We start from the raw sequence: 72,089 nt of genomic DNA on the forward strand, positions 1-72,089 counted from the left end.
GTAGTATACTCCGTGATGTACTGTTCAGCTGCTCCCTGCAGCCGCATCTTGCCATGCTGCCTCAAGCCGGCATTCCATGACCAGGAAGCACAAGCTTTGGCCATGCAGTGAGTTGTGTGATAGGGTATGGTAGGTCAATTTCCTAGCGGCAGCATGTGGATTTGCCTGCCACTAGAATTGTTAAAGTTAATAGGTCTGGACGTGGCCACTATAGTTTTGGCCTAGTCAGTTTTTTGCAAAAGCTTTATAGTTGGAGAAGCTAATGGGCCTCTCCAATATAAGAAGAAAGTAGTAAAAATATATATTTTAGACATTAAGGGTTGTTTGAGGGCACGGTGTCCCCCTCAATTACTAGCTGATGCCTCTTGTCTTGGGAACTGTGCAAAGGAATGTATTCGACAACATTCCAATTTAAGGTGCAGGCCTCTTGTCTAAATGCCCCAGCTCTCATCATGTTGGCTGATCTCACAGCATAATTGTGCACATGGTAAATACCCGAGGGCTTATTTATGAGAGCCCTGCATCACTCTTGCACCACATAAAGTGGTACATGTGTGATACAGGGCTCTCATAAAGATTTATGAAGCCACACATGGCCACCTTGTGTGGCTTTGAGTGGTCTCATAAATCATGAGTAAGGCAACACAATGCAAATTGGTGCGTCGCCATACTCTGCACCCCGGGAGGCGTTCCATGGGTGTGCGGTGGGTTTTCCCACACAACACCCATGGAATTTGACACTGCCCCAGATTTACAACGTGATGTAACCCTGGGGAAGCATCAAATCTATGCGCCTCCCGAGGTGAGGCGTAGTGAGGAGAAATAGAAGGAAAAAAATCCTTGTATGATACTGCACAAAAACAATCCTACCTGCAACAGAGGCACCCTTGCACCATGGCACAAGGGAGCCTGCATTGGCGCTAGGCAGCCGATTGTGTGCCGGAGGAGGCAGAAAGCAGGACGGCACTGTTTTGCTTAAATATGGAGCTTCCCTGCCCTTTCACTTTCGCATAGGGCAGCGCATCAAGATGCCTTGCTGAGCTGCCCTACTGCAAAATACCACACATTAGGCCCTGGTTATTCAGGTTTATTTGTTTAATAGCACTGGAATTTGTGCCTGATTCTTTTTTGTGCACCTTGAAATGAGGAATAATGTGCATATTATATCCCTTCCAATGTGGACAAACAGGGCATTGTGCTGTTTTCTGGGATGATGTGTACATCATTTGAGTTGTCGAAAACTGACCCTGAAAAACAAATGGTAGAATGCAGGTGCAACAGCGTGCACTCTGCATTTTGATGGCGCAATGTATGGACAACATGTGTAAGTGGAAGATGATCTTGAAATCAGCCACCTTTACCCAAAACGTTTTATGCTTTATTGTGCTACCTTTGGAATCGTGAAAGTCATTTTGTTTCCAAAAATGTCATTGTAAGATTATATAAAGTAAAAAGAATCACACGGCACAGGGGTAAGCATCTCAGGATAGAATGCTCGAGAGCCAAAAGTAATGCTTTCAGCTCAGCCAACTGTGCCGTACAGTCACCTAGAGCCTGTGTATGAATCAGACTGGAGTGAAAAACTCCACCGATCATAGTACCTACTACTATAGTGCAAGCTGCAGAATAAGGCTGTTTAGAACCAATAGCCGGTTGTGCCGAACCATAAGTGTAAATTATACATTTATACTGATCAAGAGAAATAAGAGAAGAAGGTAGAGGATGAACATGTTCATATTGAAGAAACTCCTGTGTTTGTAGCACAGAGTAAAAAACAAAGGAAACATCAACAGACATTAAAGACGTAGCCCACTGAATGCAACGCGGGTAAAGGGCTTTTGAATTGGGAAAGCTAACTTTTGTAACCACCTCTAAGGCAGGTACAGGTGAAATGGTAAAGATGTGTTTACCTTGTGCAAGAGGCTGTTCTTTAAGGATGGCCACCTGCACTGCAGTCACACAATGTTCAGAAGATGACAAATACATCTCAGCAGGAGAGTAAAGATGCAATTTATAAGCAATGGGAACAGTGTCACCCTCATTGAATGTAACATATATAAAATTAATTGCACCCGGTACAATACGGATGACCAAATTAGTGGTGTTAAGCCTAGTCTGTAAAAACTGCATAACAAGTAGAACAGACTATAAGTCGTTTAAGACTGCAGTGTGTTCTGGAGAGCAAGAGGAAGCTGAAAAAGTCAGATGTACCAAAGCTTAAAGAGATTTGATTCCCCGAATGTACTCAGGAAAGTAAGTCCTGCTGAAATTTAAAAAAAACTGAGCCTGAGATCTTTGAGGGTAGAGTGGTGGTTGCAATTGTGCACACTTCTCAAAAAAATGGGGAGCAAAACCTCTACTCCCATGAGTTAATTCATAACAAAGAAAAAGGACAACAAGAACCGCAATTTGAGACTTTGCAAAATGTAACTTGTAGCCAAGTTCAGTGAATCACGTAATAATGCGAACCATCTCACCAAATGCAGATTCAATTTATCATCAGTAAGGCACGTGTCATTGAAATAGGATAAAGCGTTAGGATCAATACAATGTAAAAGGGACAGAATACGTGCTGCAAAAACTCCGGGGCTGTACTTATATCATCTTGGTAAACAAGTGTATCATCTCTGAGAATCAAGGGCGGTAAATGCGGATCAATCACGGCTCTCTGGAGCCAAGTTGTGACTACAAAACCCATTAGAAATGTCTAGCGTGGTTTTAAACTTTTTATGAACGATATTATTAATAAGGGCAGTACTGTGGGTGTTGTGCACTGAAAAGGGGCATGTATGACTATTCAAATGTCTGTAATCCAAGACTATGCGATAAGGACTTTCAGGTTTCAAAGCCGGAAAAAGAGGATTATTCATAGAAGAGGTACTGAGCTCAAGAAAACACTGATACTCCAAGTGACTAAGAAAGTCTTTTACGTATGCCTGCGTGTCATGTTTAATAGGATACTGAGGTTGTGGTTGTGGGGTGGAAAGAATCGGAATAACATGATGTAGAGAGTTCACATCCCAACTAACTTAGTCGCGGTATGGGCAGTAGCCAACACAAGGGCCCTCTCAGAAGCATAATCATGCTGCGACTCCTCCGGGATGAGATGTAAAAAAGAATGGAGGATTATACCCACAAGGACAAGCAAGAACAAAGGAGGGAGGCCTTTCGACCTCCGCTGATAAAATCTCATATTACGAAGCTTAATTGTCCCAAAAAATAGCATTAATTATGCATTTAATATCACCTTCAATCTGAATGTGTAAATGATAAAGTCTATCAGGAAGTGCAACACAGATATCTGCGGTCTCAACCGTAACAAAGGTTTCAGTTGGTCTCACCTCCAGAAAGCGGCATAGTGTCTGGTGCTCTACGGTGACTTCCGCTACGCTATCGAGGAGAGTCACCACCCAACTCCTGTCCAGGAGAAGGGTTCTTACCAATTCGGGCATATTTCACTTTTAAAGCAGCAACCTTCTTCTTTTGGAAGGGAGCGCTATACGGAGGCTGTTCCTCTCTCTTGTTTAGGCTGCATGGACTCGCCGAGCCTACGATTCTGCGATCCTGTCACCCACCTCTATTGTACTGTTGATTAGACAATTCCTGATAGGAACGAGGAGAACCAGAATGAGGAACCAGAAAATGCTCTGGAGTCTTTATTTTAGTGTGATCACGCAAATCACATTGTCGCTCAGAAGCCTGGGCTTTTGTTGTTGTTGTCTACATTTCTCCCAATATTTCTTAAGATAAAATGGACGACTTTCCTTTTCAGGAGGAGGTTTGCTCAGAGATTGCGAAGATGGTCTGGTCCCCAAATTATTACATCTCAAAGATGTATAAACATCAGAAATAATGAGAGGCAACTCACCCACGCAGTCGACTGGGCCACAGCAGTAAGTTGCAGGCGTATAATCAAAGACGCTGCTTCACCTTTAAAATTGGAATGAATCATTTCAGAGACTACGAAAATATTACCCACAGGCTTCATCCCCAAATTCACTGCAGGACTTCCCCCATGTTCATTCTTTACATCTTTGAGAATATTTGGAAGACCGTTCATTGAGGGGATGCCATAACAAAGTGTATACACTGTAGCGAGCACCGTACGCCATCGGATGGACCAGACCAGTAGGTAAACACATAGTAAGGATTCTATTATTTTCTAAAGATCTTGTGAGGGGACAAACAGCATGGTGCTCATCAATTGTTTGAGCAATCCAAAATGGAAAGTCTTCACGATTAAGGGGTTGTTTGCCCATAAAGGAGTTGGTCATAATAGGGCTAATTACAAGGCCTCCACCTTGTGGAGCCTGCACTGGAGGTGCAGCCCCTGGTGGAGCCTCCAAAAAGACACAGGCAACAAATTGAATCAAACGTCTATATAAATGTACTGCTTGAGCATACAACAAATGTACATCTGCCACAGCTGCAGTGCCATAATGTGGATATGGAGTAAAAACCTGAAAAGACCAGCCATGTGGCCTCTTCAATACATAGGGCGCCCATGCGAACAGAAGCAAGAGGGTGGGGAAGGGCACCATTAAACCAAATCTGGTGCTCCCAGGCCCTAAGAGGAAGCTCAATGATCGCGTAGGGGTGATATGCCACAGGATCGTTAGCTACTGTATAAAAATGAAAAGTATTATCATTCGCATCAACAGCAGGGAATGTAACCCAGGAGTAAAATACCTCAAAGCGGTGTGCAGGGTTCACCTCAACCACAAAAACATCAGGATACCTTGCATTGGGGACCCCATTCTGTTACAAGTGTTGAGTAACTGCGGCTCGGCAATGAGCCGGAATCGCAACCGGTTGAGCCATATGGAAATGTAAGGGATTCAAACAGCAGATTAAAAGTGAGGTTTAACCTTTTAAAATCCAAGCCTGATAAAACCTACAGCAATAGGAAGTACCTACAAACTCAGGAGGTAAAGCCCCCGCACCACAGAGGTCTCCAGGACAATGGTGCAAAGGAATTGTGGACAAGCACAAGTGCTACTCAGGGGTCACGCAAGTAAGTATCAGACCAAAAATCACACAACTATGCTCGGTATCATAGAACCCTTAGTAGGCAGGGACTTATCTTACCACCTTAGTTCCCATGAGCCAGAGACCGACGAGCTACAATGTCTCACTTGCCCTCCTACTCACTCACAGAGGAACAAGAGATTAGACACCCCAGTACACAACACTCCTGACACTCTCAGGAATCAAGGTAAGAGGACACACTCTTTTGCTCTCACACTCATATTTGTCCACAATAAGATCTGACAGAGACATGAGAAAATGTTAAAATATTTAGTTTAACTATCGTGCTCTAGTATGCAGTGCCACAATAAGGAAGAAGATGCTTAACACAATACAGTCAGCATAGTAAGAAATCTATAAATCATACAAGGAGCAGTCATTGTGTAAGGCAGGGTAAACTAACCCTCCTCCCCTTCTACAGAAGCAGAGTGATTATATATCAAAATATATCTGAGTGTTAACAGCAGATCCTGTACCTTAGCATGCACAGATGAAGGTTCTACATCTCAGGTGTGTTGCGATCTCCTCTTTGTATCTGTCTGTCTGTGCATACCTATATGACAAAGAGTATGTGTTCTTAAACTATATATGCATATGTGTGTTTTGTCTATGTGTTAGAGCCTGACCAAAACAGAATAACAAGGGGCATTGTTGTTTGATCTTGTTTACAGTGTCCAGACTAAATCCCAGGAAAATATCTTTCCTTGACAGATGTGTAGGTTACAGAGTTCATTGTTTATTTTGAGGACTGAAACTTCACTTCCCTGCTTTCAAATAGGTAATTCTTTCATTTAACCTGATTTAGAATGTATATGCTCCTTGATTTCACTTGTTTCTAATTTGATTTCAAACTATTTATGGGTTCCTAATAAACTAAATCATGTATCCTGATTTATAGAATAGGAAATGTATTTCCTTTATGGGACACTCCACCTCTGTGGTCAAGAACTTGGACGTTTGGTTGGATAATGAATTATCCATAAGTCACCAAATCACAAAGGTGGCTGCCACTTGATTTGGCATCCTAAGATAGCTTAAGAAAATGTTGGGCTGTCTTTCCAGTGCTGCCCAAAGAACAGTCATACAGGCCTTAGTTATTTCCAGATTAGATTATGGAAACATTCTCTATCTATGGGTCAAGAAGAGCTTACACAGATGGCTGCAAATTGTGCAAAATATGCAGGCTTGACATTTACTCCAACCCCCAAAATTCTCTTTGACTGCCAATCTGTTCCTGTAACCTCACTGGCTCCCTTTTGAGCACTGCGTTCAATTCAAAGCACTGTGCTATGTTCATGAATGTCTATCTAATTCTGGCCCTACCTAACTTAGGTCACTGGTTTCATTTTATACACCTCGTTGATCCTTGTGGTCACATAATCATGACCTTGCCTTGGTTCCCTGAATCAGGAGATCCCAGAAAGGAGGCCAAGCATTCTATTTTTTAGGCCAAAAGCTATAAAAGTCCCTCGCCCCAGATCTGAGGGTGTGTTGCTCCTTTCTGACTTTCTGGAAGAGGTCGAAAACATGTTTGTTCTCAACCTCTGTGAAAAGGAACAATATTCCTATGTGTATCTGGATCTGTTTTGGTAGCATAGCACTGGGAACCCCTACTTGGGAAGCCAAGCACTGTATAAATCTAATTAACATAACATAACACACTTAAAGGTATTGAAATGATATTAATTGTTTATCTATTTGAACCAAATATTCTTTGTGATAAGATTTCTTTAAACTTCATTAATTGATGGTCTATAGACTAACTGAATAAAGATAAAAAATAGATCTTTTCTATTCACTTAATGAGAAATACACCATTTAAAACAGCAATACTACCCGAATCATTGACTGAACATTTTTTTAGCATAACCGTTGTTGCATTTAACACATTTACATTACAGTTATCAGAGTTGCATCTGTTCAGTAGGCAAAACTTATCATATTAGTCTACTATATATACGAGACACAGTATAGGTATATAGCAGTACACAGTTCAGGAACCATTGCTGCATAGTAATGCATTACAAAGTCTACCCTAACACCTCACAAAGTAAGTAGATAATGTCACCTATCTGAGGGTTCTGGTGTATTAAGAGTCAGATGTCAAAGCATATGTCTGTCTGCAGTGTCTGCAGAGCAATGGGAAGGTACTAACCCTGGGCGTAGTTTGCGTAGTAGCGCTACGCGTAGCTACGTGAAGTGCACTTCGCACTATGCAAGCTACGTGTAGCTACGCGAGCTGCGTAGTGTGGTGGGGAAAATGCTGTTCGCACTGATTGCACAGTGCCCGATGCTTGTGCGCACTGTGCGATCATTGCAAACGGCATCTTCCACAGTGCAAGCGGTCGTTTTCTGCGGCTCAAGTAGATTTGTACTCGAGCTGCAGTTTGCTCAACGTGGACTAATAGTTTCTCATCGCGAGCGGTCGCGAGCATAAGCGACCACTTGCAATGAGAAACCTGACCTCCCCGAGATGAGATGTCATTTTGCTCGCTCGCGGCTGCTAACTTGACGTTGAGGACTGTGAGCAAGCAAAAAATGCTCGCTACGCTACATGTTTTTGCACTGTGCTATGTGCAATTCGTGTAGCGCGTAGTTGCGCAAACTACACGAGCGTAGCGTAGTCCTACGCCCAGGGTTAGAAGGTACCAGGGCATAACTGGTTCTCCATGGGGGAGGGGGTGGTGAAAGTATCAGAAATGGTACACAAAGGATATAGTGATAGTACCTAGACTCACAGTGAGAGAGGGAAGAGATAGGGCCTTAGTCTAGGCCAGATATCTTTTATATATACAGTGAGAACAATCATTTATTTATTTATTTATTTAACTTATATGGCGCAACAGCTACCCAGCAGGGTTTCCCGGCGCCTGGACGGAACTACTGAAAAGGAGTAAGCCTATTGATTAAAGTCATGCCCATTACTCCTCCTCAGAGACCTTGTCCTGTAGCTTAAACTTTTCTAATAGGACATCCCGTTCAAGTGAGATGGGCATCCTATGCAACCCTCTGTATTCTCCCTGCCGTGTCACTACGCTTTCTGCCTGTCTCCAGTGTATGACCTCCTCTCGCAACAGAATTATCTATGGAGAGCTTAGAGGTTTCCAGCTTCTGGTTATTAGGCACTTCACCCATATAAGGCCCAAATCAATAAAGTGTAATGCCACTTTGGATCTCTTTAGCCTAGTATATAGCCCTAAGAAATACCGTGTTGGGGTATGCCATTGTGCGATGCCAGTCACATCTGTTAATTTTGTTGAAATGTCTGCCTAATAAACAGATAATGATGGACAGGTCTATAGCATATGCATGAGGTTGGCTTCTACTATAAGACAACAAGGACATGTGAAGAGACCGACAGAAACATACTCTGATTCTATGTGGAGATAAGTATGCTCTATGCAGATGGAGAATTTAGTGAAATTAAATTGTGAGTTACAAGAAACCTTTGCTGGACATGCCAAAAGACTGGCCCAGTCCTTGCCCATAATCTCATAAGATAGGCCTTCTTCCCATTTATCTTTTACGGAAGAGAGTGGAGTCATGAGATGGGTTTGGAATACACGGTAGAGCCAATGTACTAGGTATCTGCCATGTCCCATAGAATATAATGGCTGAAGTGGTTCAGGCACCTCTTGTTCTCTCCCCTCGGGTGCCCAGTATCATTGTACATACCTAAGAATGCTGGCATGCATAAGAAAGTGGTCTTCAGGCAGTGTGTGTGTATAAAATCAGAGTGTGATAGAAAACCATCTTGAAACAAGGAGCTCACCGTTAGAACCCGCTCCCACTCCCAGGGGCCCAGCCTGCATGCCGTCAGTGTACCCGAGGATGTGAGGAGGCGACACAGTGGTATGTTTGATGCATATGCAATCATGGAATTAGTGTACTTCCTTGCCATTTTCCAATATGTCAGGGCTATGCGCAACAAGAGGATGCGGTGCAGTGTTGCAACTGGGCATGCCAGTTGGTGAAGATCACCCTGTCCAATCTTTTATTCTATGTATCTGATTTCCATCAGGTTACGGCCAGCTAATCAATAAGACAGCTAATGTAGCTTTAAAATCTGGCGCTCCTAGACCACCTCCCTCTGTAGTTAACTGTTACTTTGCATGGCTTACTCTGTACACCCTCTCACCAGGCGAGCTACACTAGCATGGTGTTCAATAGTCTAAGCACCCATGCCGGCATTTTCAGTCGGTAGGTTCACAAAATGATACAGCAGGCATGGCAGCATGACCTTCTTTGCCAGCGCCAAGTGCCCCGGTACTGATAGAGGTAATGTGGATCCCCCACTCCACTACTTCCTGTCTGATTTGTTGGGCAATGGGCTCGATGGTGAGCACGAATGGGAGCGGTGAAAGGGGGTAGCCCTGTCATGTCCCTCGCGAGTTCCGGTAAGAGTCAGAAATATATGGGCCCGTATGAACCCTGGCCGTGGGTTCAGTATATGATATTTTGACCCATGTAATATACACCAGGGGTATGCTGAATCTGGTCAATTACGCCATCAGGTAGTCCCACCTCAGTGTGTAAAAAGCCTGGTGAATATCCAGGGACATGCAGCCAGAAAATGGGGCCTTCTCAAAAAGGACACAGATGCAACCCCAGATTAGGTGTGGCCTTCTTAGACCTTATCGGTGAGGTAGATTTGGTATCCTGTGGCACAGAGTGCAAGGGGCCCTTGTCTGGGCATTCACTGGGCCACCTATGCCTTTACATCAAACCCACAAAGGGTAAAGAATATAATGCTTGCAAATATCATAAACCACTTGCAGTCACTCTGGGTATCATAGCAACGGATCAATTTTTGCCCACTGTGCCACTCTAAACAGAAGCATGCTTTATGCAAATCAGTACTGACCATGCTCCTCATGGGAACAACCCATCTTGAACTGCCATGAGAGGCTACCTCCAGAAGACAAACAAGCAACCCCTGAATGGCTTCGGTCTTATTAGACCTCACTATTTAGGTAAGGCTTGGAACCTGTGTTATAGCGAGCAAGAGACTAGGATATGGGCATACCCTTTGATACTTTGCACACACACAAAAGGTGATGGGAGGAATGTGTGCAATTAGTCTAAACCACAGGCAATCACTCTGGGTATGGTCTGCTGAGCCAGGACCTCGCTCATGAACCCAGCACCTACAAGATACTGCAGTAGCTCCAGATCTTATAACATACATGTCCCCTTAGTGACAATACATCTAGCCAGTACTCTTAGTTTCTCTTTTGGTTCAGAAGAACCTCAAATGAGCCCACAGGCAAAAGCCCTTGGCCTGTGGCCACTGCTAACCTGCCCCGCACAACACCTATCCCATGAGCACCTCTTCTCACACAGTTCCAACGAGAACTTCACCTCTCATGGGAGTTGCAAAAGAAGACTAAAGCTAGAAATCAAGCCATCTTGGGCAATGCCATCTAGAAACTGTGCCCAGGCTGTCATACCTAGTTTGAATATAATAATTGGAATCTTGCTGCCAATACCGATATCAAGGAAAACAATATCAAATTTCACAATTATTACCCATAAAATTCCATTTAACTTAATATCATGATCCTACACTTAAAAAGAGAAAACTGTAATATTGGCTATGAACATATTGAATAAAAAAATATAGAAACACTAAAAATTGTCACCACAATAAAACATCCTAAAATAACTAAATTTTTGACATTTCAACAAGCACATTGTTATTCTAACAATGCAAACAATACAACAAAGCACCTAAATAACTGCAGATATATACAATTATTACCAGCTTCTTCCTGAAAACATTTGGGGTCAGCCATCAAATGGGTGAGGGTCCCAAAACACGTTTTCCCCATGCAATTTCCCGGGTGGATTTTAGACAATGATACAAAACAAATGGCTAAACAGAATTATACCAAATTTAGCAGAAAGCTAGATCTTTACCCATACTATGATGGACACCATTCCCTCTAGACCTGGAGTGCTCAGTGTGCATGTGCATGCAAGCGGTCAGCAGACATGCCTTATTGAATCAGTCTCTTTCTGCATTTTATCTCCTGTATGTGTAGTGTGACTGGGTCCCAGTGACTGCAGGTGTTTAAAGCCGCCTGCACCCTGACAATATTGATGTGTCATGTTTACTTATGTCACAATGCATGGACCAATTATGGGTGCATGTGCCTCTTATTGAATTATTAAACAACATCTCTCTGTATCACGCTAATCACTGACAGAGCCTTCAAAAAGAGCAGCCTGTTCTCTCGAAGTAGTCCTTACTCTGCTTTTGCATTGGTTATCATTAGTGCAGTCATTGGTGTTTGATATTACTTATAGAGCATGAGCATCAGGGTCCAGATGATAAGTTACAGCACACAAAGCAACCTCTTTTCTATAAATTAACATGTCATGAGTGATGTAATATGTGAGATCATAAGAACTGCATAGCTTGGGGTGCACGTTATATCAGTAAACTATTACTGGTGAATTTTAGTCCGTTTTTAGTTTAAAATGTTACATAATAACTGACACTATCACATAACCATAGCATCGCTTTAATGTAATGAACATTATTTTTTGTTTCTTAACTCAGCATGGATGGCACAGTGCTAATACCATGTTTGAAAACACTGCTAGGAAAACCAACACTTGAACGTCTCATTCAAGGGTGTTGGTGGTGTGTAGAGTGTGAGAGTACACCTGCTCTCATCCTCAAACTTGGGAACTACCCAGACTTCCGTTCTCCCATTTTTGCATTATTTATGTGGCATTCTAAGCCTGAATGGTATTGCTTTGAAATAGACTGGGTGCTCCCTTGTATCTGAACAGAGCTATGCCTCTCTGACAAGTTCTAATAAGAGGCAAACACAACTTTGATCGTATTTTACCAATCTAAAGCTGTAATATTGTGGCTGGAATGACAAAAGGTTATTGTCTTTTTTCAGTTTGATGTGGATGATGCTAGCTAATCCTATGCCTGAATTACAAAATGGCAAAAGGTTTTGTCAATTTTCTTACTCTGTGTGGCTGGCACTGTGCTACTTCTAAGCTTAAAAGCTGCTAGAAGAACAGACACTTGAGGTGAACAGCTTTTAAAATGCTAGCGGTGTTGTAGAGTGCTCCATAAAAAGGAGCTGCTCTCCACCTAAGCCTAAAGTAAATCTAACACACACACTTATATGTATGTGTGTATGTATGTATGTATACAACAAAAGCCCTGTAACCTGGATGTTCCTGACCTCAACAGCTCTGGACCTGCACAAGACTTCTCAACCTGCAGGCCAGCACAGGGGAAAGAACCCGGGCCTGAATACAGACACAAGGACCACAGGAAGCTGGGGAAGACCAAATAAAAAGGTTAGTGGTGAACTGGATCACGCATGCAGTAGTACTAACAGACCTGCTAAAACATGCCACATAAAAATTCATATTCGCAAACTTTGATATTGACTTGGGCTGGGCACTACCATGTGTGTGTTGATCTAGGAACACATCAGTATATCAAAATTTAAAATGTTGACTCTAAAGGGTCCACACATCAGTTTCCAGACTTTAAGCACTAGTGAAATAAAGGAAGATTCACAATATCCTATTCATGTGAACACCTTTGCTTCACAATCAGTATGCGGCAACCCTAAGACTGAGACACATGGTCAAGAATTGTGAGCAATACAACTCGAGATCAATCATGAAGTGGCATCAGTGGATATGATAAGAACCCACTTGTTAATTGTAATTACATCTCGGGGTTAGTAGTATAACCAATGCAGAAGCAATGTGAAGCTTGGATGGATAATTTATATTGTTTGGTTTCTCTTTCTCCTGGCATTTGTGGAACCTCAGCAGTGAGCGCATATTCATGGATAAAAAATGACCTGAAATGAGGTGAGCCACATTGTGGTCATATATGCTAACGTTTGTTGCTCCTACTGTTGTCATATAGGGGGGCGGCAATGTTGAGGATATGGAAGAGAGAGAAAATCAACATCATTTCCAAAAAGTCTGACATTTCTCAGGTTACTCGTTATGGGCATTGAAATCTGCATCTTCCTTGTTTTATTATATTTTGGAATTTTAAGCATTACTTGATCAGGTCATACAACTATGAACTCCACTAGCCATCTGCAATAGAATGACAGAATAATCATGCAAAGCAAAAGAGGAAGGATCTGCATCATGTCTTTGTTGAGTCTTGGCATGATGTCATCAAGTAATAGTTGTTTGTCCTCTGTCCAATCCTGTGGATGACATAGGAAATTTCTCCCTTATATAACAGGCACTCTTGTCAAGGAAATGGGTCCGCAATAGCTAGGATCTCCTCTGTTGACCTTCTTGAAGTTCCGAAAATTATCAAGCGTGGTAAAGTTCATGGAAAACAATGTTATAGACAAACGACATTGAACAATCTTTAAAAGGTGTCAACTATTCAATGTTTAATTTATGTAGCTCCATTCAGATGCCATCACGGCTAGGGATCTTGTAAAAAAGACTTAAATTAAAAGTTCACGTGACTTCAGCTAAAGTGAGCATTAAATATGAGGCTGAAAGTTTTGATGAGCAGGCATAGATATTAATCTAGATTACTTCCTGTGTGACAGTAGGTGGATCACTAAGCAGGTCTTGAGGCATGCATACCAACAAACCTGGAGGTATGGTACTCAAAACCCACCTACGCTGAGGGTTGGGCAGTCTGTCAGGATTCTGTCTCATCAAAGATGTGAGATTAGTTGTATGGTGAGATATGGTTCAAAACTTTAGGAAATAGCTCAATGAAAACTGAAGGGGCTTGAACACTAGACTGCCAGCTTGAGTTATCCATTTTGCAGCCCCTTTACAAATCACTCAGATTTGATATTTCGTTCTCTTTCAGTTTTTTCACATTGAAATTCCACACCTCTCCCAACTTTTGACTCTGCTGTTGTTTGGAATACCAATAGGTACCTTTTATCTCTTACTTGTTCCCTCAGCTACTGTCCGGTCTAATTGGTGTTGATGTCCTGGGACCTCTTCCTAGTATCCTGGTCTGTAGGTGGTCCATCACAGCAACATTCACTACCAAGACTTGTAAGCCTAAGTGCTACTTCCATATTTCCTTTGTCAGTACCTAGTTCTCACTTAAGGCTTCTTACTTCCTTTTAGACAGGGCTCTGACTCACCATTCCCCTGCCAATGAAGCCTTCAATTATGCTTCCTACCTCTGCAGAAGCCAGTCTGAGAATGGACCCCAGTCCAGTGCTCCCTCTGACTCTCTTCTCTGTCCATTCTCAGGTTGCTACAGTGAGAGACTGTTACTAATTGATCATCCACATAGTGGTTCAGGGATAGTATGGTCTTTCTGTGGGGCAATTCACCCAGCACATGATAGAGTCAAAGGTAGGCTGTTGTTGTGCACAGAGTACCAGCACTGTCTAGCAGGAGACGGCATGCATTGTGTACGTTGGAACTACAAGTTTAAGAATCCCTGTCCTCTCACAGTGTTTGAATATGATGGTGGGCAACTTGAATTATGGAGTGTTATTTTCCTCATGTTACAAAAGATCCTTGCTAGGCAATTGAGCCACTATCCATTGCAGAAATCCATTGCTTTATTCATGATTCATGTTTGTATTATTTATCTTCATGTGAGTTGCTGGAGATGACCACATTTACAGAGAAGTAGCCTGGAAGCCGACATGTTTGGCAAACCAACACTGAACTAAGATTATCAAAGAAATGAACTTTTGAAACATGTGTTTGTTTGCTATAAAATGTATTGCCTCTAACACCATTGGGTCCCACTTCTAGGTCATTTTTAGGCCATGTGTTGATTCTCATAGTCATAATTGCTGACTGTGAGACTCTACACATGATCTACAAATGTTAGCTAGAACTACCAAGTGTTATGGCAAAGCATTGCCAAAGCAGTACAATAAAAATTTAAGATTAATAAGTATTGCTGTGGGAACACTTTCACCTTATTGATCATTACTGGACAAAGAAACTATTATGCATTTAATTGTTTTGCGATCCCAGGCAATGTCACATTTAGTGCATAAGGAGAGGACTGCAGTAGGCGGTAAGCTTTATTAATAGTATGAACCAAGATGTGGGTGATTTCTAAGGGGGCAGGCCTAAATCGAAAGCTCTGACCCTACTTCTTCAATATTTAAATAAAGGACACATATTAGGTTAAGCATTAACATTGAGTGTAAAATCTGTAAATGTTTAGAAGGAGTTGTCCACATTCTTGAATCACTCCTAGCTCTTCCACCAAAAAACAACAGTGTCACAAAATCTACATGAAGTTCACTTGACTATTCCAGTGCTGATTATGGCTCCCAAACATTAATATTTTATCTTCTTTTGGAATTAATCTGGGGAGAAGCCAGTACTTCGAAATAGCATCTGTGCGCTGTTGTTTACAGACTTGTCAGATAGAGCAGACATCTGTGAGAGAGACACAGCAGGTTTTATTCTGCCCTTCCAAGCACTGAAATCAAATGAAAATCAAAGGTTTTATTAAGCCCCAAGTATAGATTTAGTAGAAGATACTGTATACTGTATCTTCTACTAAATCTATGTATCTTTTAGCACATATTCCGAAAACCCATTTCAATAATCCCTTAGACACTATTGACGTGACCTCCATGTCCATAGTGCTCCAAGCCAGATGCTATGGGTGTGGAGATGTCATCAAAGAGCCAAGCATAGGAAGCGCCTCTAGTTGTGGCGCCAAAGGGATTCCTGCTTTTCCATTTGAGTTCAGGCTGCCGGGAAACAGCTTCCCTCGTAGCCCAAACTGTTTTCTTCTTTAATGACAATCAGCATGCATGCTACCCTAACGTCATGAACTTCAATGTGAAAGTGAAATGACTGAATTGAAAAAGGCTCACTTTTCTTTCACTCCCATTAGCGCCAATTTCAATGGGAGAGGTATCATTGTCCATTTTCCAATCTCCCCCTTCGAAAAGCATATCCCCTAATGGATTCCTGCTTGTGGATGGCTCTCAAGTTCTGATCCCCAACAAGGGTCCACACCATAAGACACAGGGAATTATTTTTCTTGGAGGGAGCAGTGTTTTTGGGGCATGGAACTTTGCCCCCTGCATGGGTCCAGATAATCTTTCTGCCCTCCAAGGCTATGTATGGGGATGTTCGCACTGGCTGAAACCCAGCACATCCACAGAGCCAGAGCAGGCAGAGGATTCTTCTCTCACATTGCAGCCAAGACCGGGAATGAGCTACCGGCAGACATCAGATGCGCTCCCTCCCTGAACACCTTCAGGAAGACCCTCAAGACCTGGCTCTTCGGCTAAACAGATCTGTGGACCACCACCCCCTCAGCGCCTTGAGACCCTCACAGGTGAGTAGCATGCTTACAATTCCCCTGATTGATTGTTTGATTGATTGATTGAACTGTACTCTGCCCCCTGAGGTGGCAAAAAGCTCACAAGTCATCAGGAGACTTCATTTGAAAAGTGGTGTGTGACCCACCATGGAATAGTGCCATGCCCTCACCTCAAAGGGGGCAATAAAGGCATTCTGCTCCCATGGGTGCAAAACTTCCTCAACAAATTGGAACTGCTACTCAACTCCTTAACTAGCTGAAGACCAGGCTGTTCAACTAGGAGCACCTCTGGGATCATGCTCCTGCTCCTGCATACTCTCATGGGTGAAAAGCAATGCCATACAAATCTACCTAACATAGTAACATAAAATAGCAAAACATAGGAAGAATTTCCTTTTTGGGGGTCACGCCCAATTAGCCCCTGGGGGAGTAGAAAGTCCAAAAGACACTCGATTTTAAGCCTGCACAAAAAATGATTGGAGGAGTGCCACCCTAGAATTGTGTCATGCCCCCACTCTAAAAGGGTATAACGCACTGTTTCCACCCCTCCAGGGAGGCACATGGAAAGTTTGCCACCAATTTGCTCCCCTAGGAGACAGAAATCCCACTAGATGCCAGCGATTTAAAAAGGGATTTAAAAAATGGCACCTAAACAAAAGGGTGGGTGTGCCCCTCCTTTCATTAGGTCGGTACTACCATGGGCATTTTTAAACTTTTAAACAATGTCTGTGTTTGATAGGTTTCTATAAGTGGCAGCTGAGTTTGGGCTCCAATACAGTGGATACCCCCGTTACCAAAAAAGGTTGTTTTTGTTTAACAAAAATTGTTGATGTCTCCACATTACATTGTGAGGACTCTTATGTTTCAGGCACTAGGCCCACCAACACAAGTGGGGCACTGTTTTCATTGTGAAAAGTGTGGTAATTCTGGCTGTTAGGACATTTTCAGATCCCCAAAGATTCAAGAACATTCCCTAACAGAAATATGAGGAAAGTGTTGCTTTTTTCCAAAGTTTGAAGTCTTAAGGGCATTGTGGGTAAGACAACCTGGGAGATTTATGCAAACAAGGTCACTCTGGACTCCTATTGCTGTGTAGTTTTTAGAATAGAAATTTCTGGGTTTGGTAGGATTCCATGGGTGGTGACCGAGTAGAGGCCCAGAATTCATGCTACCCACATTGCAAATAATGGTGGATTTTAAGTGGAAAAATAGATCTGTAATTTTGAGATTTTGAGCTCATTCCTGTCATGGGCACTGGGTCCAGCCACACAAGTGTGGTAATGTTTTTATCCGGAAAAATATGAGAATGCTGGGTGCTAAGAAATGTGTAGACGTCCACAGATTCTGAATTTTCTGCCACAGAAGCATGAGGAAATGTTCTATTTTTTCCGGTGGAAGTTCGAAGGGCATTGTTGGTAAGTAAAGTTAGTGGGATCCATGACAGCCAGACCACACTGGACTCCCCTGGGTGTGTAGATTTTAGAAATGTTTGGGTGTGATGAGTTTCCATGGGTGGTGGCTGAGCTCTGGCCCAAAATTCATAGCCATTTTTACAAAATATGAGTGGAAATAAATCATCTGTCCATGTTGTATTTATGGGCCTTTCCGGTTGTGGATGCTACCCCCAATCATAACAGCGGAGTATTTTTTTTATCTGGACAAAGATCGGCGCACAAGGTGGTAGGAATTGTGTGGCTACTCACAGATTCCAGAACTTTCTCTGAGAGAAATGTGAGGAAATTGTGCAAAACTTGAGGTATGAAGGGTGTATTGGGTACGCAATGGTTTGTGGATCAGAGCACCCTGTACTCCCCCAGGTGTATGGCGTTTAGAAATGTCTGGGGCTTTGTTATGTTTCCCAGGTTGGTGGCTGAGCCCAGGTCCAAAATCCATGAGTTTTCAAAAAAGGTCTATTTTGAGCGCAACTATTTGATTGTTTCATGTTACAATTTGAAGCTTTTCCTGTCCTGGGTGCTGAGCCCAACCACACAAGTGTGTTACAGTTTTTATTGTAACAAGTGTAGAATCAGTGGGTGGTAGGAATGTTGGGCATACCCACAACTTCCATAATGGTAGCTCACAGATTTATGTTGAAAATGTATGCTTTTAGCCAATGTTAGAAGTTTCTGAGGCCTGTTGGGTAGATTTTATGGGATCAACATGATTCACATCACTCTGAACATCCCTGGGTGTCTGGTTTTCATGAAAATCTGTCACAATTTGGAACTATCTGGGCTTGGTATGTTTCCCTGGGTGGCAGCACAGTTAGGGTCCAGATTTCTGAGCCACACGCATTGTAATTAAAAAAGCATTAGATTTGCTGGCTGAAATAGAATGCCCAAGGACATGTTTTTTTTTTTTTTGCATCGTAGGTTCAAGGCCCAGCCATAGAAGTGGAACACCATTGTTTCAGGAGACATGTGGGAACGTAGAATAATAGTACATTTGTTATAACCAATTGGATTTCTCTTCATTTTGGCTTCCAAATATAACTCAGTATGCAAAAATGAACTCATTTTGCAAAATTCCCTGTGAATCACATGATATTATAGGTAACCTCAAATTAAGAGTTGTACAGATGACCACTGTTACTAAACTCAGTATTTTGTACACATTTCAGAATTATATAAGTTTCCTTCATATCAAGATTTCATTAACTATATTTTACCAGTCAAATTGCTGTATGATCTGCACATAATGAAAAAAAAAATGTTTTGCTTTATCTCAGGTCTTAGCGCTTGTTATCATGTTGTGGGAGCAAAGACTACAATAAATATTTGGTTCACAGTATCTGTATTGTCTCTAAACAATTGGTCCCTGCTCCTTTCTGGGCCCTTGGTCTCTGGACCTTCATCAAAGGTAAGAGTAATCAGAAGCTGCAAATCATTAATCAAATTAATCACCACAATTTAATAATCAATTATGAGATTTTGATATGTTTTCAAAGGGTTTTTTCAACTCTTTTAGTAGATGTAGCTTTTTTAACCATCAACTTCATAGTTACTACAGTACGGAACATAGAGCGTAAACATGTTCCTTATAAGGACGTTCCTATTCTAAATTCTAAGAAAGTGAAAGTATCTTGAACCAAATCGTGAGGTGAAAGCATAAAGCTTTAGGCAATTTAAATAGTGCCTCTCTTTAAGAAAAGTCAGAAAATTCACTGGAGTCTCAGTGAAGAGCTTAGAATAGATTGCTCAGAGAGTGAACCTCAGAGCGTCTATGTGCAAAGGGTCTAACTCTGCAGAGGGGGAAGAAGCTTCAGGGAAGTTGCCTCTCAAAAAGGTAAGAAGTAGCAGCTTGCGGCAGCAGCCTACTCTAGGAACACACACTAATATAATGTTTCAATATCTACAACTAAACAATTTGTTGCAAGAGTTGTTCTTCTCATCCAATCAGGGTGGGATGTCTCATGGGAACGGAAAATCTTCTACCGTCTATGTTGTCTTGATACAAAGACTTAGATTATTAAGTGTTAAACAAAACTTTTTAAGCAATATTGTACAAGTTGAAGTTTAGTTTCCACTATTCAGTTCTCTACAAGACAAAACTGTTCATGGTTAGGTAATGTTATACCATAAATTAAATCATCACTCACATATCCTAACTTAAAAATTCTATTCTTGAAGAACCATTTATGCAAAATTGTAACTATATTATTCAGCACACTATTGCATTCTTTGTAAAAGGGAAGCGAACGGGAACGTCAAAAACATACTTCTTCTTACTAAAATATGTATGATTAGCAGATTTAATCTTTCAACTCTTCCCATTTTCACATTACTAGGAATGCTTACCTACGGTCAGGAAAAAATGTTGAAGAAAACTGCATTCAAAAGCATTTCTAACTTAACGTGAGAAGCCAATTGCTTCCATTTGCCGGTTTAAAATGTGGCTTCCCGTTTTAGGCCTAAACGTTATTTCTACACGTTAATTGCATTAATTTGTGTTCATTAAAAATGCTCTAATAATGTGCTTTTGGTAAACCTACAAGCCTTTCATTTCCTTGCAGCCAGAAGGGTATGATAGGCACAGTAGTACATTGATTTGTAAATTGACCACTGTGACAAAACATTATAGATGAAAATGTCGCCAATTATTTTTCAATTCAGTGATTAGGTTCTTTGGGAACCATTTAGAGATATACACAAACAGCCCCATGCTGAATTCAAAATAACATCTACTTTTCAAAACTTTCCGTGACAACCCACGGGTTTCAGACTTGTTTCAATCACAAACTGCAAGAAGGTCTATCCAAAAATAATTAGGAAACATGGACTACCTGATCAAAGCAAACCTTTTGTTGATGTGATCAACAAAATACATACACCTTCTTGTATATCCCTTTTTTCTCAATTATCCCACCAAAAAGGTTTTTAACTATATTTTGGCTATTTTCTCTGTGCTCCCCAAAGGAATCTACAAACCTTGCAAACCTTTAGAATCCCCAGGACATTATGAAGAAGGACTCACATTTGTAATGGACAGCTTTTGTGGAAAAAAGTTAGGAACAACATTTTAGAACTAAGTATCGCAAAGGCAGATGGGGAACTCTTAGCAGTTGATTGGTAAATATTAAGGATGCAAAGTTCAGTTAGATCCATTGAATTAGTAAATCAGGCCTATTTTCAATATACTGTAAAAGTGGGAAAGGTTAGTCTGATGTGCTTACTGTTTGCTTGTTGCCGGAGACATTTGAATTAAAAAATATAAAATATGCTGAATTGGTCTGCAAAACTCTGGCTTCTCAAAAAGCTTTAAAATATTAAACCAATGTTACATTGTTACATTGCCATGCAGAGCCGTGCTCTCCAACATAATGCTTTAAAAAAGAGATCTTTTCTATGCTGTGGTGGCCTTCTCGATCAATGCTTAGCAGCTTTTCCAGCCTTTGTTGTGTCCTACCCCAAGACCTTCTGAAGGTAATGTACTTAGCCAGAAATTTGATTTGTCAACACTGTTGAAATTGGCCAATGCTGGTAACAAAGATTTTCCTACACATTTGCTGTATTTATGACAGAAGTTTTGGATTGCTTTAACTTACTATATGTTTACTTATTCTAATTTATAGATAATTTCTTTGAAATTCTCAAGTCCATCATGTCCACTATTAACATCAGCAATATCAGCCTTCCATCATTCATTCTGATGGGCTTTCCTGGGACACATGCTACAGAGATCTGGATTTCATTCCAAATCTTTCATGTGTATCTTCTCTCTATTCTGGGAAATGGCCTCATTTTGTTCATCATACAGCAAGATAACCAGCTCTGAGAACCCATGCACCTTTTCCTGTCTATGCGTGCAGCCACAGATCTGTGTCTGGCTCTGTCTACATTACCTACAGTGCTTAGCATGTTCTACTTCGACTACAGAAGAATCCATTTCAATGCCTGCCTGACCCAGTTGTTCTTCATGCATTCACTGTGCATAACAGAATCTGCCATCTTGGTTGCCATGACTTTTGACCAATATGTTGCCATATGTCACCCCCTAAGATACACATTAATATTACACCCACTAATATAAAAAATTGCACTTGTTTCAGTTATCCGAGGAGGGCTCCTTACAGGGCCTGGAATTTTTTTGCTGAAAATGCTTCTATACTGTAATACCAATGCTCTCAACCATGCCTTCTGCTACCACCCGGATGTGATAAGGCTCACTTGTGCAGATACCACCATCAACAATATATTTGGCATGTTTGTAATATGGTTCACCCTCCCTCTGGACTCAGTTTGTTTGCATCCTGCTTTCATACATAATGATTCTAAGAAGTGTCTTGAGTGGAGCACGTCAAGCAGAATGCCTCAAGGTTCTAAATTCCTGTGCGAGCCACCTCTGCGTAGTCCTCATATTTTATATCCTACTGATTGGTTTGACTATGATTCACAGATACGCGCAGAAAGGGCCAGCACTGCTGATCGTCCTCATGGGTGGTGTCTTTCTTGTGGTACTACCAGCTCTGAACCCGCTAGTTTACAGTATCAAAACCAAACAAATCCGCAATGCATTTATAAAGCGTTCTGTGCCAAAAAGTTGAAGAACGTGAACTCCAACAGTCAAGTGGCACTGAGGGTGAACACTAAAGCGCTCACTAAATCTTTGGCGGAATAGGTGAGGTATTTGCCACACATGGAAAATATGTTTAATCCAGAGTGAGGTATTACCACGTGTGAACTATAGTGAAGGGATAAAGAAAAGGAAAACAATAGAGGAAAGAGAGATAAAAAGAGCAGAAAGGATAAAGGCAGGAGAAATATAGTGTGAGAACCATCAAAAAGAGTGGTAGAGGAGGATACAGGTTGGAGACAGAATGGGAAGATGAACAAGGGAGTGAAGTACGGTGAGATAAAAATATGGAGAACACAAGCGAGAGAGAGTAAAATGGAAAGAGGGAAAGAGAGAGTGGAAGATTGTACATATGATATATATTTTGAAAACCACTGTTATTCAAAAGAGGATGAAAAATACATTGTTGTTTCAAACTTTTTACTTCCATTCTTTGTAATAATGAAATATGTTGCTTGCAATCAGTTGTATTTAAGAAGGCAGTTCAAGGTATAAATAAATAATAACACCAAGAAGAATAAACGTAGGGATTTTGATTATTTTAATCTTCTCGACATACGGTGGTCACTTCACGTAGCACGTACCTTATCTGTGAGGTATGCTATTGGAACATGTTGTTCCTTATTTTAGGTCTTGTGTAAATCCAGAATCTCTTTCTATTAATTTCTTCCTGAGATGACTTTGTGGCTTTTAATTATTCAAATTTTTTGAATTTTTTGAATTATTCGAATTATCACGTACTCTTTGATATCCCTAACATCCATTTTTGATATACATGTATGCACTTTTAAGTAGTCATTCGTATGGCTCCAACTGGCGGACCCTAATAGAACATTTTGCAGTATTGATGTTACTAAGGTAACACTTTTCTCAATTGGTTTCTTTTTCTTCTTCCTCTATTTTAGTTTTCTTGAAACGTCAGAAGAAAGGAAGATGATCTGTTTGCATTTTTTTCAAAAAGGAAATCATGAATTGTCCATTTGGATAAAATGATGCTACAATGAATTATATGTTTGCAATTGAAGAAAAGTTTCATCTAATTTTACCCACTGGGGTACGAAAGCAATATTCTTTACAGGTGACATGGATAGACGTTGTTTGGTAATCACTTGATAATAATGGGAGCTTAACTATGTATAGAATAATTGCAAAGTTTGGGTAAAAGGATGTTGCAATGAATTATAGGTTTTCGATTGAAGAAAAGTTTCATCTAATATTACCCACTTGGGTATAAGAGCAAAATCCTTACATGTGACATGGATAGACGTTGTTTTGTAATCACTTGATGATAATGTGAGCTTGAATATGCATAGAATATTTGCAAAGGTTGTAGTATTATTCAGCACAATGAGGACAGGATAAAATAATTGACTAATTTTCCTCTTATTGACATCAACACACGGAGAGATATTTCACGGGTGCTTAAGTGGGATGAAATGGGGCACATTCCGTCTTCTCCATGGTAACTGTCAAGAATATCCATGTTCGTAGGCGTGATTGACAACATCACTTTATTTGTGTTGAAGATTTCTAATTTTAGAAATTTGTAAGAGTTTGGTGCAATTGATTCTTATTGTTTATATCATTACCCTTATTGTTCTATCAATAACTTTATTTGTAAGAACATTCATTTGTAAGAGAACACTGCTCTAAGATGGCCGCCGTTATGTTGGAGCTTAACCTTTAGAATGACAGTCCGTTATCTATGTTGGTACGTTATACGTAACGTGTTTAAAAACCACTTGGCAAAATGTTTTGTTTACCCGTGACCAAGGCGAGTGTATCGCTGAAACGCGTAGGGTATTTTCTGGCTGGAAACCGATAAGAAAAGAATAAACGATTATTTCACTGAATGACGGATGGACTCTGTGCGGTGATTATTTCCTGACGGGAGTGCAACGGTACCTGTGAGTACTTGGTGAAAATGTATATATATATATATATATATATATATATATATATATATATATATATCAACAAACCAGTATCAACGACTACAACAAAGCTAAGGAGTCACTGACCAAATTGCTTCATCAACTTAAACGCGACGGCATGATTTCGGCTGATGAATTTAAATTTCTATGGATTGAACATCCAGTTACTCCATCAATCTATTTCATACCGAAAACGCATAAAAACACGAGCCCAATTCCAGGACGACCGATTATCTCCGCCATCAATAGCATGAGCGAACACATTTCACAGTATGTGGATTACTTTCTGAAGGATTTAGTCAAAACTTTACCAACATATGTGAAAGACACTGGTGATTTCCTCAACAAAATCAAAGACATACAATGGGAAACCAATATGCGATTTATCACCTTGGACATTGAGTCCCTCTATACTTGCATCCAACATGACATAGGGCTAGCGGCAACCAAACATTTTTTGGACACAAGGGAAGCAGAATATTATGAACATAACAAAATCATAATCAAATGTATCTTGTGGTGTCTCAACAATAATTACTTCATGTTTGGTTCTCAATTGTACAAACAAACAAGAGGCGTAGCTATGGGATCTTGCTTCTCCCCCAGCTATGCCTGTTTAATGGTTGGTTGGTGGGAGGAGCAGATCCTCAAGAAAATTTGGGCTCAACAATATACAGGTCATGTTAAACATTGGCTGAGATACATTGACGATGTTTTTGTCGTGTGGCAAGGCAATGAGGAGGAGGCCACTTCTTTTATTGAAAATATCAACAATAATGAAGTTAACCTTAAATTTACTTCTCATGTAAATGAAAGAGAAATTGATTTCCTTGATGTCAAATTGTTTATTCATGAGGGCACAATTCACACTACCCTACACAGAAAGGAGACGGCAGGGAACTCGACGCTACATGCGTCAAGCGCCCACCCACAACACCTTATACAAAGTATCCCATATGGGGAACTCCTTAGGTTAAAAAGAATTTGCAGCACCAAGGAACAACAAGAGAAATGCACCAATGAGGCACTCATAAGATTCAAACAAAGAGGGTATGACACACACACTCTTAAACAAGCAGTCAGTAAGGTCGCCCAGAGATCTAGGGAATCATTGTTGGAAAATAACAATCTTGAAGCTGAGCAAGCATTAGAAACCAACACCCCTAGATTGATCCTTACCTATAACCAGCAGGAACGACAAATTAGGTCCATTATTAAACGCAACTGGCCCATTGTTTTAACTGATGCTGTCATAGCCCCTGACCTCCCCAATAACCCCACCATCACTTATAGGAGAGGGATGTCCATGAGATGCCAGTTGGTCAGAAAAAGTCCGGAATACATAGCCAAAAAATCCACCTGGCTACAACCAAGACAAGGGTTTTACAAATGCTCTTCATGCCGAGCGTGTAGATTTGGAGAGACAACCACTAAATATATGACTCCTTTCAGTCCCATTGAGTACAAGATCAAAGGCAATCACAACTGCAAAACCGAATACGCTGTGTATGTCCTGACATGCACCTGTGGCCTCAAATATGTAGGCAGCACGAAATTGCAGGTGCATGTCAGGATTCTACAACACCTACGAGCTATCGTCAACAATGATCCAGCGTACCCAGTTGCCCGACATTTTAAAATAGTCCACGGCAATGACCTTAAATGTCTGAAATACTTTGTGATTGCCGCCGTCCCAAACCTCCCAAGAGGAGGCAATCGAGAAAAACTACTCCGTCAACTTGAATCTAGAATGATAGTTGAACTCGATACCAAACATCCCAATGGGCTCAACAACACTGAAGATCTCCACAATTTTCTATAGCACTGTTCAACATTATTTTTTTATATGAAGACTTATTGTGAGAATGTTTTATAATAATTCTTTACTTCTTTTTAGGAGTCTGTATAGAGAGTTTTTATAGAAGGTTTTTACAGTGGGTTTTTATATTGTATTTTCTCAGGTCATTTTATATTTTAACATGATGTCATTTCCTTAGCTGCTAATATATGTAATCTCCCCCCTCCCCGGTTTTTTCCTCCCCTTTTTCCCTTTTTTTGCACTATAAACTTTGTGTAACCCACAAAGTATTTGCACTATTTGCACATATTCTCCAGCACCTTACTATTTTAGTGCCTCGCACTTTAAAACATCTAATCCAGATGTTAGGATTGCCCTCAATAGGTCACATAAATATGCATTTTTGCACAATTTCGGCAGATTGTCAAATGGTTGTTTATTGCATCAACTTTCCAGTATGCATAACTTGTTTTTATGGTCTGTTTTGAGATACAACATTTATGTTGTCAAACCATTTTAGTCACCTTTAAAATGGAATTTGGGCTTTTATATATATATATATTTTTTTTATATGGCAGAGGATTTATCCCTACGCAGCCACTTTTACTCAAACATTCCATACATTACTGGATCCAACATATACACAAAATTCAAGTTTATGTATGTTGTTTTATATTTTAGGCATTTACGCATCCATTTTTGACAACATTTGCAATGTATGTATACATGTGAACAATTTAATCTGTCGATTGGGACTCCAACTGCATTTATGTCTATGATTGTGAACTTGCCAATCGTTTGGCAAGTAACCAGCGCTAAATGAAGGTGTTGTCTATGTCTACTATCACGTGACAGAATTGTAAAAAAATGCACTCACACAAAAAAAGCCATCTGGGTATAAAAACTGTTGGCGGACTGCACTTCCGCATGTGAACAAGGATACTCTGTTATCCGAAACGCGTCGTAAGCTGTAACTGAATAAAGACCTGATTTTGCCATAAAGAAAACGGGTGTCCGTGACTCTCTCTTCGCCGTCTTGCCGGATGGGAAGCGGGAAGAGCTGGGAAAAGTGTTTTGGATATATATATATATATATATTTATATATATATATATATATATATCCGTCAAATCTTCACAAGCACTCCCCAGGCCTGCGACGTTGGTGCTGTTAGTGGCAGCAGCTGCCACTTCAATACGATTCAAATCCCTTTATTTGTGGCAATTCAGTGAATAAGAGGACAGCACACCAGGAAACCGCACAAAAGTTTATTGTGCACTAGCTTTAGAAGGACCTTCTAAAGCTAGTGCACAATAAACTTTTGTGCGGTTTCCTGGTGTGCTGTCCTCTTATTCACTGAATTGCCACGAATTATGGGATTTGAATCATATATATATATATATATTCGAACCAAACGCCTTAGCCTTCTAAAGCAGGTAATGCACTCCGAGCCAGTACATTTGAAGAGCTTTATTCCACCATACTGACAAACCGGTTTCGGTCTTCGCGACCTTTTTCAATGTCAGAGTCCCATTTAAAATTATTGCTTTAGATACACGGATGTTAACAACAGAGAGAGAAGACTCCTGTGCTTGAATAAACATAGAAGAAGGGCCACTGTGCTCATGGTTTTCAAGTGCAGTAGCCATCTTGTAGTTTCTCATCACCGATAGCCGGCATTCAATCCACAATATTATTTACAAAATTATTATCATTTGTGGGGGAGAAAAATGGTCATTATCAATCATTTCCATAGTGTTAATATCCACTGTAATTACACTTTCTAATTCATACATTTATAACATTTTTGTTTCCACCCTGGGATTTATGATTATTATGCCCTGAATGGGCTATGCCGTTTGTTTCTCTCTGATCAGGTCATATGTTATAATATTATTTCATAGAACATCCATCATGTATTAAATTTCAGAACGGAAGAAGAAAAGAGGAAGAAAATTAGCTCTACAATATTTAAAAAAAAAATATCAATCAAAAAATCAAATTGACGTTCCATCTTCTATTTCTTTTCATTTTCAAATTCAGTTCATGGTTCCTAATTTTTCTCTGTGAAGTTTTTATATCCCATGAATATTTCATTTTAAGAGGAAACCATTATTTATAATAACCAGTAGCTAGAAGGGGAAAGGTATAAAGAAAATGTCTCCTTGTATGTGTACTTTTTCTAAATTAACCTATATGTAAAAAAATAAATAAAAAAAAACCAATATATATATATATATATATATATATATATATATATATATATATATATATATATATATATATTATCTACTGGCGGTCGCCAGTAGATAGTTATAGTTAGGACCGTGTTTCCATAGGAAATCCCAAAATTCTATTTTGAATAACTTTGGCGACGGTTGACGAATCCTCGCAAAATTTTCAAAACTAGTGGGGCGCTCCGCTCAGCTCCTACCCTGAAAGTCTCGGGGTGATTCGTCAAGCGGGGGCCGAGAAAAAAGGGGGGTCCCAAAACGCGTTTTCCCCATGCATTTTCCCATAGGACCTTTAGTCGAAGGTACAGCCCGAACGGCTGAACAGAATTACTTGAAATTTGGCAGAGAGGTAGTCCTCAGGTCAGGCATGTGCCTTTTGCATATATGGAGTCAATCTGTTCAGTAGTTCCTGAGAAAATTGCAGTTAAATGTACATATATATCTATAAGCGCGCACCATGCGCGCACGGTGCGCGCAGCCTAACGTGCGCGAGCGTAATTCTGATTGGTGGCTACATGTCAGTCAACGTTCGAATCGGTCGAAATCAGAAAGTGTCGGCTGCCATTTTGTTTGTTTTGGGTGCGACAGTGAAAAGAGGTGGCGAACGTGAAAAGGGGGCAGGGTAGAGAGTTCCTGACCCCCTAGCCTTTGTCAGGGGGTCCCTAAAGGACCCCGAAGGGTGGAAAAAACATTTGATTTTATTTTTTTTAAAATCGCGTGCACGCAGCGTGCCGTGCGCGCTCCGTGCGTGCACGGTGCACGCACGGTGAAAAACCTTAAAAAAAATATGATAATACATACATAACTTAGCATTTAAAAAACCGTACAAATTCACTTAAAAAACCATAGTTTTCACACATGTTATAGTTAGGTGGACATTTCACTCGTAAAAAACCAATGAAATTCCCCCGTTATAGTTAGTTCAGATAACTATAACTCGCGCGACCGCCACTCTATCACAAGGATGATGTCATCAGTGATGTCATGAGTGATGCCACTGACCATGTCATGAGTGATGTAATATGTGATGTCATGAGCCGTGGATTGCGGGCGCGCGAGTTATAGTTATCTGAACTAACTATAACGGGGGAATTTCATTGGTTTTTTATGAGTGAAATGTCCACCTAACTATAACATGTGTGAAACCTATGGTTTTTTAAGTGAATATATATATATATATATATATATATATATATACATATATACATATATATTCACTGAAAAAAACATAGGTTTTACAGACGTTATAGTTAGGAGTTAGCATTTAAAAAACCTTTGAAATTCACTAAAAAAAGGGACGTTATAGTTAGTTTGACATTTGACCCATATAAAACCAGAGAAATGTGTCTGTTATAGTTAGCTGAGCTAACTATAACTCGCGTGCCCGCAATGCACTGCTGATGATGTCACATATTACATCACTCATGACATGGTCAGTGACATCACTGATGACATCTCAAATGACATCACTGATGACATCACTGATTACATCATCCAGTGAATGTGTGTTTCTGTAAAGTTTAAATATTTTTCACATATATCTATGCCAAGGTGTATTGAAGAATGAATGCATTTACAATTGCCTAAAGGGATTATTTAGTAGGTGCGTGACTGACTGTATAAGTGAGTGATTGAACGTGTCTTACTGAATGCATGGGCTAGTGACTACACTGTGTGAAAGTCTGTATTAGACTCTCAGTTGGTGTGTAAGCAACTGCATGGGTTACTGAATAGCTACTTGAGCATCTATATGGGTTATTGATTTGTTGTCTGAGTATCTGTATGCGTCCCTGAGTGTCTGTATGGGTGGGTGGGGGGTTCATGACTCTGTGCATAGATGTCTGAGTGGGTGAGTTACTGGTTGTATGGATTCAAAAGTGCATCTGAGAAGGGCTGTATGGATGAGTTTCTGTGTGTATGGGTGTGTTGCTGAGTGAATGAATAACTCAGTGGTATATGTGTGACTAACTTCATATGTTTTAAGGCACTATATGTGAGTGTTAGAGTATATAAATGACTATACATGAGAGTAAGTTATTTGAAGAGTTTGTGTATAAATGAGTGTCTGCTTGTATCAGTAATTGTATAAGACAGTGAATATGTATTAGTGTCTCTATAAATAAGTAATATGGTGTGTCTATAAATAACGGACTTTGTGTATAACTGTATACATGAGTAAATGGATGTATGATTGATTATTTGCATTCCTGACTAGGTGTGTGAGTAACTCTATGGATGACCGGTGAAGTGTGACTGCATGTATAGATGTATGAGTGCATATTATACTACTGTATTGATGAGTAACTACATGTATAAGTGACTGGATGTTTGTGCAGACCTAGGAAACAGGGAGTGGTATGTAGTATATGGCATTGTTGTGTGTGTACCACATGGATGATATCATCAGTGATGTCATCAATGATGTCATTTGAGATGTCATCAGTGATGTCATCAGTGATGTCACTGACCATGTCATGAGTGATGTAATATGTGACATCATCAGCAGTGTATTGCGGGCGCACGAGTTATAGTTAGCTCAACTAACTATAACAGGCAAATTTCTCTGGTTTTATATGAGTCAAATGTCCAACTAACTATAATGTCCCTGAAACCTATGGTTTATTTAGTGAATTTCAAAGGTTTTTTAAATGCTAATTCCTAACTATAACATCTGTAAAACCAATATATATATATATATATATATATATATATATATATATTATCTACTGGCGGTCGCCAGTAGATAGTTATAGTTAGGACCGTGATTCCATAGGAAATCTCAAAATTCTATTTTGAATAACTTTGGCGAAGGTTGACGAATCCTCGCGAAATTTTCAAAACTAGTGGGGCGCTCCGCTCAGCTCCTACCCTGAAAGTCTCGGGGTGATTCGTCAAGTGGGGGCCGAGAAAAAAGGGGGGTCCCAAAACGCGTTTCCCCATGCATTTTCCCATAGGACCTTTAGTCGAAGGTACAGCCCGAACGGCTGAACAGAATTACTTGAAATTTGGCAGAGAGGTAGTCCTCAGGTCAGGCATGTGCCTTTTGCATATATGGAGTCAATCTGTTCAGTAGTTCCTGAGAAAATTGCAGTTAAAAGTACCTATATATCTATAAGCGCGCACCATGCGCGCACGGTGCGCGCAGCCTAACGTGCGCGACCGTAATTCTGATTGGTGGTTACATGTCAGTCAACGTTCGAATCGGTCGAAATCAGAAAGTGTCGGCTGCCATTTTGTTTGTTTTGGGTGCGACAGTGAAAAGAGGTGGCGAACGTGAAAAGGGGGCAGGGTAGAGAGTTCCTGACCCCCTAGCCTTTGTCAGGGGGTCCCTAAAGGACCCCGAAGGGTGAAAAAAACATTTGATTTTATTTTTTTAAAAATCGCGGGGTGCGCGCAGCGTGCGCGCAGCGTGCCGTGCGTGCTCCGTGCGTGCACGGTGCACGCACGGTGAAAAACCTTAAAAAAAAATGCTAATACATACATAACTTAGCATTTAAAAAACCGTACAAATTCACTTAAAAAACCATAGTTTTCACACATGTTATAGTTAGGTGGACATTTCACTCGTAAAAAACCAATGAAATTCCCCCGTTATAGTTAGTTCAGATAACTATAACTCGCGCGACCGCCACTCTATCACAAGGATGATGTCATCAGTGATGTCATGAGTGATGCCACTGACCATGTCATGAGTGATGTAATATGTGATGTCATGAGCCGTGGATTGCGGGCGCGCGAGTTATAGTTATCTGAACTAACTATAACGGGGGAATTTCATTGGTTTTTTACGAGTGAAATGTCCACCTTTTCATTTTTAAGTGAATATATATATATATATATATATATACATATATATTCACTGAAAAAAACATAGGTTTTACAGACGTTATAGTTAGGAGTTAGCATTTAAAAAACCTTTGAAATTCACTAAAAAAAAGGGACGTTATAGTTAGTTTGACATTTGACTCATATAAAACCAGAGAAATGTGTCTGTTATAGTTAGCTGAGCTAACTATAACTCGCGTGCCCGCAATGCACTGCTGATGATGTCACATATTACATCACTCATGACATGGTCAGTGACATCACTGATGACATCTCAAATGACATCACTGATGACATCACTGATGACATCATCCAGTGAATGTGTGTTTCTGTAAAGTTTAAATATTTTTCACATATATCTATGCCAAGGTGTATTGAAGAATGAATGCATTTACAATTGCCTAAAGGGATTATTTAGTAGGTGCGTGACTGACTGTATAAGTGAGTGATTGAACGTGTCTTACTGAATGCATGGGCTAGTGACTACACTGTGTGAAAGTCTGTATTAGACTCTCAGTTGGTGTGTAAGCAACTGCATGGGTTACTGAATAGCTACTTGAGCATCTATATGGGTTATTGATTTGTTGTCTGAGTATCTGTATGCATCCCTGAGTGTCTGTATGGGTGGGTGGGGGGTTCATGACTCTGTGCATAGATGTCTGAGTGGGTGATTTACTGGTTGTATGGATTCAAAAGTGCATCTGGTAAGGGCTGTATGGATGAGTTTCTGTGTGTATGGGTGTGTTGCTGAGTGAATGAATAACTCAGTGGTATATGTGTGACTAACTTCATATGTTTTAAGGCACTATATGTGAGTGTTAGAGTATATAAATGACTATACATGAGAGTAAGTTATTTGAAGAGTTTGTGTATAAATGAGTGTCTGCTTGTATCAGTAATTGTATAAGACAGTAAATATGTATTAGTGTCTCTATAAATAAGTAATATGGTGTGTCTATAAATAACGGACTTTGTGTATAACTGTATACATGAGTAAATGGATGTATGATTGATTATTTGCATTCCTGACTAGGTGTGTGAGTAACTCTATGGATGACCGGTGAAGTGTGACTGCATGTATAGATGTATGAGTGCATATTATACTACTGTATTGATGAGTAACTACATGTATAAGTGACTGGATGTTTGTGCAGACCTAGGAAACAGGGAGTGGTATGTAGTATATGGCATTGTTGTGTGTGTACCACATGGATGATATCATCAGTGATGTCATCAATGATGTCATTTGAGATGTCATCAGTGATGTCATCAGTGATGTCACTGACCATGTCATGAGTGATGTAATATGTGACATCATCAGCAGTGTATTGCGGGCGCACGAGTTATAGTTAGCTCAACTAACTATAACAGGCAAATTTCTCTGGTTTTATATGAGTCAAATGTCCAACTAACTATAATGTCCCTGAAACCTATGGTTTATTTAGCGAATTTTCAAAGGTTTTTTAAATGCTAATTCCTAACTATAACATCTGTAAAACCAATGTTTTTTTCAGTGAATTTCGAAGGTTTTTTAAATGTTAATTTCATATTTTAATGTTTATAAAACCTATATTTTTTCTATTTTTTAAAAAAAAAATTGGAACTCTATTATACTTCTTTTATTTTACTTTAAAAATTAAGTAATGTTTTATATCTTCCCCCAAAAATATGTATATCTGTTTTTTCTGTTGAGAAAACTGCACTCCCATACCGGTAGTGTACCAAGCTCCATCACCCCGCGAATCCTATCTGCCATATTGCTAAACTCGTAAAGGATGCGCATTTTGTATCCGATGGATTCGTGGCACAGCGTCCCACGTAACATCATATACATATGAGTTCGCGCAAGCTGCTACATAGGTATCCGAGGGGTACGCAGTACCAAGCCACGCGTTACGTCATGTACGTATGGGGTCGCGCCCGCTGCGTGTTGCATATGCAATAAGTGCACGCTGCCAGGCCATGTGTTACGTCATAGACATATGGTGTCACGCTGGGTACGCCATTCCTTCATTTTTTTATGTCTCCAAACTATTTATTTATTTATTTATGGGTTTTTATAGCGCTGGAATCGGCTCCGACTGGAGTATCTCTGCGCTTTTGGGCCGAATTATCCATCAATCAATACAGAGAAAGAGAGAGAGAGGGCTGAAACTAAATCTCATTTTTAAACAGCAGAGTTTTAAGTTGCTTCCTAAATTTCAGGTGTTCAGAACATAGTCGGAGAGTTAGCGGGAGACTATTCCACAATGTGGGTCCCACCACTGATAAAGCTTTGCCTCCGTGTCTAGCCTTCTTGGCGCGTGGCACTGCCAGCAGATGACCATTGCTGGATCTAAGTGTCCTAGAGGGAATATAAGGAATACATTTCTTTTCCAGGTAGGGGTCATGTTCGTTTATGCTCTTGTGAATCAAACAGCATATTTTAAATTTTGTCCTTTGACGGATCGAGAGCCAGTGCAATTTGTCTAAGAGTGTTTTTGATGCAGTTCTTGGAGGGGCATTAAGGACCAGGCGAGCCGCCGTGTTTTGTATTACCTGGAGTCTGGCCAACACTCCCTCATTGGCAGAAAGAAGCAGGCCATTGCAGTAGTCAATCTGACTCAAAACAAGGGCCTGCACTAAGGTTTTTCTGAAAGAGTCCGGCAGCAAAGGAAAGACCTTGCGTAGCAGGCTAATTGTATGAAAACATACGCCTGCAACATAATAAGTATGCTGTTTTAACAATAGATCCTGATCAAGGCGGATCCCCAGGTTTTTGACGACCTGTTTGGGTTCTGGGACTGTGCCAAGATCAGAAGGCCACCAATCAGGTTTCCACAGTATTTTGGCTTCCCCGAACAGCATAATCTCAGTTTTACTGACATTACACTGTAGGTAGTTAGTGGACATCCATTGTCCCACAGCCTTCAAACCTGCAGAAAAGGAGTTCCTTATTTCCGTAGTGAGGGTTTTGAACGGAAAGAGGAGCTGCGTGTCATCAGCATATGACACGGGGATGAAACCAAATTTGCGCATCACTCTTGCCAGGGGTGCCACATAGATGTTAAAGAGTGTTGGGCTCAAACAAGAACCCTGTGGCACCCCTTTCGTAATTTCTACCTCCATTGAACGGTATGTGCCCATGGTGACAATCTGGGTACGATCTGAAAGGAAGCTCCTCAGCCAGGCAAGGGCTTTGTTCTTGACTCCTACGTTCGACAACCGGTTAATAAGAATGTTATGTAACATGGTGTCGAACGCTGCTGACAGATCTAGTAATACTAAGATCACAGAGTAGCCTTTGTCTTGGAACATATGTAGATCATCCATTACAGACAAAAGGGTAGACTCAGTACTGTACTATATCTAAATAACTTTAAACTGTATATGAGAGCAAGCGATAATCTAAAATATTTTAAACATTTATATATTTCTAACTGTAATAAACTTATATTATGATAAATATATTTTCTCAAAATCTTGACGGTTGCAGCCTCCTTGCGCCCTTGATGCACGATTGCCATGTGACCTTAAAAAAAAACATTTTATTACTTCATAACATTTCCCATAGTAACAGGTGGAGGACCCCATCCATTTTAGTCATTCTCTCCACAGCGTTTGATGAGACACACCCCTTCTGCTTAGAGACCTTTTTTGAAAAGATTTGATATCTTCTACTTGATTTGATATCTTCTACTACACACAACATGCAACAATCATCTTGATCAATATTCATGGTCTGTACATTATCCTTCCACGTGTGATGTCCATGCATCTCAAACGCTACATCAAAAATCAAATGTGTGTTACACGATGCCCCTGGTGTGTGTGTGTGTGCACATTATTGTGCTACATTTCGTTCTGGGTATTGCTGGCCTGAAGGGGTATCATCAGCCGCGGGCAGAGTGCACATCCTAGATCACATGTGACAAACAGTAAACAGTAATGTGTACATTTGTATTGCTGTATTCTCTGTTGTCAGGCTTTACCAGTATAGTAGTGTGTCATATGTGAGACGTCCAGATTCATGTTTGGGATGCATTGCTTGACTATAATGAACGTTATCATTATTTATGACGTAGTCTCACTGCTGATCCTCCATCCATCCGAGCACATTCACATGTGTGTGCTTCGCGATAGCAACACTTTCAATAATACCGCACAACATTGACATGAGTGTCTGCGCATATCCACAACCTTGACAATGACAAGTGATGTTGACCATTCAATGTTTTCGAACAGCATCTCATTAGCGATAGTTGCCAGCCTCCTGCTACTTGCTACATTAATGTAAATTGTGCATTCTGCAACGTCAAAACTTCAACAGAAACACACATAAGTACACTTCCTGGCCATGCAGGAACTGAACAATGCCCAGGTCCCCGGAACTTTTATTCACACCCCTACGCTAGCCTGGCGTACGCAAGCCCAGCCCACTTTGCATACATATAAATAGGATAACGACGACGCCACATGTCCCAGTTCTTCTACACTGCCTCAGGAGATATGGCCGCATCCACCTCGCATATCACAATGCGCAATAAAAAAAGGGATCCATAAGGCGTACACCATTGTCTCAATCAACACTGCTTATATTAAAAAAAAGGGGAGTTTGAGAGGGAAAATATACCAGGCCACCCTCCACTCAGTCAATAGTACAAAACACAAGACCTGGTAATATCAAAGCACTTCTTTTGATTAAATGGGATTAGTAGAAGGGTAATGTAAACATCTATTACACCATCAGCAGTAGTTCTTATCATGAACTATCAGTAAAATCCCTTGTGCCACAACACCTAATATTTACCAAATGCAAACATTGGAAAAAGCAACCGAACATGTGAAAAATATTCCACCAAGAACATAAACATGACCCACGTGTATAATTCCAAATATTTTATTCCGCTCTGTGAGTTTTAACCTTGGGATGACTCACAGAGCGGAATAAAATATTTGGAATTATACACGTGGGTCATACCTAATCTTATCTGCAAGACTACATGGGTCTTCCCCTTTTTCCTTTCTTTTGTTGGTTTTGGGCTGCCTCAACAAACCTCCCGGGGTTCTTTTTCACACATTATTTTTCTCACATCATTATTTTCATGAGAAAGACATCGATGATGAGAAACTCATGAGCACACTGGCGAGAACCTGCCAGCAGCTCCTCTGGTGTTGCGCACGTGAGATGCTTTCTCATTCTTCACACCTTTTCCTGTTTATGTTCTTGGTGGAATATTTTTCACATGTTCGGTTGCTTTTTCCAATGTTTGCATTTGGTAAATATTAGGTGTTGTGGCACAAGGGATTTTACTGATAGTTCATGATAAGAACTACTGCTGATGGTGTAATAGATGTTTACATTACCCTTCTACTAATCCCATTTAATCAAAAGAAGTGCTTTGATATTACCAGGTCTTGTGTTTTGTGCAATCAACACTGCACCTGAATTGTGAACACTGCTGCCCGTCGTGTTTGGACACACAACAATGACAGCAGGTGAGCAGTGGGACCTGGGTGCACAGGGGCTGCAATTGAGCACAATGCTGCTGGAGGGGTGGGGTGCATCAGCCTGGGTGCGCAGGTACAAACAAGCGATATTGCTCTGCTTAATAATTTGTTCTCTGACCTCATTCAGTCACATGTCTGTCTCATTTTAAGGATTTGCTGGACTGTACTCTAGGCCTGAGCCAGCGGGCAGCGCTGCCCTACAGACATGTGTTGAGCGCAGTGCTGCAGGAGGGCTGGGGTGCATCAGACTGTGTGCAAAGGTGCACACAACTGATGTTATCCTGCATACCGATGTGATCTCTGACCTAATTCAGTCACATCTCTGTCTCATTTTAAGGACCTGCTGGACCGTGCTGTAGACCTGAGCCAGCGGGCAGCGCTGCCCTACAGACATGTGGCATTGGCTTTTGGGGCACTGTAGTGAGTTGATTACTAAGCGTACATGCACACATGCTTGCACCACTGCATTACACATTATGCTTCTACCATGCGCTCTGTTCCTTTGTATGTGAACGTTGTCATAACATATTATTATTTAACCTTGTGTATTCTCATGCACTCCAACTCCTCTTTGAACCACGATTAACACTAACAGTTCAAAGATCGTACTTCAAGAAGGTAGGATGCACTCAAGTGGTGTTCTCTATTAACATTGAAAGAAACCTTAATTTACGTCAAGACGTTTCCAACATTATATATTTTCTCCCTTTTCAGACAGTTGGTTAGGGGAGCCAAAATGGACGGAGCAGGTGCTCACCCCGTGATGATGCCCTGGGCATTCTGACGCCTTCCACCATGATATCAAGACACCGTCCCCGAACGGAGACCTGCTGGGCCACCCTGATAGCGGCATCCCAGAGTTGGAGATCGCACCGGTATGTCCTTGGACACACTGGTTGTGGCAGGTGAGCAGTCCAGCCTCGGCGCGCAGGAGCTGCAATTCAGCACAGAGCGGAGAAAGGGGCTGGGGTGCAGCAGCCTGGGTGCACAGGTGCAGGCAAGCAATGTTGCCATAGATAACAATGTAATCTCTGGCCTCATTCATAGCTCTGTTTCATTTTAAGGACTTGCTGGACCGCACTCTTTCTCGCAGACCCCAGCATCCTAGACACACGGGTGACGGGAGGTGAACAGTGAGGACTGGGTGCAGTAGGCCGGTGCTCTGTCTCCTCCTCCCTCTGTTTTTTTCACTCTCCCACCCCTTCTCCATTCCACCCACTCTCTCTCTGTCCCATTCTCACGTTCCTCTGTTCATTCTACCTTTCTTTTTCTCTTAGTCATGGCACACATACTTATGTTTCTTTTTTGTCTTGCAGGTTTTGTACGCTGCTTCCGGAGGAGTCCCACCCACTTCATTCATGTTTTACTGTTGTTCGAATAAAGTTACATTTCCATTTATTTGTGTTGTGTTAATAAAAGTAATTTTTTTTCCAATAAATAACTGAGTGTATGGGTCTTCTTTTTCTGACAACACTTGTCTGTAGTTTATTGTAAAAATCGGCGGTTGATAGTAGGTTATAAGGGAAATTTTGTTTAATTTTCCGGTGCACCTACCAAATATAAATCAACAGACTATTACATAAATGAAGCCTGGGAAATTGTACAACGGCAAGAGTTCTATGAGTGTATCACTTTATAACACCATGAGAACTGCCCGTGTGATTTCAGAACCAATAAAGCACTGCCTAGGGCCACTGAGGCTTCAAGGACAGGCAAGGCCCACCCTGCATATTTAAATAAAGTCCCGGAGCTTGCCGGTCTTGAGTTGGCCTCGAAGCCCCCTGAACAATTCGTAAACAATACCCGGGGAGGTGTTGATCCCCTAGTTTGCGAAACGTCTCTGTCCCCTCCCGCGCCTAATTTACATGTGAGAATAAGATCCCCAGTGCTGCAGAGACCCCGCAATATAATAATAGGATTCGCCCCGGAACATTACTCACCAGTGGGCTCCTTTAAATGAATAGGTGAGACCACGCTTCATTTTTTTTTCTCAATTTTTACCATCCGGTTCCGATTTATTGAAACAATACGAGGTTTTCCTCCTCTCGCTTCAATGAGGCAAACAAGAATTTACTATCACAGGGTGCAAGCAATGCTCCTGCCCTGTAATAGCAAACATAAATGTCCCGCGCTTGCACACCCCGGGACATTGTATGACCTGCGCCTGGGAGGTGGTGCTCCATGGGACCATGATGCTTTGTTTAATTCATGACTACAGAATTAGTATAAACGCATACTAACACTACTTGCACACGTGTGGTACAGCAACCAGAGTGTAGTGAAGAGGCAGAGGAAGCCCAAAATTAAAAAATATAAATCCTACCAGAGGTAGGATCAAATAGTTCGATCAGCGACGACCCTGGAATGAGTAGAAACAGATTCACCAAGAAAACGGGTCTTCAGCACAACACAAGCAAGCGCAAAATCTTGGTCTGTGCTGCCTTCTTTTCCCCTTCTCCCGCTTGTCGCCAAATTTATGCAGTGAACAGGAAGACAGCAGTGGATCCGATAAGTAGATTTATTGCAGGAAAAGAAGACAGCTTAAACAGCCACCAACAGGACCAGACACCTAGGCATCCGTCTTCTCCAGCACTGTGTATAAACTCCCCAAGATTCCCCTCATGACAGCCCTACATTCTAATATTACATATTTACATTATAGTATCATTATATACTAACATTGTACTATGACTTACATTGAAATAGTACACAGAGCACATCACTTTATAGCAATGAGCTCACGGTATAATCCCGAGTCTTCAGACCAGTAGGGGTAAGTAGTTTGCTTCCCACTCCCTGTGTAGTATAAACGCATACTAACACTACTTACAGTTATACTACAGTGGCCAGTATGCTACAGCGCCCACAGCCCATCACTTTACAACAATCAGCTTGATTTGATCCCCGAGTCTTCACACCGGTAGGCGTAGTACTTCGCTTCCCACTTCTGGTATAGTATAAACGCACGGTAGAGCTCGGTAGTTCGCTTCCCACTCCCTGTATGGTATAAATGCCTACTGACACTACTTCCACAGGTATCCTACAAACACCATAGCACATCACTTTACAGCAATGACCTCCCGGTTTAGGCTCTAGGTTTCATACCCAACTGTAGCAGCATCTCATCTCAGCACCATGTCACTCTGAGCAACACTGCACTTTCAGACTGGTAAGTGTGACTACTTCGCTTCGCACTCCCCCACAGAGGTTACACTGCTCCTATCCTCCTGTTTCCTACTCTTTTCGCCCTTTTCCCCACTTACTCGCTTCAATGGAATCACAAAATAGCAGCCAGCACTTCCTATTGCAACAGCTCTCAGTGCTCACAACCAATAAGCAGCAAGCTCGTGCTCATAATGCCTCAGCCAATCAGATGGCAGAATTCACAATTATCGATATCTGTAAATTTTGATATTTGTCCAAAACTACTGAATGGATTTCCACCAAATAAACACAAGTGTGCTTTCTACACCAAGACCCTTCTCTCTGCCAAATTTGGGGTAATTCCGTTCACCCGTTCGACCTGTAGCCTTGTCTAAAGTTTCCTATGGAAATTAACATGGAGAAAACATGTTTCGGGACACCCCTTTTGTCTCAGCCCCCCTTGCCAATCACCCCCAAACTTCCCAGATAGGAGCAGATATGAACAAAGAATTAGTTTGGAAAATGTCATGCAGATTCATCAAACGACGCCAAAGTTATAGGCAAAACAAACAATGTTCTTCCTATGGAAACTTGGTCCTACCTATAACTACATTTTAGAAACATTCACACTTGCAGGATTATGTCATCAGTGATGTCATTTGAGATGATGTCAATGACCATGTCATGAGTGATATAATATGTGATGTCATTAGCAGTGCATTATGAGGGCTCAAGTTATAGTTAGCTTACGGCTGAATTTCTCTGGTTTTGTACAAGTGAAATGTCAGCCTAACTATAACCTCCCTGAAACCTGTGTTTTTTTTCAGTGAATATCTTAGGTTTTTTAAATGCTACTTCCTAACTATAACGTCCCTGAAACCTGTGTTTTTTCAGTGAATTTCTAAGGGTTTTTAAATTTGAATTCCTAACTATACTGTCCCTGAAACCTGTGTTTTTTTCAGTGAATTTCTAAGGTGTTTTAAACCATTTTATATATGAAATGATGTTTGTCACTATTTGTTTCTTTTTTATGTACTTTTATAAATGTTTTAAATAATTATAATCACTTTTTTAAACTATATATAATATAGTCAATCAAAGATTTATAGTGTTTTTTTTTTAATTAACATTGTTTTCTTGTTTGTAATTTGGTGCAGTGTGATTAAAATGTAATAAAATATGTTTAAAAAAATGATAACTATCTTCTTGATATAAATATATATTATTTTTTAATTTAAAAAAAGGGTTGCATACCATATGCGAACCCACGCAGTGGGTGCGCGGATCCGGTATACAAATATCACTCCAAAATACATATATAGAACAATTTAATATATTTTTGGGACTAAGTGGTTTATTACTGAGTACATAAAAATAGTAATAAGAAGTTATACATTTGTTTTAAAATGTTTTTAACAGATTTTTGTGGATGCAATGGTATCATGTACCGGTCGCAGATCTATGCGTTGGGTGCGCAAATCCTTTACATGAATTTAACCATAAAATACATACTTACAATGAAATAATATATTTTTTAAACAAAGAGGTTTATGATACCCAATACTCCTTCTTTGAAGAAATCAGATGCAGGGAGACTACAGAGGAAATGGGCTAGATTTTCAGCAGCTAATTTCAATCCGCCCTTCAGCAGGGTGGGCCACCAGGAGGGAATGATGTAGAAAATGCCTGTAGTGCACTAGACAAATGGATCAATGAGGTGCTAGATAGTGCGGCTCCATGGGCCACTACTGCTCCGAGGAGACAGTCGAAATCTGCACCTTAGTTGAATGAAGAACTAAGGACTGTGAAGTCTTCATGTAAGCGTTTTGAAAGAAGGTGGAGAGGAGACTTCTCAGAGAGTAGAAAGGCCATATATAAAACTAGTCTCAAACACACTACCACTCACTCATAAGGAAAACTCGGGCTGCCTACTATAACACGAAGATAGAGCAAGCCGAAAATTCCTCTAGAGAGATATTTATTAATTTTTAAAGAGTTATTGTCACTTTCCAGAACCTCAGCTCCTAGCAACGATTCAGTAGAATCATGCAACCTGATAGCAGACTGCTTTGCAGAGAAGGTAGCCAGGATTTACTCCACCTTTCCGGAGGAGGCACAAAATGGGAGGACGGATAGGACGGGAGTGTGCAACATGGAGGAGGCACTCTGCCTCTCCAGATTTAACCTTCTTTCCTTGGTCGATCTCAAATCCATGGCCCTGAGCATCAAGTCAGGCTCACAGAGAAAACCCATGAAACCAAGAAATATGAGGGAGAGCATGGACAACCTGGTCCCCTACATCAGTCACCTCCTCAAATTTTCCTTTGATACAGGGATAGTTCCCCAAAGGTGGAAAAAAGCAGTGGTTTTCCCCATCAAAAATAAGCCGGGGTAAATGCAAATCAGTTGGAGAACTTACGACCAGTTTCGCTACTGCCATATTTTGCTAAAATAGCAGAAAAAACGGTCAATAAACAACTAACAATGCACATGAACCAGCCTAGCTTACTACACCCTTGCAGTCGGGTTTCCAGGCAATATACTCCACAGAATCGGCGCTGCTTCTGTCCACAGAAACCATACGCAGGCATGTAGATGAAGGGCAGACAGTGGCATTGGTCCTGCTGGACCTCAGTGATGCATTTGACACCGTCACCCATCCACTACTCCTACAGCGCCTCAAGGAAGGAGGGCTGTACAATCTGACCCTGAAATGGATAAGATCTTTCTTACAGGACAGAAGCTTTCAAGTGTCCCAAAGGCTGTATTACTGTAAGAGTATCAGGCTAGCTCAACGGGTCCCTCAAGGCCACTCTTTTTAATCTTTAAATGGCCCCTCTGGTAGACATCATTGCTAAATACGGCATTAGTGTTGTATCATATGCGGATGACACACAACTAGTGGTATCCTTATCCTAATCTCATGAAGAGGCAGCCACCAATTTCTCCACATGTGTACAGGAGTTGGCAGTCTGGATGTGAAACAATTGCCTAAAGTTGAACGGCTATAAGACAGAGGTCCTGTTTGTGGGTAAGGCTCCTTCAATGTGGTCATTGAGGTGGTGACCGCAGACTCTGGGCACCACCCCCACCCCTAGTGAGCAGGTGAAGTACTTGGGGATGTGGCTAGACTCTAAGCTCTCTTTTGATCACCACACCAGGATGGTGGCCGGGAAGTGCTTTGGGATAATGAAAGGCCTTCGGAAGACCTTAGATGCGCTCCCTGTAGCCGCCAGGAAAACTTTAGTCCATGCACTGGTGACCTCCCTTCTGGACTATGAAAATGCTCTATACCTAGGAGCCAGTGGCAAGAGCATTCAGAGACTACAATGTATTCAGAACGTGGTGGCCCACCTAGTCCTGATGCTCCCTAGGAGAGCTTCTTCAAAGAAAACCCGGGCTACCCTACACTGGCTCCCGGTGAAGGAGAGAATTCTCTTTAAGGCCTTGTGCATCAGTCAACGTATCCTGCAGGGAAAGGGTCCAAATTACCTACATTTCCAATTGTCCCCCTACACCCCTACCAGGGTCTTGCAGTCCCGGGGGGTCGGGACATGTTCAGATCACAATAATTAAAAGAGTGAGAATGGGGGGGGTCGATCCTTTCGCTATTTAGCCGCTAAGCATTGGAAAGCTCTTCCCCTTGATCTCCGGATGGAACAATCTGAAAACCTATTCCGGAAAAAATTAAAGACATGGCTCTTCCAGATATAGATTCATTAATTAGCCTGCTCAATTTCATTATTACTGACAGCGTCAATGGGCCACAGCGCAGGGACACACAAGTTAGTGTAACCAGGCTCTTTATAAGCTCATTTATTATTATTATTTTATCAATCCCAAAAATTAGTATTAGTGTTCATGTGCAATATTTTTAAGATGTTTAAAATACATTTTATGTACGCAACACCATCACGCACTGGACATGTAGGGGTCGCGAATCCTGCTGACACGTATTTCTGGGATCACATAGGGGTCGCGACTCTGGCTTAATTTTAAAAAGCATGAAATATAAATGTTTCAAGTTTAAATATGTTTTGCATAAAGACTTTCCATTGAAAAATCCTGAAATACTTTATCCTAATAGTAATTTACAGTTTTATATTACATTTAGTACATTTTACGGGTGCATGATGCAAACGCGATGGGTGTGCGACCCCTACGCGACTCCATGTGACATACATAGAAAGCTTGTCATTGGTTAAAGAGCTTTTCCTTCACTTGGTGAGTGGAACCAACACCTGTTCCAGTGCTTTAATTTTGGGTGTGTCTGCCTTTAAGACTACCTTTTTTGTAGGCTTTCCAAATTCTTTATTTTTTTAGGTGTTCCTCAGTTTGCAAAATCTAAAATGGCATCAGCGTTTCCTGAAGAGCAGCAGGAGGAGATGGGAGAGGTGAAGGAGCCGGTAAAGAAGACAAAAGAAAGTATTGTGTGGGCTTTATTTTACTGTCCCTGAAGGAGGAAGGAAAGTCAATGCTCTCAAGGTGACCTCTACAATCTGCAGAAAAAGTCCTCTCCAGAGGATCTGAGAAGAAGTACTCATGTGGTACTTCTTCAATGAAGAAGCACCTGGAAACCATCCACCCTGTTCGTCTTGCACGAGAGATGATGGAGCACAAAAGAAAGACCAAGCAACCACTCATGATGGAAGTCAACCATCTACATCTGCAGGAGCTGTATTGACCACACCACCACCTCTGATCATTCCAGAGTTGGCTGATGCAGGCATTTATTGTTGCAAATGATTGACAACTCTTTGCGTTGGAGAGCCCAACATTGATGCCATCAAGGCTCTCCTAAAAGCACATAAGTGCCAATTTTTGGGGGGGAGTTTTGTTGCTTGGGTTTCATTTAAAAGAAACACCACAGTTGGACTCTATAACTTACATTTTTTCTTTTAAAAACTTGAAAAACACCCAAAATAAATAGAAAAAATACAAAATTGTTAAAAACAAATGGTTCTCATGAACCACCTATACTGGTTGAAAATATAAGAATTATATGTAGTGAAAGTGATTTCTTGTATGAATGTGTGTGTGATGATTGCTAGAGTTGTGCATAAGTAGTGTCTCAGTGAGTGCACGAGCGCATGGGTAGTGCCTGAGTGAATGGTTGAGTGCATAGGTAGTGCCTGAGTGGAAGGATGGGTGGAAGGGTAATGCCTGGGTCATTTGACGAGTGCATGGGTAGTGCCTGAGTGAATGGATGAGTGCATGGGTAGTGACTGAGTGAATGGTTGAGTGCAAGAGTAATGCCTGCGTGATTGCATGGGTACACAGGTTAGAGCCTGGGTGATTGCATGAGTGCAGGGAAGTGCCTGGATGATTTGATGAGTGCTTAGGTAGTGCCTGAGTAGAAGGATGGGTGCAAGGGTAATGCCTTGGTCATTTGACGAGTGCATGGGTGGTGCCTGAGTAAATGGATGAGTGCATGGGTACTGCCTGAGTGAATGCATACATGCAGAGGTACTGTCTGGGTGATTGATTGAGTGCAGGAGCAGTGCCTGAGTGACTTCATGAGCGTAAGGGTAGTGTCTGGGTGCTTAGATCAATGCATGGGTAGTGTCTGAGTAAAAAGATGACTGCAAGAGTAATGTGTGGGTCATTGGATGAGTTAATGGGTCATGCCTGAGAGAATGGATGAGTGCATGGGTAGTGCCTGAGTTAATGGTTGAGTGCAAGAGCAGTGCCTAAGTGATTGTATGCATACGTGGGTAGTGCCTGTGTGATTGTATGAGGGCATGGGAAGTACCTGGGTAAAAGTATGAGTGCAATAGTAATCCCTAGGTGATTGGATGAGTGCATGGGTAGTTCCTGAGGGAATGGTTGAGTGCAACAGTAGTGCCTGAAGGATTGCATGACTGCGTAGGTAATTCCTATTTGATTGGATTTGTGCATAGGTAGTGCTCCTTGCTTGCATGAGTGCATGGTTAGTGCCTGAATGAATGGATGAGCGCATGGGTACCACACGAGTGAAAGATTGAGTGCAAGAGAATGTGTCTGAGTTATTGCATGAGTGAATGGTTAGTGCCTGGGTGATTGCATGAGTGGAGGTATAGTGCCCAGGATATTAGATAAGTGCATAGGTAGTGCTTGAGTGGACTGATGGGTGAAAAGGTAATGCCTGGGCCATTTGTAGAGTGCATAAGTAGTTCCTGAGTGAATAGATGAGTGCATGAGTAGTGCCTGAGTGAATTGTTGCTTGCAACAGTAATACCTGAGTGATTGCATGAGTGCATGGGTAGTGCCTGGGTTATTACATGAGTGCAGGGGAAGTGCCTGGGATCAGATTGGCAGAGTTTTTTCTTCATGTTTCCATCTTCTCAGGATAATGAGGAAAATCACATTTCTTCTTCCTGTGGATAGCCTCAGGACTGTAATCACCGCGCCCATTTTGTCTCGACTTGATTATTGTAATGCCCTTTAACTTAACATCCAAAAAAGACATCTCAACCGACTACAAGTTGTGCAAAATGCAGCTGTCAGTGTCCTTTTGGGTACCCCAAGGTTTGTTTCAGTCAAGGAAGGACTTCGGAACATCCCCTGGCTCCCGGTGAATCAACGTGTGGAATTTAAGGCCCCGTTGTACGGTCTTTAAGGCCCTTAAAGGATCTGGCCCTGCTTACATGAGACAACACTTCAATGGTATGTTCCCGGCAGAGCACTGCGCTCTGCCGAGGCAAAACAAATAAAAGTTCCACGGGTCAAAACAGCCAGTTGGGGAGGTAGGAGTTTCTTCTGCTGTGCCGCAAAGGCCTGGAACGGCCTTCCCACCAGCTTAGAAGTGCAGCTGAGCTCCTTGAGCTTAGAAGGGGCCTGAAAACCTGGCTCTTTTCCTAAATTAGTTTTACCTTTCAGCAACCAAGCAGGCAGCATCCATCGCCAGGACACCTCAGGGTAGCAGTGCCCTTTATAAGCTTTATTAACATAACATAACATGAAGGGAAAGTGCCTGGATGATTGGATGAGTGCATAGGTAGGTCCTCCTTGAGTGCATGAGTGAATGGGTAGTGCCTGAATGAATGGATGTGTGTGTGCAGTTGTATTCCATATGTGAATGGTTGAGTACAGGAGTATTGCCTGAGTGATTAATTAATATCGAACTATGGAAGTAATTGAAAATGAATCAATGTGGCCATACAGACGATTTAGGGGATTATATTGTTCATTTTCCACATAATCCCTATGGTGAAAAACTTAACCATGTGATGTACAAATATGGCCTGGAAGCTTTGAAGTTGGGTGACAATGATGGAGCTATCGAGGTATATACTTATGAGGGGGCTAGATCATCATCATGTATTGATCATTTCCTGACTTCAAGGAACAGTAGGCCTTTTTTGAACAACTGTACCATATCACACAGTTTAGTGGTCATCACCCCATTTTGCTAACATTAAACTCCAGTTTATACTCTATTAAAAAGGCTGGTGCCACTGCAGTCGACATTAGTACACAAGCTGAAAATGGGATCTCCATTAAATGGACCGGCGTTAACCCTGCAAATTTTATGGAAAATGTGGCTACTACCAAAATCATGATATAGAAGTTTGCCTAGATGGATCTTCTAATAATATCGACATCGTTATGGCTTTTAATAATATTTCAACAGAAATTAATAAATATTTGACATTAAAAAATAAGAATCATAAAAATAAAAGAGATTGCTGTCCACGCTGGTTTAATCAAGAATATTCAAAATTAAACAGAGATCTGAAGGAAGCTCTGAAAGTTGAGCCAAGAAATAGAGAAACAATTAGTAGCCTTAGAAAAAGTTATAAACAAGCACAAATCGCTAGGAAAACAGAAATTAGAGAGATCGCATGGGATAATTTGGTCCAGGCAGCTGAGACCAAACATTCTACCCTTTTTTGGAAAACTATTGACCAACCCCTGTTTAAGGATACTTCTATGGCAGGAATTGACACAGTAGTTAACGCAGAAGATTGGTTATTACATTTCGAGGATATTTTTAACCCCACTAAATGCTGTAATGAAACAAACCAGGAAAGCAATATTATTTTAATTAAAACTAATAAAATTGAAACTATTACTGCTGATGAGGTTGAACCCACCCTGCATAATAGCGCAAGTGGGCAGGCTGCTGGCCCTGAGTTGGGTTCCGATTGATATATTCAAATACAATTGTGACTTTTGGTCCCCCATTTTAGTTAACCTTTTTAATGCTATCATCGATGGGGTGCTACCCGCAACTTGGGCCGAAAGTGTGATTGTTCCGATTTTTAAAAAAGGCAACAAAGCTATTGCTGAGTGCTACCGCCCCATTTCTCTCCTTGATTCTACTTTTAAACTTATGGGTAGGATCTTATTAGCTAGACTTGAATGTTGGGTCAAGGATTGTAATATTTTAACTGAAGCCCAATATAGCTTTAGAAAGGGAATTGGCACGGTAGAGCAGTGTGTAAATTTAGAGCTACTCATAGGGAAATATACTATGGCTAAAACTGGCTCACTCCACCTTTGCTTTGTTGACCTTTCCAGCGCATTTGACTTAGTAAATCATAGTATGTTATGACAAATGCTGGAAGGGATGGGTGCTCCACAAAATATCATCAGCCTCCTGTCACAAATCTATGCCCATTTAATTTCAAAGATTCGATATGAACAGAACGGAGAATGCACATCGCACTTTAGAGGAACCCGAGATATCAGACAAGGTAGTGTCCTTGCCCCACTCTTATTTTCATTATATATAAATGGAGTGGATTTTTTACTACAGAGTTATAAAACAGATGCCCCTGTCGTTGGTAAACGTGTAACACCGGTTTTGTTATACGCCAACAACGCTGTCCTGATTTCTAGGACTGCAAATGGCCTACTACTTTTGATTGATGAATTTACTAACTTTATGACTAATAAAAACCTATCGATTAATTTGTCCAAGACTCTAGTAATGACGTGTGGAAAAAGTAAAGCTAAAATTGGAACCCATTACATCAATGGTGCACCGATTGAAAGGACTACAATTTTCTCTTACCTGGGGCTACTTTTTAATTTTAAAGGTTCATGGAATGCACACGTCATTTTATGCAAACTAAAATTCCTAAGAACAACTGAGGCCATTTTTAGATTCTCACAAAAAATAGGCAATAAGCCAGTGCAAGAGATTTTAAAATTGTATAGGAGTAAATATATAACTGGGGTCTGCTACGGCGCATCGCTTTGGGGCATGGCAGATACTTCCCCATTACAAATATTGGAAAACAAATTTCTATGAAGAGTATTATCAGTTCCTAATTCTACAGCTATATATATCATACATAGGGAAATGGATGTACCTTTTTTAAGCGACTTCATTCATGTGTCTACCCTAATTCTATGGTACCAAATCTGGATGAAGGAAGAAACTCATTTTACCAAGGATATTATATGTGATTGCTTAACTCTTTATTATTGGAAGAACATACCTTGGCTGAAATACATTCGCAGCCTCCTTATGGAGTGTGATGTGACTGCTAACATTGAAGATCCAATGAGTTTCGAGAAATTTAGTATGGGGGAAGTAAAAAGGAGATTCCTTAAATCAAGGATTAGCCCAGTTGACTGTTTGTCCAGTAAGATCGGTAAGAAGGTCTGCACCTTGGTTTAATGCTACTCTGCTGCAGGCAAAGAAAGACTGTAAATGTCTGGAAAGAACGTGGAAGAGAGATTTTAGTAAGGAAAAGAAAGAAAAATATAGGCAAACAATAAGAACCTATCATAGAATGATACAGGAGGAAAAGAAGTCTTTTTTCACTTGAATGTGCCAGGAATAAAAGTCGAGAACTCTTCAATATAGTGAAAAGTTTCTCGTCACCCAAAGCAGGAGTCAACCATCCCTCTTTTACCGCAGACTGGATTACTCAGTTAGCCAGCTTTTGTTATTCTAAAATCATAGAGATCCAATCCTCTTTTGGCCTGTCAGACAGCTCAGTGAATAAAGTTTCCACTTTGGTAAATTGTCAAACTATGACACGAATGGCTTCTCTCTCTCATTTACCCCCGATTTCTCTAGAATCTTCCTTAATAATAATGAAGGGTATGAAGTCTGGCTCCCCTTCTGACCCTTGACCGGCCACTTTTTTGGCCATGATGGCAGAGATACTGAATTCAACAGTAAACACCATTCTGAATCTGTCTTTGAGCTCAGGCCAGGTACCCGAGCTATGGAAAAGCGCGAAAGTAATTCCGTTGCTGAAGAAACCCGTTGCAGATCAGACTATACTTCCCAACTATAGACCGATCTCCCTTCTTTCATTCTTTGCTATAACATTGGAAAAATACGTACATTTGGTAGTTTCCAACTTTGCTGAAACCAATGACCTCCTGCATTCAAGTCAATCAGGATTCTGTTCTAATTTCAGTACGGAAACGGCCTTACTTGAGGTCTCTGAGACCATTAAAGAAACACTTGATAAGGGTGGAAAAGCTATCCTGATTCTTTTAGATCTTTTGGCAGCTTTCGACACCGTGCCCCAGGATCGCCTGCTGCAGAGATTGCAGCAGTGTGGTTTTGGTGGCACGGTGCTGAAATGGTTTGCCTCCTTCTTAAAGGACAGAAAGCAAGAGGTTTAGTCTCCTCCCTTTACCGCCAGGATCCCGCCTCTTAATGTGGGGGTCCCTCAGGGCTCTATTTTGAGCCCGGTATTATTCAATCTGTATAGCCCCCCCTTGCAAAATTGGCGGAGGCAGGAGATTATATCCTATGCAGGCGACACACAGTTGTTGTTCACTTGTGGAAAGGGTGAAGACTTTCAAGGTCAGAAGATTAGAGCTTGCTTGACCGAAGTGTTCCTCTGTTTTCAATCCCACCAACTCAAATATAATCCGGAGAAATCTGAGATCATTTTCTTTGGTTCCCCCATCGGACATTTGGAAACAGTGGTGGCCTGATGAAATGTCGCCACCCTAGACAGCGGTTAACATGGTTAAAAATCTGAGGGTGAAAATGGACGATATGCTATCAATGAAAACACAAGTCCAAACTGTGACTGGTACTTGTTTTGGCTTACTAAAAATGATTAAGAAATGTCTCTATCTCCTGCCAATGACGCATAGAAACTTGGATGTGCAGGCCCTTATCACCTCTAAATTAGATTATGTTAATGTCCTTTATTTTGGCATATGGGAGGGCTTTTTGAGCAGACTTAAGGTCGTGCAGAATTCTTCGGCCAGAGCAGTTCTGAAGCTGGGAGTCAGAGAACGGATTTCGCCCCACTTGAAGAAATTACACTGGCTCCCGGTTCGCTGTAGGATTCTTTTCAAACACTAACCCTTGCTTTTAAAGCTTTGCGCAGGTTAGGGGCTCATTACTTGCGTAAAAGAGTTGTTTACTACACCCCGTGCAGATCACTTAGATCAGCACAACAATATTTGATCTCAGCGCGAAGGTTTTGCAGAGCAGGCTGTGGAGGCTGGTCTTCCCAGGTACAAGTGGCTCGTGCCTGGAATACTCTGCCGCTCCTCCTAAGACAGCCTGCCTCCCTTTTGGAGTTTAGAAAGCAATTAAAAACTTGTATGTTCCAACAGCTAATCTAATCCGCTTCCCCACTTTTTCAATAGTTTTGGGTGCATAGCTTTTACCTCTGTCTTTACTGTCATAGCGCCGGGACACTCTGTTGAGTAGCTGTGCGCTCTATAAATCCCTGTTTAACATAACATAACATAACAAGGGAAGCTGCCATGGAAACAGAAGTATGAGTTAAACCGAATGTTAATTCGTACCAAGATGGACCCCTGTCTCCAGGTACTCAGCCATATCTTATTTTCATAAGAAATACCCAACATAGATTTTATTTAACTAGATTAAGGCTGAACATTTTTCACTTCCAAATTGCTTTCCCAAAGATTGGGTAAATGGAGTGCAAATCTTCCGAAATGTCCGTGTGACGGAAAGTCCTTCCAAAGCACTGTGCACTTTGTATTTTTTGTAACCTTTATAGGGACCTAAGGAAACTAATTTGACACCCACTTTTTATCACGAATGGTCTGCACTCGTATAAAACCGCCTTTTATTTTATTTGTGACTTAGAACATGTTTACATATGTAATGCGGTAATCGCTTATATTCAACTAGCCATTAAGCGAAGAAAGGAGTTATCCTATTTGGAATCTCTTGTTTATGAATAAGTTGTACAGTCCAATTCTAGTCTTTTTTTACGCATGTTTTAAATGTATTTTATGTCTTGAAATTCCCATGCACTGATAAGTAGTATTAATTGATCGCTATAATGTATTTACTGTAATATGTAAAGGTGAAATTGAATCCAAAAATTTATAAATTACTGTTTAATTTATGATGAACTGGCTCTTGTAATGTAGAATGCTTTTATGGATATTTTTTAATATACCGAATAAAGCTTGTTTTGACTTTGCCTGAGTGATTGCATGAGTGCATGGGAAGTGCCTGGGTGAGTGCATAAGTGTAGAGGTACTGTCTGGGTGATTGGATGAGTACACAAGTAGTGCCTGAGTGTTTTCCATGAGTTCAGGGTAATGTCTGGGTGCCCAGATCAGTGTGCGGGTACTGTATTAATAATAGGATGGCTGCAAAAGTAATGCATGTGTCATTGGATGAGTGCATGGGTAGGGCCTGGGTGATTGCATGAGTTCAAGGATAGTGCCTGTGTGATTGGATGAGTGTATGAGAAGTACCTGAGTAAACGTATGAGTACAAGGGTAATGCTGGGTCATTGGATGAGTGCATGGGTAGTGCCTGTGTGAGTGAATGAGTGCAAGGGTAGTGGCTGAGTGAATGGGTGAGTGGAAGAATACTGCCTGGGTGATTGCATGACTGCATGGGTAATGCCTGAGTAATTGGATGTGTATATACATAGTGCCTCTTGATTGCATGAATGCATGAGTAGTGCCTGAGTGCAAGAGTAATGTCAGGGTGCTTAGGTCACTGCATGGGTAGTGCCTGAGTGAATGTATGAGTGCAAGGATAATGCCTGGGTCATTGGATGAGTGTATTGTTAGTGACTGAGTGAATGGATGAGTCCATGGGTACTGCCTGAGTGAATGTTTGAGTGCAAGAGTTGTGCCTGAGTGATTGCATGAATGCATGGTACTGCCTGCATGAATGCATACATGCAGATGCACTATCTGCGTGATTGGATGAGTGCATGAGTAGTGGCTGAGTGACTTTATGAATGAAAGGGTAATGTCTGCATGCTTAGATCAGTGCATGGGTAGTGTCTGAGTGAAAATATGTATGCAAAGGTGATGTCTGTGTGCATAGGTTCAGTGCATGGGTAGTGCCTGGGTGAAAGTATGAGTGAAAGGGTAATGCCTGGGTCATTGGAGGAGTGCATGAGTAGTGCCTGAGTGAATGAATGAGTGCAAGTGTAGTGCCTGGGTGAATAGTTGAGTGTAAGAGTATTGCCTGGGTGATTGCTTGAAATCATTGGTAATGACTGAGTGATTTGATGTGTATTTACGTAGTGCCTTCTTGATTGCATGAGGTCATGGGTAGTTCCTGAGTGAATGGTTGAGTGCAAGATTCGTTTTTGAATGATTGCATGCATTAATGGCCAGTGCTTGGGTGATTAAATAAGTGCAGAGGTACTGCCTGGGTGATTGGATGAGTGCATGGGTAGTGCCTGAGTGACTTCAAGAATGCAAGAGTAATATCTGGTTGCTTGGATCAGTGCATTGAAAGTACCCAAGTGAAAGTATGAATGCAAGAGTAATCCCAGGGTCATTGGATGAGTGCATGGGTAGTTCCTGAGTGATTGCATGAATGCATGGTACTGCCTGCATGAATGCATACATGCCGATGCACTATCTGCATGATTGGATGAGTGCATGAGTAGTGGCTGAGTGACTTTATGAATGAAAAGGTAATGTCTGCATGCTTAGATCAGTGCATGGGTAGTGTCTGAGTGAAAGTATGTATGCAAAGGTAATGTCTGTGTGCATAGGTTCAGTGCATGGGTAGTGCCTGGGTGAAAGTATGAGTGAAAGGGTAATGCCTGGGTCATTGGAGGAGTGCATGAGTAGTGCCTGAGTGAATGAATGAGTGCAAGTGTAGTGCCTGGGTGAATAGTTGAGTGTAAGAGTATTGCCTGGGTGATTGCTTGAAATCATGGGTAATGACTGAGTGATTTGATGTGTATTTACGTATTGCCTTCTTGATTGCATGAGGTCATGGGTAGTTCCTGAGTGAATGGTTGAGTGCAAGATTCGTTTTTGAATGATTGCATGCATTAATGGCCAGTGCTTGGGTGATTAAATAAGTGCAGAGGTACTGCCTGGGTGATTGGATGAGTGCATGGGTAGTGCCTGAGTGACTTCAAGAGTGCAAGAGTAATATCTGGTTGCTTGGATCAGTGCATTGGAAGTACCCAAGTGAAAGTATGAATGCAAGAGTAATCCCAGGCTCATTGGATGAGTGCATGGGTAGTTCCTGAGTGATTGCATGAATGCATGGTACTGCCTGCATGAATGCATACATGCAGATGCACTATCTGCGTGATTGGATGAGTGCATTAGTAGTGGCTGAGTGACTTTATGAATGAAAGGGTAATGTCTGCATGCTTAGATCAGTGCATGGGTAGTGTCTGAGTGAAAGTATGTATGCAAAGGTAATGTCTGTGTGCATAGGTTCAGTGCATCGGTAGTGCCTGGGTGAAAGTATGAGTGAAAGGGTAATGCCTGGGTCATTGGAGGAGTGCATGAGTAGTGCCTGAGTGAATGAATGAGTGCAAGTGTAGTGCCTGGGTGAATAGTTGAGTGTAAGAGTATTGCCTGGGTGATTGCTTGAAATCATGGGTAATGACTGAGTGATTTGATGTGTATTTACGTAGTGCCTTCTTGATTGCATGAGGTCATGGGTAGTTCCTGAGTGAATGGTTGAGTGCAAGATTCGTTTTTGAATGATTGCATGCATTAATGGCCAGTGCTTGGGTGATTAAATAAGTGCAGAGGTACTGCCTGGGTGATTGGATGAGTGCATGGGTAGTGCCTGAGTGACTTCAAGAGTGCAAGAGTAATATCTGGTTGCTTGGATCAGTGCATTGGAAGTACCCAAGTGAAAGTATGAATGCAAGAGTAATCCCAGGGTCATTGGATGAGTGCATGGGTAGTTCCTGAGTGATTGCATGAATGCATGGTACTGCCTGCATGAATGCATACATGCAGATGCACTATCTGCGTGATTGGATGAGTGCATGAGTAGTGGCTGAGTGACTTTATGAATGAAAGGGTAATGTCTGCATGCTTAGATCAGTGCATGGGTAGTGTCTGAGTGAAAGTATGTATGCAAAGGTAATGTCTGTGTGCATAGGTTCAGTGCATGGGTAGTGCCTGGGTGAAAGTATGAGTGAAAGGGTAATGCCTGGGTCATTGGAGGAGTGCATGAGTAGTGCCTGAGTGAATGAATGAGTGCAAGTGTAGTGCCTGGGTGAATAGTTGAGTGTAAGAGTATTGCCTGGGTGATTGCTTGAAATCATGGGTAATGACTGAGTGATTTGATGTGTATTTACGTATTGCTTTCTTGATTGCATGAGGTCATGGGTAGTTCCTGAGTGAATGGTTGAGTGCAAGATTCGTTTTTGAATGATTGCATGCATTAATGGCCAGTGCTTGGGTGATTAAATAAGTGCAGAGGTACTGCCTGGGTGATTGGATGAGTGCATGGGTAGTGCCTGAGTGACTTCAAGAGTGCAAGAGTAATATCTGGTTGCTTGGATCAGTGCATTGGAAGTACCCAAGTGAAAGTATGAATGCAAGAGTAATCCCAGGGTCATTGGATGAGTGCATGGGTAGTTCCTGAGTGATTGCATGAATGCATGGTACTGCCTGCATGAATGCATACATGCAGATGCACTATCTGCGTGATTGGATGAGTGCATTAGTAGTGGCTGAGTGACTTTATGAATGAAAGGGTAATGTCTGCATGCTTAGATCAGTGCATGGGTAGTGTCTGAGTGAAAGTATGTATGCAAAGGTAATGTCTGTGTGCATAGGTTCAGTGCATCGGTAGTGCCTGGGTGAAAGTATGAGTGAAAGGGTAATGCCTGGGTCATTGGAGGAGTGCATGAGTAGTGCCTGAGTGAATGAATGAGTGCAAGTGTAGTGCCTGGGTGAATAGTTGAGTGTAAGAGTATTGCCTGGGTGATTGCTTGAAATCATGGGTAATGACTGAGTGATTTGATGTGTATTTACGTAGTGCCTTCTTGATTGCATGAGGTCATGGGTAGTTCCTGAGTGAATGGTTGAGTGCAAGATTCGTTTTTGAATGATTGCACGAGTTAATGGCCAGTGCTTCGGTGATTACATAAGTGCAGAGGTACTGCCTGGGTGATTGGATGAGTGCATGGGTAGTGCCTGAGTGACTTCAAGAGTGCAAGAGTAATATCTGGTTGCTTGGATCAGTGCATTGGAAGTACCCAAGTGAAAGTATGAATGCAAGAGTAATCCCAGGGTCATTGGATGAGTGCATGGGTAGTTCCTGAGTGATTGCATGAATGCATGGTACTGCCTGCATGAATGCATACATGCAGATGCACTATCTGCGTGATTGGATGAGTGCATGAGTAGTGGCTGAGTGACTTTATGAATGAAAGGGTAATGTCTGCATGCTTAGATCAGTGCGTGGGTAGTGTCTGAGTGAAAGTATGTATGCAAAGGTAATGTCTGTGTGCATAGGTTCAGTGCATCGGTAGTGCCTGGGTAAAAGTATGAGTGAAAGGGTAATGCCTGGGTCATTGGAGGAGTGCATGAGTAGTGCCTGAGTGAATGAATGAGTGCAAGTGTAGTGCCTGGGTGAATAGTTGAGTGTAAGAGTATTGCCTGGGTGATTGCTTGAAATCATGGGTAATGACTGAGTGATTTGATGTGTATTTACGTAGTGCCTTCTTGATTGCATGAGGTCATGGGTAGTTCCTGAGTGAATGGTTGAGTGCAAGATTCGTTTTTGAATGATTGCATGAGTTAATGGCCAGTGCTTGGGTGATTACATAAGTGCAGAGGTACTGCCTGGGTGATTGGATGAGTGCATGGGTAGTGCCTGAGTGACTTCAAGAGTGCAAGAGTAATATCTGGTTGCTTGGATCAGTGCATTGGAAGTACCCAAGTGAAAGTATGAATGCAAGAGTAATCCCAGGGTCATTGGATGAGTGCATGGGTAGTTCCTGAGGGAATGGATGAGTGCAACAGTAGTGACAGGGTGATTGCATGACTGTATAGGTAATGCCTGATTGGATGTGTGCATGGGTACTGCTCCTTGCATGCATGAGTGCATGGGTAGTTCCTGAATGAATGGATGAGTGCATGGGTACCACGTGAGTGAATGATTGACTGTACGAGTAGTGCCTGAGTGATTGTATGAGTGCATGGGTAGTACCTGGGTGATTGCATGAGTGGAGGTGTAGTGCCTGGGTGATTGGGTGAGTGCATAAGTAGTGGCTGAGTGGACAGATGGGTGCAAAGGTAATACCTGGTTCATATGTTTCATGCAGGGTAGTGCCTGAGTGAATAGATGAGTGCATGGTTAGTACCTGAGTGAATTGTTGAGTGCAACAGAAATGTCTGAGTGATTGCATGAGTGCATTGGTAGTGCCTGGGTGATTGCATGAGTACAGGGGAAGTGCCTGGGTGATTGCACGAATGCAGGGAAAGTGCCTGGATGATTGGATGAGTGCATAGGTAGGTCCTTATTGAGTGCATGAGTGCATGGGTAGTGCCTGAATGAATGGATATGTGCATTTGTACTATATGTGTGAATGGCTGAGTACAAGAGTAGTGACTGAGTGATTGCATGAGGGCATGGGAAGTGTCTGGGTGAATGCATAAGTGTAGATATACTGTCTGGGTGATTGGATAAATGCATGAGTAGTGCCTGAGTGACTTCATGAGTGCAGGGTAATGTCTGGGTGCTCAGGTCAGAGCGTGGGTAGTGTATTAATAATAGCATGGCTGCACAAGTAATACATGGGTCATTGGATGGGTGCATGGGTAGTACCTGAGAAGTACCTGAGAAAATGTATTAGTGCATGAGTAGGGCCTGGGTGATTGCATGAGTACAAAGATAGGGCCTCTGTGTTTGGATGAGTGTATGAGAAGTGTCTGAGTAAAAGTATGAGTACAAGGGTAATGCCTGGGTCATTGGATGAGTACATGGGTAATGCCTGTGTGAATGAATGAGTGAAAGGGTAGTGGCTGAGTGAATGCTTGAGTGAAGAATAGTACCTGGGTGATTGCATGATTGCATGGGTAATGCCTGAGTGTTTGGATATGTATATACATAGTGCCTCCTTCATTGCATGAGTGCATGGGTTGTGCCTGAGTGAATGGTTGAGTGAGAGAGTAATGTCTGGGTGCTTAGGTCAGTTCATGGGCAGTGCCTGAGTAAAATGATCACTGCAAAAGTAATCCCTGGGTGACTGGATGAGTGCATGGGTAGTGCTAGAGAGAATGGATGAATGCATGGGAAATACCTCAGTGAATGGTTGATTGCAAGAGTAGTGTTTGAGTGACTGTATGCCTGCCTGGGTAGTGCCTGGATGAATGCATAAGTGCAGAGGTACTGTCTAGGTGATTGGATGAGTGCATGAGAAGTGCCTGCATGACTTTACGAAAGAAAGGGTAATGTTTGCATGCTTAGATCAGTGCATGGGTAGTGCCTGAGTGAACGTATGAGTGCAAGGGTAGTTCCTGGGTCATTGGATGAGTGTATCGGTAGTGCCTGAATAAATGGATGAGTCCATGGGTACTGCCTGAGTGAATGTTTGAGTGCATGTGTAGTGCCAGAGTGATTGCATGAATGCATGGGTACTGCCTGCATGAATGCATACGTGCCAAGGTACCATCTGGGTGATTGGATGAGTGCATGCGTAGTGACTGAGTGACTTTATGAATGAAAGGGTAATGTCTGCATGCTTAGATCAGTGTATGGGTAGTGACTGGGTGAATGTATGAGTGAAAGGGTAATGCCTGGGTCATTGGAGGAGTGCATGAGTAGTGCCTGAGTGAATGGATGAGTGCAAGTGTGGTGCCTGGGTGAATGGGTGAGTGGCAGAGTAGTGCCTGGGTTATTGCTTGACAGCATGGGTAATGACTGAGCGACTGGATTTATATATAGGTAGTGCCTCCTTGATTGTAGTAGGTCATGGGTAATGCCTGCATGAATGGTTGAGTGCAGGGATAGTTTTTGAATGATTGCCTGAGTTAATGGGCAGTGCTTGGGTGATTGCATACGTGGAGTGGGTGCATGGGTAGTGCCTGAGTGACTTCATGAGTGCAAGATTAATATCTGGGTGCTTAGATCAGTGCATGGATAGTGCCTGAGTTATGTTATGTTATATTGTATTTATAAAGCACACGGCTACTCCCAGGAGTGTCATGGCGCTAAGATAAGAAAAAAAGATGTAGCAGTTAACAGAGAAACACCCAAAGCAGAGAGCCAGCCGGAACCTAAAGTTGGAAAAGCCACGTTTTTTATTTCATCCTGAAGGTGAGGAGGTCCTGTACCTGTCTAAGAAAGAGAGGTAGGCTGTTCCACAAACGAGAGTCCACCACTTGAAAAGATCTTCCCCATACCCAGGACAACAAGACCTTAGAAGTAGAGGTCTTATGCTGAGCAGATTACCTCAAGGTACGTTGAGGTGTATAGTGTTGAAATCTTTCACTGAGGTAAGGGGCCTCTATCTTGTCAAAGGCTTTAAAGACCAAAACCAATGCCTTGAAATGGATTTGTTTCTGAACGGGAAACCAGTGTAAGATAGACAGAAGATTGGTCGTGTGTGTCCTAGGTCCTGCCAAAAAGATGGGCTTGGCCGCACAATTCTGAACCACCTGCAGACGATTAAGTAAGTAATCCGGGAGGCCCAGATACAGGGAGTTTACGTAGTCCGGTCTAGACACCAACAAGGCCAGGACTACCGCTTTTCTGTGAGAGACTGGAAGCAGGGGCAGAAATCTTCTCAGCATTCTCAATATCCCAAAACAGGTCCCGGTCACCGATTGAAACTAAGCCTTCAAGGAGAGGGCTGCATCCAATTTGACCGCATTGGCTTTGAACTCAGCACCCTTTTCGCAAGTGAACAACAGTTGTGTGTCGTTCGCATACAATACTATTTTGGCACTGTAGTTCTCGGCGAGGAGTGCAAGAGGGGCCATGTACAAACTGAACAAAGTTTGGCTCAAAATTGAGCCCTGTGGAACCCCTACATTCATGGGGGGGATGGTGGTGGCAAAAGGAGGGCACTAAATGGTTTGTAGACGGCTGTTTAAGAAGGAGGTGAACCATCTCAATACTGTTCCTCCAATACCGCCCTCTTCCAGTCTTTGTAGTAGTCTATTGCGGGGCATGGTATAGAAGGCTGCAGAAAGGTCCAGCAACACCAAAACCACTTTTCCTCCTCCGTCCAGTGTGGCTTTTATAGTTTCAGCAACTTCTAATAAGGCCGTTTCCATGCTGAAATTGGTTCTGAAACCCGAGTGACTCGGATGCAGATAGTTTGTACTCTGTGGTGACTGTTTTGACATATTTCTCCAAAACCTTGGAGAAATAAGGCAGCAAGGAAATTGGCCTATAGTTGCTGGTTACCGTAGGAGCAGGAGAATGTTAGCATGTTTCCAGGTCTGCGGCATATGCCCCTCATGCAGAGCAGTGTTGAGGATAAAATTAACCGCAGGGTTTATCACTTTTGCAATAGATGACAGTACTTTAGCAGGACAAGGGTCAGATTGTGAGCCGGACTTGAGAGCCTTCCTGAGTGCAAGGGATTTCTCCAAAATGATAGCAGGAAACTGCGTCAAGGAGAAATAAGAGGTATGGCTGGCATCGGGGGGTAAAGCAGTGGCTGCTTCTAGTGCTGGCAACTGAACTTCAAAACCGTCCTGAATGTTTTAAATTTTATCATGAAAGGAACAGGCCATAAGGTTAGTCCATTCGCTCGTAGAAGCAAACAGGCATCCAGTGGCCGTCGGAGATTAGACATATTTTAGGATGTTAAAAAGTACTCTGCTTTTATTACTGGCCTGATCAATTTTAGTTGAAAAGAAAAAATTATTTCCCTCGCGGACTTTCCTATAATGATCTTTCAAAGCCCGCTTATAAATGGCTTCATCATTAGATATGTAATTCGCCCACCACTCTCTTTCAAGGCATTTGCACACACTTTTGCTTTTCCTAAGGGCCTCCGTAAACCAGGGGGTGGAAGCTCGGTTAGTTTTAGCTGCCCTCCAGGTCGGAGGGGCAAGTTCTAAGGCACAAAGTTGAAGCCAGTGCTCTAAGGAGTACACATCCCTCTCAAGGTTCCCACTAAGAGGAATAGGGTAGTGACTCAGTGCATTCTGCATAGCCTCTGGGGAGATCAGGTGGAAGGGCCTGAAACTACTGGCACAGGCCTTACCATGGGGTTGGGGCCTGTCTAGCTCCCTACAGACTCTGAAACCCATCAAGCAGTGGTCTGACCAGACTAAGGGGAGGGGCATATTCAATTCGATCAGATTAGATGAAAAAATCTGATCCAATGTATGCCCTTTTTCATGAGTGGGGAGGCAGACTTACGGGGTCAAATTAAGTACGTCCAGGCATTCACGCAACCTCACTGACTCTGAATCTGAAGCATTATCCATATGGATATTAAAATCTCCAAGGACCAGGCAGTGACTCTCTTTGGCTGCTATGGGAGAGATAACATGGCTAATAGATTCCAAGAACTTTCCTGCCAGCCCCAGTGGGCAGTAGATAACTAATCCTGTGATGGACTGATAGGCTGAAACAATGAATAGGAAACCCATGCTCTCTACCCCCTCTAACTCCATGGTTGGTAATAAAAAGCAGTTGAAGGAGCTCCGAAAGATTAAAGCTACACCCTCTCCTCTCCCCTCGGGTCGATCGTTCCTTGGGGATTTGGTAACCCGGGGGGATCGCATTAGCGATAGTGGGGTTAGATGCTTCAGTTAACCACGTCTCAGTAAGGAACAACAGATCGGGAGTGGAGTCAACTAACATATCATGGAGTTGAAGCTCATGTTTTTTTAGCGTTTATTAAGTAGGAATGTCTTCAGGTGGTTGCCTAAACCATCCCGCTGGACTCTGTGTGTGCCCATGTTTGAATTCACATAGCGTTTCCCCTGATTGGGGGAAAATGCCCAGTTACAGAGTTTACAAACTGGGTGATTATCACTCCACTGCACAGGGAGGTGGGGCCTACAGCTCATACACCAACTGATGTTAAAGAGGCTGTCTCTATCATACATGGTGAGGTTAGGCTGTTCTGCAGGTGAACCGGCAGCATTCCCGGCGCCGGTCGCCTCTGGGACGCTGATGGATGCAGGCAGGTTTGCCTTAGGCACGCCTTTGGTGCCGCTGAGTAAAATGATGACTGCAAGAGTAATTACTGGGTCATTGCATGAGTGCAGGGGTAGTGCCTGGGTGATTGTACGAGTGATTAAAAGTACCTAAGTGAATGTATGAGTGCAAGAGTAATCCATGGGTCATTGGATGAGTGCATGGGTAGTGCCTGAGCAGATGGTTGAGTGCAGGAGTAGTGCCTCAGTGATTTCATGAGTACATGGGTAGTGCCTGGGTGATTGCATTAGTGCAGGGTAGGGCCTGGGTGTTTGGATGAGTATATGAGAAGAACCTGAGTGAAAGTATGCGTGCAAGGGTAATGCCTTGGTCATTGATTGAGTGTATGGGTAGTGCCTGAGTGAATGGTTAAGTGGCAGATTAGTGCCTGGGTGATTGCATGACTGCATGGATAATGCCTGAGTGGTTGGATGTATATATATGCAGTGCTCCTTGATTGCATGAGTGCATGGGTAGTGCCTGTTTTAATGAGTGAGTGCAAGAGTAGATCCTGAGTGAGTACATGGGCAGTGCCTGGGTGATTGCATAAGTGCAGGGATACTGCCTAGGTGATTGGATGAGTGCATGGGTAGAGTCTGAGTGACTTCATGAGTACAAGAGTAATGTCTGGGTGCTTAGATCAGTGCATGAGTAGTACCTGAGTAAAAGGATCACTGCAAGAGTTATCCCTGGGTGATTGGATGAGTGCATGGGTAGTCGCTGAGAGAATGGATTAGTGCATGGGAAATGCCTGAGTGAATGGTTGAGTGCAAGAGTAGTGTCTGAGTGATTGTATGACTGCAGGGGTAGTGCCCGGGTGATTGGATGAGTGCATGGGTAGTCCTGTTTGAAAGGAAGAATGCAATGGTAATGCCTGGGTTATCCTACTACTGCAAGAGTTGTGCTAGAGAGAATGGATGAGAGCAGGGGTAGTGTCTATGTGAAAGGATGGCTGTCTGGCTGTTTATATGAGCAACATGATGATAGTTGTCAAATACTGTAAAGGATCAACGTTATTTATATTATAAACATTTTTCATGTTATAATGCATATTATATTGTGTATTCTTACCTTTCAAGTAATTATGATACATTACTCAGTAGAAGTATTTCAGAGTAGTATTGTCCTAAACAGCATTAAAAGTCTTCAACAGTAGCTAGTTTAAAGAAGTAGAAGAAAAACTGTTTTTTAATGATAATATATTACAGAAATTATATTATTATATTTTTAAGAACAAAGCATATATTTAAAATTACATAACATGTTCAGTTTCCCTTTATTTGCTGTTCTCAGATTCCACATAACTTCACCATAAACAGTGATTTCTGTGTAGTTTCATCATTGAACAGCAGGGAAAAAAATAATCAAATTAATTGTAGAAAAAAAACAAATCAGCGTAGAGCATTGTTTTCAATTTCTATCTACACTTTGTTAACTACTTCCTTCATCTACATTAACTCCATTATTCATCTTAAATACATTTGCTAAAATGTAGACTCTCATTTACATCTTGTAAAATATAGATAACAAATGTATAAACTATTTGCTTTTAAACATAGTTTTCCAAATGCTACTAATTTGCACTCCTATCTACTTTCTATCTACTTATTTTCACATCATCCCACATCATCCCAATAGGCCGAATGATGTTCTCAAAACTTTGGCTTCAAATATGAATATCGATCAATCAATCAATCAAAACATTTGTAAAGCACTCTACTCACCCATGAGGGTCTCAAGGCGCTACGGAGGGGGGGGGGGGGGGGGGGTGACGCAGCTACTGATCGAATAGCCAGGTTTTGAGGGTTCTCCTGAAGGTCAGCTGGTCCTGGGTAGGCCTGGGCGAAGCACTACGCTACGCTCGCGTAGTTTGCGAAGTTCGTGCTACTTCACACTACGCGAACTGCACGTAGCACAGTGCGAACACGCGTAGCGTAGTCTTGCGTAGTGCTGCGGTCATTTTTTGCTTGCTCGCGGTCCTCAACATCAAGTTGGCGACCGCGAGCCAGCAAAATGACATGCTGGCGAGACTTTTTCCTTGTTCGCGATCGCGAGCATGGAAAATAAACCTCCCAGCGAGATTCCCAACGCGAGGAGGTCAGGTTTCTCATTGCGAGGGGTCGCGTATGCTCGCGACCGCTCGCGATGAGAAACTACCAGTTCGCGTTGAGAAAGCTGCCGCTCGAGTAAAAATCTACTCGAGCAGCAGAAAACTACAGCTCGCACTGTGCAAGATGCCATTTTCAATGATTGCACAGTGCCGGTTGCTTGTCCGCACTGTGCAATCATTGAAAACAACATCTTGCACAGTGCGAACATGTTACTACGCAGTTCGCGAAGTGCTACGCGTAGCTCGCGTAGTGCGAACTTCACTTTGCGTAGCTTCGCGAAGTGCTACTTCGCGAACTACGCCCACCCTTAGTCCTGGGTCTGTCGCAGGTGGATGGGGAGGGTGTTCCAGGTCTTGGCGGCGAGGTGGGAGAATGATCTGCCACCGGAGATCGTTCGGCAGATGAGTGGGACGGTGGCGAAGGCGAGGTCTGCGGAGCGAAACTGGCGGTTCGGGGTGTAGAAGATGAATATGGTAATTCATAAGGCAATCTAGGTTTGAATTCCAAATGGGCTTCATTACAATGTGTCCACCCTGTGTTACACTTTAAATACATAGCATAGTGTCCAGGTGTTGTAGTAGGTTTATCATGGAAAATAATAGCCACTGATGTAAAAGTTCTTCCTGTAATAGATTTTTTTTTGCATTCTTCTTCCATTTGCTCTATGGCGTTGTAGCATTAAAATGATATATTTTCCAAATCTTTCTATATGTAATGTAGACAACATCTCGGATCTACAATGCGGACATGTCCTGATTAGCTGTTGTTTATTAATTTTTTAAAAGGAACTGATTTGCATTATGGTATTGTCAAGTATATGAATCGTTCTGTTTGTATTTCAGTGGTAGAAGTAAAGAACACGCTTCACATTTATGATCCCATCTGTAACTTAGTCCAAAGACATTTTCAATCTGTATTGCGTCATGTTCCACTACTCCAAGCATAAGCATTAGAAATTATTGTATATCTTGTTGTATACTGAGAGTCAATGTCAAAGAACCAGTACATATATCCAATAGATGCTGAACGCCAGAGTCAGTATGCATTTTATTTCTGTCTGTTACCAACTGTTGAAATACATGATGTAGTTAAGAACAGAATCTATTTTCACGATTTACCATGATTTCATAATGAAGATCTTGTAGCTAAAACAAAACATTCAGAATTACATTAGCATAACAGTTGATACCTGAACTATTTTCCAACTGGTATCCTACAATGTCATCAACAATTTCTATTTTATTTTTCTTTACGCCTTCAAATATCTCTTAATTTGTTTTCTTTTTTCGAACCTCAAATACATTTTTGACATATTTCTGTTATGGACACACTACATGTTTCTCATATATGAAATATTCACCTAATTCAGGGGCATAAAGTGTTCTTAAATGATTGTAGTCTCTTACACAATTTGCATCATCACTAACCCTTTTTTATCAAACTCTATCACATACAAACCAGACAATGTTCTTGCTCGAGACAATGCAACATATGTCATTCCCTCTTTGAACACTGTACTTCTGATATTTAAGCAGTGTCTATACTTAAACCTTGAGATATGTGAATAGTTACTGCATATGCTAGGGACTGAGGAAACTGTTTTCTGCGAACATACACATCTTATACAAGCAAAATACGAAAATTCTGAAAATTTACAAAATTAAGTTTTCCCATTGCTCCATTAAAAAAACCTTCTTCTACATTCAAATTATGTCGTAAAATTACCTGACAATGTATAGATACAAGTAAAATCTTTTCCAAACCTGCAGGTTTAGATAAAGACTTTTCCAAAGAATGCAATTTAGCATGTAGGTTCTCTGTAATTGGAATAGTCACTCCCTGGTGTTCAATTTTATCAATAGCTTCAATTTCCACTATTTTTGGTTTTTCAAGTTTCAAAGGTTGTTGAATAAATGTAGAACACTCTTGCAGTGTAGGCATTAGGCAAACTATAGATTTCTTTTCTCCAAGCATATTGTACATTACTTAATCTTCTGTGTTTCCAGTTGTAAACAATTTCCTTAGTAGCCGACTTTCTAAATCTTCTTTACCATATTTTGTCAAGACACCATAATCTTCATCACTTGCTTGTCGCATATTCTTAACCCCTTCAGCGCGGCGCGGATTACCACGCCGTGCTGAAGGTTCCGTGCATGGGTGGGGCCATGACGGAGCGGTTCCGTCATGTGCACAGCGCAACCGACACGCATGACGGAACCGCTCTGTCACTCGCATCGAAGGGGTTAACCGGTTCTTTATGTTCAAAATGTAACCAAATGTTTGCATTTCCAATGCTTTCTAAAGATTTCCTAGTGTCTTCATGCACAGGTGTTTTAAAAACAGGTTGTCCTTTAACAGGAGTAAGTTGTGGTAGATCTCCGAATACAATTACATGTTTTTTTTCCAAACAAAACATCGTAATCTGTTTTAAAAACCTGTTACATTCTCAAGTGTAAAAAGGCAAGTGCTAAGTTTGAGACTATGCTCACCTCATCAATGATTAAAAGTTTAATTTTCTTCAGTACTCAAGCTTCTCTAGAGGACTTATGATATTCTAAAGTATTATTATATTCAACAGGTAGCATAAGACATCAATGTAAAGTAATCCCTTAAATTGTGTGTGCTGCTAATCCAGTTGGAGCTGTTACAGCACAAGATAAATGTGATTCTATAGTTTTGTTTAGATAACTGGTCAAAACTTTAATTAAGAAAATATTTCCTGTTACAGCTTGACCACTGATGTACATTAGAATAGGTTTAAATGATTGGCATTCTTTTTTTCTGCAGGAAATCATGTTGTATCTGTTGGTTGACGTGTAGATATATTTCTTTCTGTTCAATATTTAGTTGTTCTTCTGACTTTTCCAACTGAATATTATGATGTTGTTCTTGTTGCATTGTAGTTTCTACCTCATTCATGGCCATTGCTGTTTCAATTTAGATAATTAGTTATCCCAGTGGATCTTGACTCAGCGTTTGAGGGAGATGTCATTAAAAGCAACTCTCACTTAATTATAGGGTGTTTGTATTCAGACTCGCCCCCAGAGGATGTTGCTCGAGAGTTTGGGTCACTATGCGCTGAGGTAGGCAAGAGGTTGAAGAGGAATCCGAAGCAAAGGGAACCACATGAGGCCCGGTGGTTTAATTCCAAATGTTCTAGTGCCCACAAAGATTTAAAAAGGGTGCTTCTTGATGTTCCCCATAACAGAATCTAGTTAAAGCAGCAAGGCACAAATATAAAGCAATAATTGAGGGCAGAAAAGCAGAACTAAGAAATCTAGCTTGAGGAGATCTAGAGAGAGCAGGAGCCCTAAGAGACACAAAAACAATTCTGGGAAATTATAAATCGAACATTATTTACTGACGCAGCTAGACAGATGGACTCACTGATCCTGGGTGACATTTGGATAGCCCACTTTAATGGCATCTCTAACCCCCAGAATAAAAGTGGTGAGGAATACATAAGGGATTTTCCCGCAGATTTAGCTGCAGCTACCCAACTCAGTTTATCTATCATAGTAGCTGAGGTTAAGGATGCGTTAGCCCAGGGGTCCCGTCTCAAAGCACCAGGTTCTGATAGGGTCCCTCTTGACCTTTCTAAAAATAATCTAAACCTGTGGGCACCCCTGCGTTTTCAAGGCAGTAAATAATGGCCCAATGCCCGCATCCTGGAGGGAGACAGTAGTGGTCCCCATTTTTAGAAAGGGCCATAGAAATCACCCGGCTTGTTACTAGCCAATTTCGCTCATTGATGCCACAGCCAATATACTGGGTAGAGATCTCCTGGCCCGTTTGGAGACCTGGGCAACCTCCACAGGAGTGTTATCCGACACGCAATATGGGTTCAGGAGGGGGCTTGGCACGACCGAGCAATGTCTTAATTTGTCCTTAATTATCAACAAATATGTGAAAGCCAGGAAGGGCTCAATTCACCGTGCCTTCATGGATTTGTCCAGTGCCTTTGACACTGTTAACTGGGAGAAACTATGGAATATGCTGGAAAGTTTTGGTTTGGAACATGCACTAGTGTCACTCATCCACAGGCTGCATTTGAATACTTCAGTCTCCATAAGACACAGGGCTCATGGGGAAGAAACTAAGCAAATAGTGTCAACAGAGGGTGTCCGTCAAGGGTGCATCCTATCCCCTTTTCTGTTTTTAATATACACAAACACTCTGGAGGCTTCCCTATTAAGTAGGAAACTTGATTTTCCCACGATTGGCAGAAAATCTGTGCCTTTGCTATATTATGTTGATGATACAGTGCTAATGGCAACAACATTGAATAACCTTCAGAATTCCCTGGATACTTTACTGATTTTATGGGGTGACTTCTGACCTTAAAGTAAATTTTATTGAATCATATATTATGGTATGCAGCCCAAAGAGTATAAAGACTAATGTTTGTGTGCCTTGGGACAAGATAATAGAAAAGGTTGAGAATTGAATGTACTTGGAGAACTTATTTAATAACAATTTAGGTGCCGATTAGGATCCTGGAAAAAATGTCCCCAACCGAATTGAATCTGGACTTTTTTCCGTACAAATGGTAAAAGCGCCGTACAAACTGCCAAGTACGATTCGTATGGGAAAAAGTCCATACAAATCGCATTGGGAAAATTCCCCCACACGTCCTCGGGTCGGGAAAAGTCTCCGACACGTCCCCGGACATTTTTACGTACAAATGGGAAAACTGAAGTCCAAATGCGCAAGTACGATCCGTCCCATCCGTCCGATTGTACAACTGTATGGAAAAAAGACCGTCCGGAGCGAACTCCCATAGCAACCATGGAGATGTCCAAACAAGTGCCCGGTAAGCGCCGTACCACCCCCCCAGCCCCCCGTATGTTCGCGCCGTACCCCCAGCCCCCCCGTGGATGGGCGCGCCGTACCCCCCAGCCCCCCGTATGTACGGAGCGTACCCCCCAGCCCCCCGTATGTACGGAGCGTACCCCCATACCCCGCAGCCCCCCGTATGTACGGAGCGTACCCCCGTACCCCCCAGCCCCCCGTATGTACGGAGCGTACCCCCACCACCGTATGTACTGTGCGGACCCCCAGCGCGTAGCGCTGGGGGTCCGCACAGTACATACGGGGGTGGGGGTATGCTCCGAACATACGGGGGACTGGGGTGTACGGGGGTACGCTCCGTACATACGGGGGTGGGGGTACGCTCTGTACATACGGGGGTGGGGGTACGCTCCGTACATACGGGGGACTGGGGGGTACGGGGGTACGCTCCGTACATACGGGGGTGGGGGTACGCTCCGTACATATGGGGGACTGGGGGGTATGGGGGTACGCTCCGTACATACGGGGTGGGGGTACGCTCCGTACATACGGGGGGCTGGGGGGTACGGCGCGCCCATCCGCGGGGGGCTGGGGGTACGGCGCGAACATATGGGGGGCGGGGGGGTACGGCGCGTACCGGGCCCCCTAATCAGCTCGCATCGCTGCGTACTTAGCTTTTCCGGCACTTTTTAGGTGCCGTAAAAATTTTCCCATCCGGACTGCAATCGTAATTGCTGGTACGTAAAAACATGCCTAACTCCGTCCGGACGTCACGTCCGCGGTGTCCCGGATCACATTTGTATGTATTTTTCTGTCGGTTGGTCTTTTTCTGATTCATACGGAAATGGTGTTTCCGTACGAATCGTAATTGCATGTTTGTAAAGTTTTACAACCCGGTACGAGTCGGACGGAGAAAAAGCTCCGACCCACGGTTTGTACCGGGTTTTTCCAGGATCGTAATCGGCCCCCAGATGTGGGACCCATTAGTTATGGCAGGAGCCCACCATACAACTAGGGCTGTTTATGGGCTATTCTGATTTGCGTGCAAATTAGGCCATAAGCCTGTTTTGGAAATAATTACTATTTACAAAGCAAAATGCCTTTCGATTGCAACATTGGCACAGGGGTGTGGGGCATCACAATAGCCGCCAACTACAAGTAGTGGAAAATAAATTTATGGAAAGGCTTTTGATGACGCCTAATAGTCCCCCTAACTGCCTATGTCATGACGAATTGGGGTAAGAGCATATAGAAGATCGGATATCTTGTACACCTCTACTCCTATGGGAGAGAATGTGACCCTCTGAATAACTAACATTCTCTCGAGAAATAATACAAGATTGTCACAATTTGGCCAACTCACTAAACATACCATGTTTTCGTTTTGTGATAGATACATATTATGAAATTAGACTGGGGCATTTTTATGATAGTCCTGAAAGCATCCTACTGAACGCTACAGCCGCTATTAAAGCGGTGTTACGTTCAAGGGGAAACATGCGTTATCATCTCCAAGATGAGATTGGTCCCTTGCACTTGTCCCCATCCCCATTGCAATAGTATGTAACACTCACCACTAATCTTCAGATTTGATGTTATTTAACTAGATTTCGGTTCGGTAACATGCATTTTTTGCTGGCGTTCCCACGCCAGAGTGGTTGGGTGAATAATCTCTCACACTGTCCATGTGATAATTTGACAAGCCAAAGCACTTTGCACTTTATCTTGTTCTGCACTTTATATAAAACGCCCAGGAGCAAATATGTAATACCACTGTTAAAGAAAATTCGCCCTTGCACATGTACTGATGATTTTAAATCCTTGCACTCACTGACTATCCCTGATATTTGTATTTCTGAAGCCAACTATATAAAAGTTTCTCTGGCCATTAGAAAAAGATATGAGTAATAATACTCTGAGCGGTCTCATCAAAATCACTGTATGCAAGGAGTTGCATGTCCCTGGTATTTTATGAATGGCTTTCAATACATTGTTCATACAGTTTATATATTGTGAAAATGTCTGGAACTCTTAATGGTGTCATGAATTGATATTAGGTTG

At 41.9% G+C, this 72,089-nt stretch overlaps 1 pseudogene; it reads left to right on the forward strand.

The window, feature by feature from the left end:
• Positions 1–21,427: 21,427 nt before the first annotated feature.
• LOC146806190 (olfactory receptor 51G2-like) lies at positions 21,428–22,370 on the forward strand (annotated as a pseudogene).
• Positions 22,371–72,089: the final 49,719 nt, after the last annotated feature.

This window comes from Triturus cristatus, chromosome 8 (genome assembly GCF_964204655.1).
Source record: "Triturus cristatus chromosome 8, aTriCri1.1, whole genome shotgun sequence".
In the NCBI taxonomy this organism is placed as follows: Eukaryota; Metazoa; Chordata; class Amphibia; order Caudata; family Salamandridae; genus Triturus; species Triturus cristatus.